General features: G+C 35.3%; 3 protein-coding genes and 1 non-coding gene across 4 annotated transcripts; 1 reads left to right on the plus strand and 3 right to left on the minus strand.

Annotated features, from left to right (window-relative positions):
- The first annotated feature begins 17,482 nt into the window (after positions 1-17,482).
- LOC139853391 (U-box domain-containing protein 17-like) lies at positions 17,483-18,768 on the plus strand. The gene has a single exon (XM_071842784.1). It carries the CDS (start codon positions 17,611-17,613, stop codon positions 18,541-18,543), a length of 933 nt encoding a protein of 310 aa, XP_071698885.1. The 5' UTR covers positions 17,483-17,610; the 3' UTR covers positions 18,544-18,768.
- Positions 18,769-33,843: 15,075 nt separating this feature from the next.
- On the minus strand, positions 33,844-34,413 carry LOC139854339 (uncharacterized). The gene has a single exon (XM_071843646.1). The coding sequence runs from the start codon at positions 34,411-34,413 to the stop codon at positions 33,844-33,846; it is 570 nt and encodes a 189-aa protein (XP_071699747.1).
- Positions 34,414-35,298: 885 nt separating this feature from the next.
- Positions 35,299-38,911, minus strand: LOC139852846 (aspartyl protease AED3-like). Its single transcript, XM_071842181.1, has 3 exons — positions 38,439-38,911; positions 36,212-36,686; positions 35,299-35,840 (listed from the first exon to the last, which is right to left on the minus strand). The coding sequence occupies exons 1-3, from the start codon at positions 38,898-38,900 to the stop codon at positions 35,494-35,496; spliced, it is 1,284 nt and encodes a 427-aa protein (XP_071698282.1). The 5' UTR covers positions 38,901-38,911; the 3' UTR covers positions 35,299-35,493.
- Positions 38,912-44,915: 6,004 nt separating this feature from the next.
- Positions 44,916-45,022, minus strand: LOC139856679 (small nucleolar RNA R71). Its single transcript, XR_011762145.1, has one exon. It is a non-coding gene; the product is annotated as a small nucleolar RNA R71 (small nucleolar RNA).
- Between the last annotated feature and the right edge of the window lie 27,067 nt (positions 45,023-72,089).

The following is a 72,089-nucleotide window of genomic DNA, read 5'->3' on the forward strand; positions in this document are numbered from 1 at the left end:
GGGGGTTTTTACCATTTAATGACCGGTTTGTCGATTTTTAAAACTTTAGTCGCAGTTAAAACCTAATGTAAAATATTAAATAAATAAAAGACTTAATCTAAAGCGTAAAGTAAATAACGATAATGAAATTGTGATAAATAAAAGTGCGATAAAATAAAATTGCGATAATTAAAAAGTACGATAATTAAAAGTGCACTTAAATACAATAACAATAAATAAAAGAGCGATAACTAAAAGTGCAATTAAATATGAAAATAAAGGAAATTAAATATGAAATAAAAGAATTATGCTTATTTAAACTTCCGTAATCATGATGTTTGACGTGTTGATTTTAGTTTTATGCCCATGAGTTAATTGTCCTTTGTCCTGGATTATTTAATATGTCCGTCTGGTTTTTGTCCATAACAGTCCATCAGTCATAAATATAAAGTGCGAGTATCCTCGTCAAATTATCCTTATACCAGAAGTCAAATATTCCAATTAATTGGGGACTTAAACTGTAACAAGGTCTTAATACTTTGTTTAATAATTACACCAGGATATCGACTGTGTAACCCAAGGTTTTAATACTTTGTTAACAATTATGCCAAGTGTCCTTGTACATAATTTTACCCCTGTTTTAATAATTTCATAGACTATTAATCCATTCCCGTGTCCGGTTAAATGAACGATTATTCGTACATATAAATACCCCTCCCATCGTGTCCGATCGAGTGTATATGGTTATTTATAGAGACGTCTAATTGTAAATTTTTATATTAAAATTAACAAACTATCATTTAGTTAAACAAATATAAAGCCCATTAATAGCCCGTAGTCTAATTTCCACAAGTGTCATTCTTTTGTCCAAACCCCAATTATGGTACAAAGCCCAATTACCCAATTTTAGTATTTTTAGCCCAACATCATGATTACTTCGGATTAAATAAGCATAATAATAATTTAGCTACGAGACATTAATGTAAAAAGGTTGAACATAACTTACAATGATTAAAAATAGCGTAGCTTTTTACGGACAGAATTTCGACTTACACCCTTACAACATTTGCTAACATACCCTTATTATTAGAATTAAAATTAAAATTAAAATTATAATTATAATATATATATATATATATATATATATATATATATATATATATATATATATATATATATATATATATAATACGTTTGATGAGAGAAGAAGAAAAAGGATATTTAAAACGATCAAAATGTGTTAGCTTTTATAGGCATTTTTGTCCAGGGTATCTCCGCGAGTCGCGGTCCCTTTGCACTACAAACTCAGCAAGTCGTGGAGTTCGTAAACCCAGCTCACACAAGTTTGGATCCTAGTCTGCCGACGGTTTTAATATATAAATATAATATATATATATATATATATATATATATATATATATATATATATATATATATATATATATATATATATATATATATATATATATATAATTTATATAATTAATTATATATTACATTATATTTATATACATAGTTAACTTGTAATTTTTAGTCCGTTACGTCGAGCGTTGAGAGTTGACTCTGGTCCCGGTTCCGGATTTTCGAACGTCCTTGCGTACAATTTAATATCTTGTAATTTGCGTTTTGAATCTTGTACTCTTGTAATTCTGAGACGTTTCTTATCAATAATTGGAACCTCTTTGATTGTATTTTGTACTTTTGAGCTTTTTGGTCGTTTGCGTCTTCAATTCATCGAATCTGTCTTTTGTCTTCACCTTTTATTATTTAAACGAATATCACTTGTAAATAGGACAATTGCAACTAAAAGCTTGTCTTTCTTGAGGGATAATGCTATGAAATATATGTTCGTTTTTAGCATTATCAATGAGTCAATACATCTTAACTCACAATTACTAATATTCCTTGGTATCTATGGGGTGTATGATGTTGATATCCGAAGTACCGAGTGTAATGTTGAGGTGTGGGATGTGGATGTTGTTGTTGGTGGAGCTGATGCTATTGGTGGTAATGTTGATGGTACTGGTGGTGCTGGCTATGCTGATGGTGCTGCTGATGCTCTTAGATTTCACACCATATTCTCCAGAGCCACTATTCGAGCGCGAAGCTCGTTGACTTCTTCTACTATTCCGGGATGATTGGCGGTTCTGACAAGTGGATGAATAAGATCTAGAATTCTGGATATTAGATATTCGTGGCGGGATATCCTGGAAATGAGGGTGAAAATGGTGTTCCGGATTGGTTCGCCGGTAAGTGCTTCAGGTTCTTCACCAAGAGGTGAATTCAGTTGGTGGAAGGGATCGCCTTCTTCTCGCCTCCATTGATTAAGTCGACTACGAACCCACCCCAAATTCATCTAGAAAAGATGATGGCTAATAGGTTCGTTCTGTAACATCCCGCCTTTTTCCATTTACTTTTCCGTTATACTAATATAAAGTCCGTTATATGTTTATAACATCTCCCGTTGATACGCGTTTTAAATTATCTCGTTTAGGTAATTCCCGCACCCGAACGAAAGTTGAGGGACTAAACTTGACAAGGGATCAAACCCTTGACTAGGTCAAAGGGTCAAACCCCTTTCACCCATTCATTTCCACCTCCATCTCTCTCTCTTTCTCTCTAGCAAGAACACACACCCAAAACCAAATTCATTCAATCATCATCTAAATTCGATCTAGGAGGCTTACAACAAAATAAACTACATATTTGTGATCCTCTCTTCATCCTCTTCATTTTGGTACCAACTTCATCTCATTTGGGTAACTTTCTAAAATCACTAGATTTTGTGTTCTTGATGTTTTTAACTTATAAAAGTGTTAATTAGTGTCTATGGCTCAAGTCTAACACGAATATGTGATTTATATGCTCGATCTCGTTGTTTTAGTGTAACTAGCATGAACTTGAATTTTGGTGTGTTGTTCTTGAATTTTGGATGATCATATGTTGTTAGATGTTAAAAGTTGATGTTTTAATTGTGTTACTAGCATCACTAGCTTCAATTTGATGTGTAGGTTGCCTTAGAAAACTTCATGAACTTGATTAGTGATTTTGGTGAATTCGGGTTAGGGTTTGATGAACTTGAAATGGACTTTTGATGCATTGAATGCCATGGATTATTATTGGTAAGTGTTTAGTTGGATTGTATGCTTGATTACCTTCGAAACGGCATATCATTCATGTAAATTGGTTGCCCGAATCATTGAATTGCATTTATGAACTTGTATGCGGTTAATGTTAAGCATTAGATGCGGTTTTGGTTGTTGTAATAGGTAGATTGATTGATGAAATGTGATTAGTTGTTTTCCTCGTCAAATTACCTTCCCAACGGTATAAGATACTTGCCTTGATTGTTTGCGGATCATAAATGGTGATTGTTTGAAGTTAGGTTCGTGCATAAAACTTAAAAACTGCCAGAATTCTCTGCACAGGTACCCGCGCGGCGCGCCATATACCCGCGCGGCGCGCCGTTTGGGTCTGTCCAACTTGGTCAATTTTCGAATAATGTTTGCTATGCTACGCACCTCCGATTCACATGTAACTTGTCCTAGCATGCTCATACATGATTAAAAACCTCAGAAAAATAGTTCGGGACACGACCCGAACGTGTTGACTTTTTCGTTGACTTTGACCGACCAAAGTTTGACTTTTTGTCAAACTTAACCAAATGATTTTGCAACCTTCCTAACTTGTTTATATACTTGTATCTTGCATGAAACTTGACAATTTGATTTCACATGCTAAATAATCGAGTCGTAACGAGCCATAGGACTAATTGAACATCTTTGACCTATCGTGTTTACCGTTATTGATACGACCTATTTGTCTAGGTCAAGACTAGCACTATCCTTCGCACACGTTATTTTGTGAAGTACTTTACTACTCGTGCACTCAAGGTGAGATCATAGTCCCACTTTTACTCTTTTTGAACTTACATTTGGGATGAGAAAACATAAACATTTCTTTTACTAAGTGAACACAAGTACAGGAAAACAAACATTCTACATACGAGTTTAGAACAAAATCCTCAATTCGATTATCATTAGTTACACTTGCCGGGTGTAAGCGAGAACTTATGTTGTATGGATCCATATGGGTTTGACAAACCCTCATTCAAACGGTTCGCTACCGTTTACGAATGAAATATATTTTCGAGAAACAGTGTATGTTCTAGCACTAAGTGATGGGGTTTAATGGAAGGAAACGTTAAGCATTGATAATTGGGTGCTCGTGAAACAAACTTTTGGAATGTATTACTATTATTTCATTGATGCAAATCTTGTGGTTCACTTGTACTTACTTACTTAAACCTATGATTTCACCAACGTTTTCGTTGACAGATTTCTATGTTTTTCTCAGGTCCTTGAACGATACATGATACATGCTTCCGCTCATTATTTGATACTTGCATTGGATGTCGAGTATATGTGCATTTCATGGAGCGTCTTTTGACCTTACTTTAAACCGTGTCGCCTAGATTTCATTCGTATTATAACGTTGTAACTTAACTATTGGTTGAACAATTCTTGTAAACTTTGGGAACAATCCTTATTTTGGAATGAAGGCGACATATTTTGGTCAAACTTTGTCTTAAAGACTTATGACCACGTAACGGGACCTAAGTAGACGGCGCCGTCAAACATGATTTGGTCGGGTCGCTACAGATGGTATCAGAGCGTTGGTTGTAGGGATTTAGAGTTCATTAGTGTCAACCCCGAGTCATAGGGTACATTGGTGAGTCTAGACTACAACCGGCATATAGACTTGAAGTAGGAATTACTTGACTACTTGTGCATTTATACTCGAACGCTTCTACTCATATCTACTCTTAGTTCATCTTAATCTCACGTTGTTTAATTTGATTGACACGCCACCTTGACTATATGAAATGATGTCGAATGCACATATGAATCAGGGTAATATAATTTCCGGGATTATATTACGGTGACTCATATGAACGTTCCGACATTATGACATAAAGAATTTAAGGCGAGTCGAGGAAAAACTTCTCTTTATCTTTATTCTATATCACGGTTAGTATTATTGAGAATACTAATCAATGATATTCTTGTGTCTTGAAGGAACAATGGCTCCTCGTCGTGTACGCCGCAATGAAACTCCCGAACAATCTCTCGAACGGATGATAGCTACCGCCGTAGATGCGGCCATGGCCGGTCACTCATCCAACAACAATAATAATAACAACCACAACAACAACAACAACAACAACAACAACAATGGAGCCGGAAACTCAAACGAGGGATGCTCTTATAAAACTTTCATGGGGTGCAAACCTCACACTTTTGATGGAACCGGGGGACCGGTCGTGCTCACCCGCTGGTTTGAGCAAACGGAAGCCGTCTTTAGCATAAGCGGTTGTCGGGACCAAGACAAGGTCAAATACTCCACTCACACCTTCGCCGGTGTCGCTCTTACATGGTGGAATACTTATGTACAATCGGTGGGTACCGATGAAGCTCATGCCCTCTCTTGGGCCGATCTAAAGGAAAAGATGATTGTTGAATATTTTCCGCGCGAAGAAACCCGAAAGCTTGAGGAAGAACTAAGAGCTTTGAAAGCGGTCGGAAACGATCTTAAAGCTTATAATCAACGCTTCGCCGAACTATCCTTGATGTGTCCTAATCTTGTTAACCCCGAATCTCAAAGGATTGAGCTCTACATGCTCGGTCTTCCAAAAAGCATCAAACAAGGGGTGATGTCATCCAAACCCACTACTCATCAAGCCGCTATGAACATGGCTCGCCAACTAATTGAAACGGTTGACGAAATCGTAGTTCCGGCACCTAAGGCCGAGGATAAATCGGGCGGCAACAAAAGAAAGTGGGAACCCTCCCAATCAAGCAACAACAACTTTGCCAAGAAATCTTTCACTTTCGACGGCAAGAAGGGTTATGCCGGGAATCTACCTTTTTGCAACAAATGCAACAAACATCACTTTGGCGAATGTAGTAAGCTAATTTGCCATCGGTGCCAAGGAATTGGTCATAAGGCCAACGATTGTAAAAGTGCCACTCCCGTCGCTCGAAAGTGGCCCAATGCACCAAAGACGGGCACTTGTTACGAATGTGGCCAAACGGGTCATTATAGAAATGCATGCCCAAAGAAGAAAGATAACCCCAACACGCGCGGCCGAGCTTTTAACATCAACACCGAGGAAGCCCGGGATGACACTGAACTAGTCACGGGTACGTTTCTTCTCAACAATTCTTATGTCTCTTGCTTATTCGATTCAGGTGCCGATAAATGCTTTGTATCCAAGACTTTGACTCATTCTTTTAGCACTCCACCTCTTCCATTAGATACCCCTTATACCATTGAAGTGGCTAACGGGAAACTATTAAGTGCCGACACATATTACCGGGGGTGTGCGTTAAACATTTTGGGTAAGGAATTTGAAATTGACTTGATACCCATGGAACTAGGAAGCTTTGATGTAATAATCGGTATGAATTGGTTAGTCAAAACGAAATCTCACATCCTTTGTGATCTTAACGCAATCCGAATTCCTATCGAGAATGATGAACCTTTGATTGTTTATGGCGATAAGAGTTGCACCAGACTCAATCTCGTTTCGTGCCTTAAAGTTAGAAAACTACTCCGTAAGGGTTGTTTTGCGATCCTTGCCCACGTTAAGAAAGTCGAGTCCGATGAGAAGCATATCGATGATGTGCCAATTGTTAGTGACTTTTCCGATGTATTTCCCGACGAATTGCCGGGTCTTCCACCTCATCGACCGGTTGAATTCCAAATCGATCTTATTCCGGGAGCCGCACCCGTAGCACGTGCACCATATAGACTCGCCCCATCCGAAATGCAAGAATTGCAAAGTCAAATCCAAGAACTACTTGATCGTGGTTTTATCCAACCTAGCCATTCACCTTGGGGCGCTCCGATTTTGTTTGTTAAAAAGAAAGACGGATCCCTACGAATGTGCATTGATTATCGTGAACTAAATAAATTGACGGTTAAGAACCGATATCCTCTTCCTCGCATCGATGACCTCTTTGATCAACTACAAGGGTCTTGTGTATATTCGAAAATCGATCTCCGCTCGGGTTATCATCAATTAAGGGTTAAGGGGGAAGATGTCTCCAAAACCGCTTTCCGGACTCGCTATGGTAGTTATGAATTCCTCGTCATGCCATTTGGTCTCACTAACGCACCGGCGGTGTTCATGGATCTTATGAACCGCGTGTGCAAACCGTATCTCGATAAATTCGTTATTGTGTTCATCGATGATATATTGATCTATTCTAAAAATGAAGAAGAGCACGAACAACATCTCCGACTTGTGCTTGAACTCTTGAGACAAGAACGACTTTATGCCAAATTCTCCAAGTGTGAATTTTGGTTGAAGGAAGTTCAATTTCTTGGTCATGTTGTAAGTGATCAAGGCATTAAAGTCGATCCCACAAAGATCGAAGCCATTAGTAAATTGGAGACTCCTACTACTCCTACTCACATTCGTCAATTTTTGGGTCTCGCCGGGTACTATCGTAGATTCATCGAAAATTTCTCTTTGGTTGCACGTCCTCTGACCGCATTGACTCACAAGGGAAAGAAATTCATTTGGGCGACCGAACATGAATCCGCATTCCAAATCTTGAAAACGAAGCTAACCACCGCTCCTATCTTGTCACTTCCCGAAGGCAATGATGACTTTGTTGTATATTGCGATGCCTCAAAACATGGTTTTGGGTGTGTATTGATGCAACGAACGAAAGTCATTGCTTATGCTTCTCGACAACTCAAAATTCATGAACGAAACTATACGACACATGATCTCGAACTCGGAGCCGTTGTCTTTGCGCTTAAAATGTGGAGACACTATCTTTATGGAACCAAGAGTACTATCTTCACCGATCACAAAAGCCTTCAACACATTTTCGATCAAAAGCAACTAAACATGAGACAACGAAGGTGGATTGAAACCTTAAACGATTACGATTGCGAGCTTCGTTACCATCCCGGGAAGGCAAATGTAGTAGCCGATGCCTTAAGTCGAAAAGAAAGAGCGGTGCCTCTCCGTGTCCGAGCTTTAAACATCACCATTCACACCAACCTTAATAGCCAAATTCGGGTAGCCCAAGATGAGGCTCTCAAGGATGAAAACATCTCTCTCGAACACTTGAACGTCCTCACCTCTCAATTCGAAGTTAAAGAAACCGGACTCCGATATTTCGCCGGAAGAATTTGGGTGCCTAGTTATGGGGATCTATGAAGCCTTATTTTAGATGAAGCCCATAAGTCACAATACTCGATTCACCCCGGTGCCAATAAGATGTACCACGACCTTAAACAACTATATTGGTGGCCGAACATCAAAAGGGACGTAGCTACTTATGTTTCCAAGTGTTTGACATGTTCCAAAGTCAAAGCCGAACACCAAAGACCGTCCGGACTACTTCAACAACCCGAGATCCCGCAATGGAAGTGGGAAAGGATAACGACGGATTTTATCACCAAGCTACCAAAAACGACGGGCGGTTATGATACCATTTGGGTTATTGTTGACCGTCTCACCAAATCCGCACACTTCCTTGCCATGAAAGAAACGGACAAAATGGAGAAACTTGCACAACTTTACATTAAGGAGATCGTAGCCCGACACGGTGTACCTTTATCGATTATCTCCGACCGAGATGGCCGTTTCGTTTCTAGATTTTGGCGTACATTGCAAGAAGCGTTGGGAACGCGTTTAGACATGAGCACCGCATATCATCCTCAAACCGATGGACAAAGCGAACGTACAATTCAAACCTTAGAGGACATGTTACGAGCTTGCGTGGTTGATTTCGGAAAAGCTTGGGACAAGCACTTACCTCTCGCCGAGTTCTCTTACAACAATAGTTATCACGCGAGTATTAAAGCCGCACCTTTTGAAGCGCTATATGGCCGCAAATGTCGTTCACCTCTTTGTTGGGCCGAGGTAGGCGACGTGCAAATCACCGGACCCGAACTCATTCACGAAACCACCGAGAAAATCGTTCAAATCCGAGATAGGCTTAGGACGGCCCGAAGTCGTCAAAAGAGCTATACCGACAAACGACGCAACGATCTTGAATTTCAAGTCGGTGACCGAGTAATGTTAAAAGTCGCACCTTGGAAGGGTGTAATCCGTTTTGGAAAAAGCGGGAAGCTAAATCCGCGGTATATTGGTCCTTTCGAAATCTTGGAGCGTATTGGAACCGTTGCTTATCGTTTAGATCTTCCGCCTCAATTGAATTCCGTTCATCCTACCTTCCATGTATCTAACTTGAAAAAGTGTCTTGCCGAACCCGATATCGTCATCCCTCTCGAAGAACTTGCTATTGATGACAAACTTCATTTTGTGGAGGAACCGGTTGAAATTGTGGACACCTCCGTCAAGACATTGAAACAAAGCCGAATCCCGATTGTCAAGGTTCGTTGGAATGCCAAAAGAGGACCCGAGTTTACTTGGGAAAGACAAGATCAAATGCAAAGGAAGTATCCTCATCTATTCGTGAATTCGGAAACGCAAGATCTCGAGGAAGAAACAACGACTACTACGCCTACTTAAATTTCGGGACGAAATTTCTTTTAAGGAGTAGGTAATGTAACATCCCGCCTTTTTCCATTTACTTTTCCGTTATACTAATATAAAGTCCGTTATATGTTTATAACATCTCCCGTTGATACGCGTTTTAAATTATCTCGTTTAGGTAATTCCCGCACCCGAACGAAAGTTGAGGGACTAAACTTGACAAGGGATCAAACCCTTGACTAGGTCAAAGGGTCAAACCCCTTTCACCCATTCATTTCCACCTCCATCTCTCTCTCTTTCTCTCTAGCAAGAACACACACCCAAAACCAAATTCATTCAATCATCATCTAAATTCGATCTAGGAGGCTTACAACAAAATAAACTACATATTTGTGATCCTCTCTTCATCCTCTTCATTTTGGTACCAACTTCATCTCATTTGGGTAACTTTCTAAAATCACTAGATTTTGTGTTCTTGATGTTTTTAACTTATAAAATTGTTAATTAGTGTCTATGGCTCAAGTCTAACACGAATATGTGATTTATATGCTCGATCTCGTTGTTTTAGTGTAACTAGCATGAACTTGAATTTTGGTGTGTTGTTCTTGAATTTTGGATGATCATATGTTGTTAGATGTTAAAAGTTGATGTTTTAATTGTGTTACTAGCATCACTAGCTTCAATTTGATGTGTAGGTTGCCTTAGAAAACTTCATGAACTTGATTAGTGATTTTGGTGAATTCGGGTTAGGGTTTGATGAACTTGAAATGGACTTTTGATGCATTGAATGCCATGGATTATTATTGGTAAGTGTTTAGTTGGATTGTATGCTTGATTACCTTCGAAACGGCATATCATTCATGTAAATTGGTTGCCCGAATCATTGAATTGCATTTATGAACTTGTATGCGGTTAATGTTAAGCATTAGATGCGGTTTTGGTTGTTGTAATAGGTAGATTGATTGATGAAATGTGATTAGTTGTTTTCCTCGTCAAATTACCTTCCCAACGGTATAAGATACTTGCCTTGATTGTTTGCGGATCATAAATGGTGATTGTTTGAAGTTAGGTTCGTGCATAAAACTTAAAAACTGCCAGAATTCTCTGCACAGGTACCCGCGCGGCGCGCCATATACCCGCGCGGCGCGCCGTTTGGGTCTGTCCAACTTGGTCAATTTTCGAATAATGTTTGCTATGCTACGCACCTCCGATTCACATGTAACTTGTCCTAGCATGCTCATACATGATTAAAAACCTCAGAAAAATAGTTCGGGACACGACCCGAACGTGTTGACTTTTTCGTTGACTTTGACCGACCAAAGTTTGACTTTTTGTCAAACTTAACCAAATGATTTTGCAACCTTCCTAACTTGTTTATATACTTGTATCTTGCATGAAACTTGACAATTTGATTTCACATGCTAAATAATCGAGTCGTAACGAGCCATAGGACTAATTGAACATCTTTGACCTATCGTGTTTACCGTTATTGATACGACCTATTTGTCTAGGTCAAGACTAGCACTATCCTTCGCACACGTTATTTTGTGAAGTACTTTACTACTCGTGCACTCAAGGTGAGATCATAGTCCCACTTTTACTCTTTTTGAACTTACATTTGGGATGAGAAAACATAAACATTTCTTTTACTAAGTGAACACAAGTACAGGAAAACAAACATTCTACATACGAGTTTAGAACAAAATCCTCAATTCGATTATCATTAGTTACACTTGCCGGGTGTAAGCGAGAACTTATGTTGTATGGATCCATATGGGTTTGACAAACCCTCATTCAAACGGTTCGCTACCGTTTACGAATGAAATATATTTTCGAGAAACAGTGTATGTTCTAGCACTAAGTGATGGGGTTCAATGGAAGGAAACGTTAAGCATTGATAATTGGGTGCTCGTGAAACAAACTTTTGGAATGTATTACTATTATTTCATTGATGCAAATCTTGTGGTTCACTTGTACTTACTTACTTAAACCTATGATTTCACCAACGTTTTCGTTGACAGATTTCTATGTTTTTCTCAGGTCCTTGAACGATACATGATACATGCTTCCGCTCATTATTTGATACTTGCATTGGATGTCGAGTATATGTGCATTTCATGGAGCGTCTTTTGACCTTACTTTAAACCGTGTCGCCTAGATTTCATTCGTATTATAACGTTGTAACTTAACTATTGGTTGAACAATTCTTGTAAACTTTGGGAACAATCCTTATTTTGGAATGAAGGCGACATATTTTGGTCAAACTTTGTCTTAAAGACTTATGACCACGTAACGGGACCTAAGTAGACGGCGCCGTCAAACATGATTTGGTCGGGTCGCTACACGTTCATTCCGGTTACACTGTCCATGGAGCTCGAGGAATCAGATGAGAAATCCATATTATGTGTTTAGAATAGGGTTTGATATGAATTGAGTGTTGGATGCTATGTTTGTCTCCTTGAATACGTGTATATAGCAAAAAGATTTCCGTAATTTACGGAGGAAATTTAGGAAATATATCAGATAAAATCTAATATAATAAGTATGATAGCGACAGGATTAGCCTATATGTAATTGGTACAATAATTGCAGTAAGATGTCGGTGGATCAAAAATGATAAGCAGTGATCGGTCGCGACTAGTGGTGAGAGGCAGCGTTGAGTAGTAGTAACCAACGATAAATAGCAAGGGGTAGTGGTATAAGATGATGAGTATGTCCAGGCAGTGTCTTCGTAATGCCAAGTAGAAATCAGGGGTGACGGACAGTGTCGGGTAGTGACGAATTTTGACGTGATTACACGCTCCTTATAGGTTATAATAACAATTAAATCGTACGGTGTAAATTTCTACTCATATTTGAAATTAAACGGTTTATGTTCTAAACGGTATTTATCCAAGTAACCTACTTGACTCGCTCCCAATTCCTTATTTTGCGATGTTGGAACTTCTATATGAGTTACCGTAATGTAATCTCGGTCATTACATTACGCTATCTCACATTTCCATTCGACATAACTCCATAAGTTCAAGATGGCGTAATCAACTTAATTTAGTTAAATCTCGCGTCGCGTGTACGTATGTGATTCGTAGTATAACGTTTAGTTCAAGTCCATATCATATGGGTATAGGGTGTATATGTACGTGATGTAATGTGTAGCCCTACATGTCGTATTGTGAAGCAAATAGTGCATGTATGGTGTATAAAAGTCATCCAAGACACACGACTATAGACTAGACTTCACTAATGCGCCCTACGGTTAGACACACTAATGTATCCTAGTTCTCTATAGCCAAAGCTCTGATACCATCTTTAATACCATTAAAGATGGGGTAAATACCCACCCAGTGCCTTTCCTGCGGACAGGGTGACCACTGAGCGTACCTCAGACACTGATTTTACAGCCCGCATCTCTGCCAAGCCGGCCAACCCTCCTCCAAAGGGATCGCAAGGGGTAAGAGCCAATGCTTCGTCACAGGTAACACTGTGAGAACCCCCTCTACGATTAACCCGCCAAAAAGCATAGTCCGTTCAGGTGCCCGGCGTGACAGCCGGATCGCGTAACGATAACTACCTTTACAGCTAAGGTTAAACCAGCTCTGATACCATCTTTAACACCCCGTCAAAAATCCCTTTAACGGAATGTTAACTCTGGTCCCAGTGCTTGGCTTGACTTCTACGTAACAACAATATTCTACAGCGGAAGCAATTAATACCTGAGAATAAAACACGCAAAACGGATCAACAACAATGTTGAGTGAATCTACAGGTTTTAGGTAAACAATACAGTATGTTTAAGAAATACATTTCGAAAACGGTTATTAGTGGAAGACCACCAAGGTTCAATGTTAAAAGTTAGACAACTCCGTGTCCCATTTCAAAAGTTTGTTGACACTACTATGTCAAGTTTCAATCATTTGTAGACAATACCATGTCAAGTTTCAAATATTCGTAGACAATACCATGTCAAGTTTTATCTCATTTGTTCGTAAACCATAGTTTTAAATAATGTTGTATAGTATCTGAAAAACAGTTATCAGAAATATAGTTTAGTTTCCTTGACCACGAGATTTTACAAGTACAACTCCAAGTTGCGAAACGTTTGCATAATCTATGAGCACCGGAATGCTAGCAATGACCCAAGTATAGAATCCACTATAACTGCCTTTACCTCATAAAAATGTTATACACTTGTACGAATGTATTATGTTCAAAGTAAATGCACCACAGTTTTTATAGCGGGTGAGGTTATCAACCTAACGGATCCGTCCATCTAAATTGTGCCTACACCGATGGTATTTAAAGTATTCACGCTAGAGGCTTTGTGTACAAACTCAATATGCAGATATAGTACTCGTGTCAATACAAAAAGCATTTGATAATATAAGTATAACAGCGTGTATTCTCATCCCTGAAAACATGTAAAAAGCGGGACTGTAGACTCACCTTTGAATAAAGTTCGGATTGAAAAGTGGACAATTTACTTGTACGGTTTATAGCCGAGTAATGCAACCTAAGTATATGTATTTAGGTTGGTCAATAAATATGTCTTAAACAAGTGTGGTTTCATAGTATAAGTTGTCTTATTGCTCGAATCGACGCGTTTCAAAGTAGAAGTCAACATACAGTCAACTAATTCATGCAAGTCAAACAAAGTCAACCGAAGTCAAACCGAAAGTCAAACTTGATCAAAGTAGTCAACTAAAGTCAAAATTAGTAGGTTCATGTCAAATGTTGGTCAACATATCAAACCTAAGTCAAACAACACGTTTTAGATCATAATTGGTCAATTTCACAATTTCAGTTTATCGTTGTGCACAAAGTTCATGTACATGTAGCAAACTTAGCATATTATCTCATAGTACAAAATTCAAGTAAACATGGCAAACTCCAGATCATAAGTATACTCAAAATCGATTCCAAAAAGTCTGGCTAGGGTCTCATACGATAATTAAAAGTCAGGAATCAGAAGGGGTACATTTGGGGTTCACCAAGTCAGTTTCTGACCGTGCACAGATTTGGTTTTAATACAAGACCAGTGGACATAGTTCAAAAACAAGTTAAACTAACACATATCAAAAATCAAGCAATTTTGGTTTAGCCAATTTGTACAGTTTATTCATGCAAATTGAACATTCAGTTTTTCAGCTCAAATCAGAATTTACATAAAGTATGGCCCTATTGTGCCCAATGCATAAGGTTTCAGAGATTGACATAAACTAACAATAAGTCACATATCATATTAAAATTCATATTCCAGAAGCTTACATGCTCATTCAATAAACACAATCCACAGAGTATAAAACAGAGAGCAATTTACAGATTCGATTCTAGTTTCGCTAGTCACATTCTCACGCGATTAGCCGAAAATCTAGATACAATTAGCCTATGATATCTACATGAAAGATGAAGTAATTTTTGTGTAGATTTCAAATATGCAAAGTTTTAATCACAGAAGCTAACACATTTTATCATACAAGGTCGTTTTCATGCAAGTGCTGTATAAAACTAATTTTACACTAATTCAAGCATATCTCGGGTTTTACATAAGCAAACGACATGATATCCTAGTGTAAACTGAGTGTTTTTAAATTACCTATCCAATGGTATAAATTTCACAATCCAATTCGTGGTATATCAAACCCTGATTTCTGATCAATCATAAAAACACAACGTTAATTTCAATTGGCCATAACTTGATCATCCGAAAATGAAATCAAGCGAATCCAAAGCCTAAAATCAATAGTTTTTCGCAAGGAATCTAATTATAATATAATATCATACAATTGAAAAATTAAAATTACTGTACACATCAAATACAAATTCGATTTTCGCATAAAACAATCAAGACGAGCAATTTATCGCATCTAGTATTCATCAAACATCAAGACTTGAGCAATAGACAACCTAATCCATGAAACCTTAATAAAAATCTGATTTTAGAGATTAGAGTTTATGTGCTTATACCTTTGATCACAAAATCATTTATACAAACGCGTAGAGAACGATGCAAGCAACAATATTGATCAAAGAAGCAAAAACAAGAGATCAAAACTTGATGGAGAGTTGTAAGGATAAAGGTATGGGATTATTTGGTGTGTATGGAGCTGCAATCATGGAGCAAGAATGATAGGAAAAAGAATGGGACATGTTCTCTTGTTACTTAGAAATTAAGAGAATATAGTTAGTGTCCTAAACAACCAAAAGTCAACAAACATGGGCCTAAACTAATAGTCAACATGCATTGGCTACTCATGGGACCAAGGATGATGAGGTATGAGGTCATGGCCATGTGGCCTCGGGCTCGGGTCTCGGGCTCGTTTTGTGTAAAATCTCGTTCGCGCGTGGTTCGTTTCGAGTGCCATTAACCGTACCGAATCTCCGGAACGTTAACTAGTCGTTGAAACAAAATCACCGTGTTTAATTCATTAAGTAAATAATAAATTAAATTTCTTTCATAAGTTCAATAATTATTAAGAATAATTATTCTATCGTTTTTCTGAGTTCCGTTAACTGAAAAGTTTTCTAGGCGATTAACTTTAATCGTATCGTTTCTAGTTTAATTCGTCAACCGAATTAAGTTCACTAATTAATATAACATATTAATTCAAGTAATCCACTAAGGATCAAGTACGCATTTAATTACTTTAAATACGAAAAAGTTTCACATAGCCACTGTTAACTATGCTGGAAAAAAAAATTGGCGTATGAAAATTGTATGATTTAACTAACGATCGTCAAGTATTTAACGGAAGTTTTAACGGAAAAACTCGGGTTGTTACATCTTGTTTGTTCACCATCGTCATCATCTTCATCGAATCATCGTCAAATCATCATCGACAGATCTGAAGTTCATTCGGATTTCGAAATCAGGAAGCAAATTTTTTTTCCTAGGTGGTTTATCCGTAAATTTTATTTATATTCGATTTATCTAATAATTAAACAATTTCGGTATATAACTAAATAAAGAATAAATATTCCAAATAATGTATAAATTATATTTTCGATTCTAATAATTATTATAAGTTAATTACATTCTGTAAAAATTATTTTTACTGTTTTCTGTTAATAAATAATAATAATAATAATTAATAAATTGTAATATAATTATATAAATTAAGTTTTGATTGGAAAAATACTTATAAACATGTTATTAAACTGATAAAACTTTGATAAATTAATTCTCAATATTTGTAATTATTAACTAATAATTAAACCGTATAGATATAATATTGTTAAATTTTAGTTTTTAATTGTTAATAAATACAAATTCGACTTTAAAAATTATAAAAATAATTTTCCATCAGATTTTGATACAAAATACTAATTGTAAACCATTAATATAAAAAGTATGAATTAAAGATAAAAAAAAAAAGATAAAAATTCGAATTAAAAAGTTGAGGGACTCGGATTGCAATTTTGTGTATAAACGAAGGACTAACGAAGCAAAAAAGTCAAAGAAAAGAGTAAAAAGACGATTTTACCCTCACATGCATGGCACATGTAAAAGGTTAACGGCCAATTTAGACGGAAGTTAGACGGAGGGACTCGGATTGCAAAATTTTGCAATTTTAAGGACTCGAAAATCCAAAAAAAAACTTGAGGGACTCGGATTGCAATTTCGTGTATAATTGAAGGACCAACGGAGCAAAAAAGTCTAACATGTAAAAGAAAAAAAAACAAATTCTAACCGTTGGAAAAAAATAAAGCAGTGGGGCCCATTTTCCGGCCGTTACTCTCGTTGCACGAAATCGTTAATGATTTGTTGGTGGCGGTTGGTGGTGGCGGTTGGTGGTGGCGGTTAACCGGTGGCGGTTGGTGGCGGTGGTCACTCACACACCATTGCATATGGCCTTAGGGTTCGCTGTTAAAATCGTTTTGTTCAATTGAGTCAATTTTCTTTTTCAATTAAAAAAAAAAAAAAAAAAGAGTCAAAAAGTGTAGGTGCTCTGATTTTGTCAACCAACTACTACATCATTCAATCACGTAACCCCCTTTCGCCGCAATTCTCCGTCGATTTATCTCAACATCACCATCCACTATTCCGTACACAACCTATATCTATATCTATATCTATACGTACGTACCTCAATATCATAACCTCCGTACAAATGGACGTTAAACGCCGGACAGCGAAAACACTCGTCGGAAAATTAAGCTCGGTATCGGAACAGATACGAACCGAATCACTTTGCGAGCTACGATTAATCTCAAAAAACGATCCAGATAGTCGAGCCCTAATTGCTGAAGCAGGTGCGATTCCGTACTTATCTGAAATCTTATACTCACCTTCAGCAATCGCACAAGAAAATGCAACCGCTACCTTATTAAATATTTCAATTTCATCGCGTGAACAGTTAATGTCCACGCGCGGTTTACTCGACGCGTTATCTCACGCGCTTCTGAATCCTGAATCAGCTTCAACAGCTCAATCAGCTGCTGCAACGGTATTTAGTTTATTAACTGTTGATAGTTATAGACCTATTATTGGTTCTAAGCGTGATATATTGTATGCGTTGATTGATATAATTCGAAACCCTAAATCTCATCCGAGATCAATTAAGGATGCGCTGAAAGCTTTGTTTGGGATATCGTTGTATCCGTTGAACCGTGCATCTGTGATCGAATTAGGTTCGGTGCCTGCGTTGTTTTCGTTGGTGGTGAAAGATGGGAGGCTAGGTGTTGTGGAGGATGCGACTGCAGTGATTGCGCAAATTGCGGGATGTGAGGAGGCTGGCGACGCGTTTAGGAAGGTTTCGGGGGTAGGTGTGTTGGTTGATTTGTTGGATATGTCGACTGGATCGAGTGGTAGGACGAAAGAGAATGCGGTTTCGGGGTTGTTGAATTTGGTGCAGTGTGGGAAGAAAGATTTTGGTGAGTATGTTAAAGAAATGGCTTCTGTTGTTTCTTATGGGATTAGTGATGTTGCGGAGAATGGTAGCTCGAAAGGGAAAGTTAAAGCTAATGAACTTTTGAAATTGATTGATGCTGGTTCTGGCTTGCAAGAGGTTAGACATGATAATTTTATTTCGCAATCTGCTTGAATTTTCGTGTTTGATTGCTATAACATGCTAGTTAACTTACATATAATTTCTATAGATGTAATCTGTAAGCTTAGAAGCAATCTGTAAGCTTGTTCTCGTGTGATTAGGTTGTCACACTTGTTTTGATTAGTATTAAAGTTCTTACTGCATACATAGTAGTCTTGATTTGTAACTGCTTCTCGATGATTATGTGAATATGTAATTATACAATATACTTGAATCTTTGTGTTTAATACTTCAATTGTTGATTGTTATTAATGTCTATTATGGCATATGGTTCTTAAAATTCAGTATTTAGTCCAATTAACAAAGCCAGCATCTTGCTTGAGTAACAATGATTCCTACATCCTCTTACTCCTTTGCATATGTTACATATTACTATATTAGCTACTTGTGAATTGAAGCGATAATTAATTAGCAAATACAAAAGAAAATTATGAAAGATGTACGCCCATTTTCACTTGACATCTGAAAGCAGGGGTAGCCCAAGTGGTTGGGACCCTGACATCCTTGCAAGAGGTCTCAGGTTATAACCTTGGGGTGGTCAGGGAAATGTTGGAAACAGCTAGGGAGTATTCTTGATGTGTTGCGTACACTAAAGTATGAGGTCGTATTACTCACCCTTTCCGGATAACCCGAAGAGGGAAAACCTTACAACTTATAGCAGGGGTACCAGGTTTGACTTTGTATCCGGTGAGCTCAAATTCTCAATTGCATGAGCTATGAGGGTTCTTGAAATCATTGAGGTGCTCACAGATACTGATCTTTAGAGGTAGTTAAGGTTTAGTTCTTAACTGAGACCTGAACCAACGACTATGAACTAGAAAATATCTCTTCGTTTAGATGGAGCCCAGTTAGGATCAAAACCTTGTTCTAAATGATAGTTATACTACCTAGTTATCAAGACTTCTTCATTATGTCATGACCTGATTCAACCACTCAATTTCCGTAAAAAAAAATTGTGTTGATGGCAAAGAGAACACGGGTTCTGTATAAATATGTTCGCTAAACTGACCATATAATATTTAGTTTTGTATAAATATGTTGGTTCTTATGTGTTTGTTATATGTTGGTTCTTAGGAGTGCTCCCAATGGAGAAGTTCCTCCACCTTTAGTCCTAGGTACCACATCAGCGTCACATCAGCACTTCCTTTCCAGGATTAAACCCAAGACTAATAATTCCCAACCATGACACTCCTTCCACATAGTAATTGAGACCCACATTTAATTACTTTAACTAAATTAAAAATACTTTTATTATTATTAATAATATTAAAAGAATTATTAAATATTAAATTACATTTAATTAAAAAAACTTAAAAAGTAAATTGATTATAAATATTAAATATTACTAAAAAAAGATAAAATAAAATAAAAAGTACTTGTAACTCATTTTAACCACATAATTTATGGGACCCACAATTAATAAAAATTAAAAATAGCACTTATATTTTTATCTTCACTTTACAACTCACAAGAGATTACTCTCCAAACAAATAAATTAAAAAAAAAGTTGGCGACCGTCCACAAATATTGATGCACGAAGAGGGACGATGGGCTGGGCGAGCATGTGGGTGAGACCCTGGATGGTCCGCTGCCATCGGCGCCTAGTTGGGCGGTGGCCAGGGCGGGCCCAGGGCGGGTACGTTGGGAGCACTCTTACGTGTCGCATATAAATATGTTGGTTCTGATTCTGAATGTGCTATTCTGATCCCTTGCATCTATATTGAACGAGAAGGGCTTATCCTGGTTTAGGGATGGCGCCCGAGGATAACGGGCACGGGTTCTATATACCCGCGACCCGCCCATCGGGTTGTTTTTTTTGCTCGTTGAGACCCGTTACCCGCCCGCGGATAAAAAAACTTCGCCCATGCCCGTGACCCACGGATACCCATGACCCGCGGGTAATAATAATCCAGCGAAATGTAGGTACACAAGAACAGGTCAAAAGTTGTCATTTTATCTGGGTTGAAGTAGGCCATAAACTGAACTTTTTCTGCAGAGAAATGATCAAACGAGTGCAACAATAGTGTCTCTTGTTGATGGTTCATGGTTTATCGTGTGTGCCGTGGGCCACATTTTAACTCTAGTGCTATTATGGTCTTATCGACAAGCGACTTTTCATGCTATAAAATCAAAGCACTGTGTCTACTTGTTTCCGTTTACTTCAACAATCAATAATGGTTTAAAATGACGATTAGTGAATAAGAGTGCTCCCAACCATGACACAATGTCTTCCAGGACTAACCAACCATTCAGCGCCACATCATCACCTCCATCTCACTTCCTTCCCAGGACTAAACCCAGGACTAAACACTCCCAACAAAGACACTCATTCTTCCATTTTTTTATTTTCTTTTTGAATTATTTTATATTATCAAAAAATTACAATTATTTAAATAAAACTAAACTTTTATTAAAAATTAAAAAACATTACAATAATTAAAATAAAAGAGTACATTAAAATAAAAAATACAATTAAAAAAAATTACATTAAAACATTACAATAAAAAGACCTATTCTTCATCGTCGTCTTCTTGATCTTCTTCGTGATCTTCTTCATCTTCGTCATCGGGAATGTGTGAAGGTCCGGCGTCATCTTGGTTGTTTGGATTTCTTGTGGGATCATGTCGTATGCGATAATTTGGTGGAAGATTATGTATGTGTTCTACAAGCATATGTTTTAGTAGTTGATGAATGCCCGCTGAAAGGACCCGTTCATATACATTATAAACGATTCACAATAGTTGATTACATTGCGAGGTATTTGACCTCTATATTATACATTTTACAAACATTGCATTCGTTTTTAAAAGACAATCTTTCTTTACATCGAAAATTGACAGGCATGCATACCATTTCATAATATCCACTATCCAACTATAAATTGATTTAATAATAATCTTTGATGAACTCAATGACTCGAATGCAACGTTCTTCGAAATATGCTATGAAAGACTCCAAGTAATATCTTTAAAATGAGCAAATGCACAGCGGAAGATTTCTTTAACACCTGAGAATAAACATGCTTTAAAGTGTCAACCAAAAGGTTGGTGAGTTCATTAGTTTATCATAATCATTTATTTCCATCATTTTAATAGACCACAAGAATTTCATTTCCAGTTCTCATAAATATACGTTCCATGCATAGAGACAAAAATAATCATTCATATGGTGAACACCTGGTAACCGACATTAACAATATGCATATAAGAATATCCCCTATCATTCCGGGATCCTCCTTCGGACATGATATCAATTTCGAAGTACTAAAGCATCCGGTACTTTGGATGGGGTTTGTTAGGCCCAATAGATCTATCTTTAGGATTCGCGTCAATTAGGGTGTCTGTTCCCTAATTCTTAGATTACCAGACTTTAATAAAAAGGGGCATATTCGATTTCGATAATTCAACCATAGAATGTAGTTTCAATTACTTGTGTCTATTTCGTCATACATTTATAAAAGTGCATGTATTCTCAGTCTCAAAAATATAAAGGGTAAAAAGGCAAATGAAACTCACCATACTGTATTTCGTAGTAAAAATACATATAACGTCATTGAACAAGTGCAAGGTTGGCCTCGGATTCACGAACCTATATTAATTATATATATTTATATGTTGGTCAATATTTGTATAGCAATTTAGGTCAGGTCATAGTGTAATCCTATCCTATAGCTCGAGTCTGACTCTACAGTATAGTAACATGTTATATTACTCATGCTCAATTAAGATTCTAGTAAAAGGTGACGTGTGAAACAACGTAACACAAATGGTTTCATAATCATAAAATAGTATTTTAGGTTTTTTTTTTTTTTTTTTTTTTTTTTTTTTTTTTTTTTTAGAGAAAATCAACACAAAAAGTTAACTGAAAAGTTAACAGGAAAAGTCAAAGTTCAAAGTCAAAAGTCAAAGGTTAAAGTCAAAAGTCAAAGGTCAAAGTAAAAATGAGGTCGCATGCAAATATATAATAACTTATACAAAAATGATTTTCGGTCAAACATGACTAAACGGGCCACTTCAGCTATTTTTAGAAAAATTATCGGAACTCCGATTGATAAACGGCCAAAGATAAAAGTTACACATTACCAAAAAGAGTAAGCATAAATATTACAGAAGTAAACTAAACCTAGACAACTCGTAGTTGCCAACGCGTTTTCGGCGTTTCAAAGTTAATTTTTCAGCTTTAATAAATTTACAAAAGTGACCGAGTAGCCTACTTTGGAGATTTTTAGAAAATTCCTCAAAACTCGTATTGACAAACGGTCAAAGCCTGCAAATTCTCGTTACCACAAAGATATAACATGATTTTTGGCAAGAGTAAACACATATCAGGCCGACCATGACAACTGATACAAAACTGACATTTTTAAATAAAAAAGTTTCAGCTCTTTTTAGAATTTTAAAATGTTATCAAACCGTCAACTTTGATGATTTTTAGAAAAATCGTCGAGACTCGAATTGACAAACGGCCAGAGTCGTTTGTTAGACCTTACAGCAAAGAATTCAGTGGTATTTTTTTTTTATATATGAAACAACGCAGATCAGCGAGAATTTCAGTTCCCGTTTCGACATTTCATCAAAATTTGCAAAACTTCTTTTGTCCATAACTTGACAACCGTTCAACGAAACGAGACGTGCTTTATATGAAAATTCATCTACTCGACGAGTAGAATCCAAATAACCACTTTTTATAATCCAGAAAATTAGTTCACTAATTATCGTCAGCAATTTTAATTACGAAATTAATTATGCAATTTGTTTATTTCATAACTTTCTAACCGTTACTTGGATTCAAGTGATTCTTAAACCAAAATTCAACTATTTTTCGCTAGCTTTCCAACGACATGCATATCTTATACCTTATCTCAATCGTATATGTAACTAATTCAGGAATCAACATAACCTATCTAATGGCAATATCAAAAGTACAAGCATGCATAATCCTATATACTCGAGCACTAGTCAGGGATACACTATTAGTATGTAAAAATTAAATTATGGGTACTCACATATCAATATTGAGATTCAATATTGCAGGAAAGGTACGTAAACGCAACGGAGATGATAAACACTATATTGACCTCACGAGCATACCCATGAACCATACTCAATCACCTCCATAGCTATAACCCATAATTTCCTTAATCCTATCCCACTCGAAAAAACAACTTCGAAATCACTCGGACAGCACTCCGTCGTAATATTTTATGTATACTAATAATATCTTGAGATAATACGGAGTAAATATATATATGTAAATCGATTGAGAGAGTTTAGAGAAAACTATTTTCAAGTTTCTATGAAATAATGAAACCTATTGAATTCTATTTATAATAGATTTTTGAATTATTAAAGTGAATTATTAAAGTATGAATTATTAAAGTATGAATTATTAAAGTTAAAGTAAAGTAAAAATAAAGTAAAGGTAAAGTTTAAGTATAGTAAAAGTATAAAACTATGTACGTATAATACGCGTATAAATATATATAATATTAATTTAAATCGTTATATATATTTAATAAAATAAAATATAAATATCGTTATCTTTATCATACTAGTTAAGTAATGAGTTGTCAAAAGTGGTTCTAGATATTTATAAAAGTTATATATGTTTTAATAATAAAGTTCTTTTTAAACTGAAAACGTTTTTGTACGTTTGAAACTAAATAGATCAATCGAGTCTTTATGAGATTCAATCTTCCACTATCCTTTGTCTAGTTCTCAATGATTGACAATTTGTTCATATTTATAAATCACTTTACCATTTTCCGAATATTGTTAAAATGAAAAGATTTCTCAAATCAACGTGGGCCTTTCAACAGAGACTTGTAATCATAATTCAATATATCTGATAATTCAATCATTTGATCTTATCTTCTAATTCCATTGATAAACATTTTGAAACAGATACAATCATATAAAGTATTTAATCTAATATTTTGTTTACGTTTCAAGTTATAATATATATACACATATACATATATAATCACATTCGTTTAATGGTTCGTGAATCGTTGGAACTTGGTCGAGGTTGAATGAATGTATGAACATAGTTTAAAATTTTTGAAATTTAACTTAACAAATATTGCTTATCGTGTCGGAAACATATAACGATTAAAGTTTAAATTTGGTTGAAAATTTTCGGGTTGTCACAGTACCTACCCGTTAAAGAAATTTCGTCCCGAAATTTGAGTGGAAAGGTCGTGAATGATAATAAGTATGTTTTCATGATGCATACGGGCTGAAAATTAGAGATTTATCATCAGCGAATACTTTGGATAAACAATCCATTTATATGAAGAGTACGAATGAAGGTAACATAGAAGAGTGAAATGAGTAAGTGTAGATTCATCTTATCATTTGACGTAGATATGATTGATTCCCAGATTTTAAGGGATTTGAAGAAAATCTTCTTAATAAGATTTGACTCTCCGGTAATCAAGGGAATTAGGATCCGCTTTAAATGCGATCGTCCATTTTAATTGTTCTGTCGGAGATTTTCTTATAAATTCACCTCCTTCGTTTCCTTACAACTCACACCATCTGTTGATGCATTTTATGCAAGTCCCTAGACATCTACCCACGTCCATTGCAGGTACAACAGTTTACAGGCCACCATGATTGCTCGTTATTATCCTATCCGTGTTTGTATGTGGTTACAGGAACTGCAGGAACGAGATTTAGATGTTTGACTATGTTAGAGTTAGTCAGATGTACGAGTGAAGCCTCACTAGTACGGCTGACAGGCTCATACGCATGGTTGATGCTGAGCTAAGTCACAATTACAACCTAAATGATAAGACACGAGTGAGTGATCACCCGTACGGTTGATGAAGCCAACTCGTACGTGTGATGAATGAATCGTATGGGTGTGTCAACAGCAGGGGTATATAAAGTCTTATGTTCTTCATTTTAGGTTAAGCCTCTCATTTGTTACACACACTCAGATCTAGTGAGCTCCTTCGATTCTCTCTCAGTCCAAATCACCCAGGTGGTGAATAATAGCTCTAGGTGTTGATCTAATCACACTTGATTTAGTTGTGGTTTGACTAAATTAATCAAAAAAAAAAAAAAAAAACTTAACCTATTCACTAGAGGGTTTGATTCACTTATTCTGCCATTGTGTGAGTTAAATCTGTTGATTTCTAAGTTCCTAGTCATGTTTCATCACCTTCTATTCTTTCCCCTCAACTCATATTTTAAAGTATTCATCAATATGCTCCATCCAGTTCTGATTCTCGATATACTTCTAACTTTCATATCGGTCATTCTTCTTTTTTTTCATCTACCGCCGGAAGAATCTATTAACTTCTACTATACTCTTGGGTTTATAGTGTTCCTAGTTCTCCCGTGTCTTTATATTGCTATATGCATCGATATATATGGTTTATAATTTTTGGTTTGTCGTTGGGCTTTATATGTTCCCTTATATTTCAAAGTCTCTGCTTTTGTCTTCTATAATCATTATCATTCACAGTTAATGCTCTCTTTTATTTGCTGCAATTTATACCCCAATTTCTATTTCGGAGTTTTGTCCTTTCGTTTCTTCTTCTTGCGATTAAGCACCGCTTGTAATGGTCCAGAATTCACAGATATGAATTTTGAAATGAACATTGTTATTGTTCTAGGAAGGAAATTGTGATGGCACGATCTTGACTTGTCAAATTACTAAAATACCTTGGAAAAGGCCGAATCATCAAGAAATATTTTCTTGATATTTTAGAGGTTAAATAGAATACAAGAGTCGTATAACATGGCACATGATGATGTTACGATCTGTGAATCATCACGTTCCATTTAGAAACTCAGCATGACTTACTGTAATATAATCACATTGATCAAGTGTCATTATATTATACTAATTCATGCTTCAGTTCCCAACACTACTTCAAAATATTCCTATTTTAAACTTGAATGTTTCAGAATTTAGAAACTAAAATAGTTTCTTTTATGATGTAATACAGATAGCGCGAAGAGGTAAATGATTTCAAATAAGAAAAATTAAGAAAATATCTTCAGAAATATGGAGGATATTTATAATGAAAGATATGATGATATTTTAGAATTTCTAATATCAGAGGATGATGAAGAATATTTTCCGCAGGAGTTTAGAGTCAGGAGCAAGGTATTCGTTAATGACTTCAGCATATACTGAATTATTTGGATCCTTTGAAGTCAGGTTCAGTCTTTGTAATTTGTCCACAGCCTCCTTCCTACTTTGCTCAATCCGTTTTCCAGTTCCAAGACTTCTCTTTTTCTGCGCTTTGCCAGCACACCTATTCATTATCATCAAACTTTTACTGTTAAGGTCGTTTATAGTTTTTTTGCTGTTCATCAGTATTTTTCCATTTTCGGAGAACCAATTCGTAGTTCGAAGTGTTTTTCAGAATCTTCACATTCAAATTAAGTCCAGAAGATAGACGTTATATATACACATATAACTGTTGGCGTAGACATGCTGCGAGATTTCAAAATACTGATTGCTAATTCCCAATGATTCGTATGGAAATTCTCATTACAAGATGCGAATGAGTAAATGATGGGGTTTCAATGAATAATTATAATGACTTTTTGGAGAGGCTAAAGTCAAAGGGTAATGAAGTTGTTGATACATCTGTTAATAATGTGGTGAAATGTAAAAGGTTCCCTGGTAACGATGGTGTATATCTCAAGGTTATAATAAGGTTAGTCTGACTGAAAAGTCGAAGTTGACTTGCTGGAGCTGTGACAAAACTGGCTACTTTGAATAGGAGTCGCAAAGTTATTTTTGCTAATAAATGCTAAAGAATCTGACGCGGATACGTTGTTTAAACTTTTACTTTGGTTTCAAGAGTTTTTCGGGTACATAACTGTGGGTAACATGTGGTTGGATCATCATCTCGATTGCTCATCATTCGAAGTGTCTTCAGAAATTTTCGAAGGGTTTGAACACAGATTGTAATCGTTAACATACATTTGATGTTCTAACACAGTTTTGAAGTCAAAATATAGCTTGTGAAAGATGTAAGGATCTTAAAGTGATGATTTTGGTCATATCTCAAGTTGAATTTTGAGATTTCAAAATCAGAATATGTAATTAAATTTTGAATGAGTATGGTTGTTTTGATTTCTATAAAAGAATGTATATTGTTGTGAAAGTAGGGAGTATAATGGATGATTTGCTGAATCAGATTCGAAGAATGTAATATATTAATTGTGAATTTATATATCTCTCGGGTATTACCTACCCGTTAAAAAAAATTTCACAATTAATATTTTGTACAAAAGAATTTTATTACAGTCTTTATGAAAATATATATATGTATATTTTCTTCAGATGTAACATAGATTTAATGAGTTAATGTTAAATTAAACTCATTTGATTTACGGTTGAAACTAAAATTGAATAATCCCTAAAGGCTTTAAAAAGTACATAACTTTTATGCAGTATTTCTTTAATGACATTGAAATTATGAATCAATACTTCGTTATTTGTTGATGTATGATATTCGGTTCGTGGAATTCTTGTGAATTTCGCAAAGTACGAATGATGTTATCTGAAAAGTTTCGGGTACATCGATGATGAAAGTGTAAAATCAAATATATACTTGATTTATTATGAATTGGAATTTGTTGAATTGCGACAGAGATTGTAGTTAACGCTGGTTAAGTTGCGGCCGAAGGACGTACATTATTGCATATTTGTAATATGAATTAACCGAGTAGTTAAGATTCACACACAATAGCTTAGCACGGGAAGATTTATTTTTATTTCAAAATAAATAAAATATACATATAATTTCTTCAAAGGGAATGAGTTAATTCTTCATAACTCGTTGATACAATATACGGGTTATTGATTCGTAATGATGTCCATAGTGATTCTTGAGCTGACGGAGTTTGTGATGTTATAGGTGTTGTTGATTCTGATGTTGACTGTACTGATGATGCTGGTAACGCTGACGGTACTGTTGATGCTGTTGGTAAAACAAGTTTAGCTTGTTAATCACACACCATTTTTGTCAGGGTTTCTACTCTTCCTTCTATCATTTTGGTTCGCTTAACTGATTTATGGTTAAGGTTAGATTAGATAATCTCTAAGACTTTAGAGATTACATAATCTGTGCGGAATGTTTCTCCAATGAAGTTATGAATTAATACTTCGTCGGTTATTGTTGTTGGTATTCCTTGATATCTACAGGGCGTATGACATTGGTGCTCGTGGGACAGAGTGTAAAGTTGAGGTTTACGACGTGGTTGTGGTTGGGGTGGTAATGGTACTATTGGCGTTGATGATGGTGTTACTGGTTATACTGCTGATGCTGCTGCTGGTGTTTGTAATCTCTGCACCATATTCTCCAAAGCCACTACCCGAGCGCGAAGCTCGTTGACTTCTTCTATTACACCGGGGTGATTGTCGGTTCGGACGAGCGGATAAATAAAATCTAAAATTTGATGTAATATATAATTGTGACGAGATACTCTGGAAATGAGCGAGAAAATGGTGTTTCGGACAGGTTCGCCGGTAAGTGCTTCAGGTTCTTCGTCAAGAGGGCAATGTGGTGGATGGAAGGGATCACCTTCTTCTTGTCTCCAATGATTGAGGAGGCTACGAACCCATCTCCAATTCATCCAGAATAGGTGATGACTGATTGGTTGATGTATTCCGGTCACACTGCTTTCGGAGCTGGAGTGGGATTCCATTTCGAAATCCGAGGAACTTGAATTAATGATGAATTCCATTTCGTACGATTGAATAAGGATTTTTTTTTCGATATGAAATGATTTTCGGTTATCGGATGGTATTCTAATTACATAGAATATCCATATATATAGAACAAAAGATTTCGTAAATTACGGAGGAATTTACGGGATATATCAGGCAACGTTTACAGTAATAGATACGATAAGATATGATTTAGCAGATACGCTAAGATATGAATTTTTGTCTATACACTATTCATGCAATCAATGCAGCAAGACGTGGCTTAGACTAAAAATGATAAGCAGGTAATTTCCTGAGGATGATAAGTAGTTAATTTTTGACACAAAATGATAAGCAAAACTATTGACATGCAGACACGGTCGAAGTCCAGACTCACTAATGCATCCTATCGACTTATCTGTTAGACACACTAATGCAGACCTGGTTCGCTAAGACCACCGCTCTGATACCAACTGAAAGGACCCGTTCATATACATTATAAACGATTCACAATAGTTGATTACATTGCGAGGTATTTGACCTCTATATTATACATTTTACAAACATTGCATTCGTTTTTAAAAGACAATCTTTCTTTACATCGAAAATTGACAGGCATGCATACCATTTCATAATATCCACTATCCAACTATAAATTGATTTAATAATAATCTTTGATGAACTCAATGACTCGAATGCAACGTTCTTCGAAATATGCTATGAAAGACTCCAAGTAATATATTTAAAATGAGCAAATGCACAGCGGAAGATTTCTTTAACACCTGAGAATAAACATGCTTTAAAGTGTCAACCAAAAGGTTGGTGAGTTCATTAGTTTATCATAATCATTTATTTCCATCATTTTAATAGACCACAAGAATTTCATTTCCAGTTCTCATAAATATAAGTTCCATGCATAGAGACAAAAATAATCATTCATATGGTGAACACCTGGTAACCGACATTAACAATATGCATATAAGAATATCCCCTATCATTCCGGGATCCTCCTTCGGACATGATATAAATTTCGAAGTACTAAAGCATCCGGTACTTTGGATGGGGTTTGTTAGGCCCAATAGATCTATCTTTAGGATTCGCGTCAATTAGGGTGTCTGTTCCCTAATTCTTAGATTACCAGACTTTAATAAAAATGGGCATATTCGATTTCGATAATTCAACCATAGAATGTAGTTTCAATTACTTGTGTCTATTTCGTCATACATTTATAAAAGTGCATGTATTCTCAGTCCCAAAAATATAAAGGGTAAAAAGGCAAATGAAACTCACCATACTGTATTTCGTAGTAAAAATACATATAACGTCATTGAACAAGTGCAAGGTTGGCCTCGGATTCACGAACCTATATTAATTATATATATTTATATGTTGGTCAATATTTGTATAGCAATTTAGGTCAGGTCATAGTGTAATCCTATCCTATAGCTCGAGTCTGACTCTACAGTATAGTAACATGTTATATTACTCATGCTCAATTAAGATTCTAGTAAAAGGTGACGTGTGAAACAACGTAACACAAATGGTTTCATAATCATAAAATAGTATTTTAGGTTTTTTTTTTTTTTTTTTTTTTTTAGAGAAAATTAACACAAAAAGTTAACTAAAAAGTTAACAGGAAAAGTCAAAGTTCAAAGTCAAAAGTCAAAGGTTAAAGTCAAAAGTCAAAGGTCAAAGTAAAAATGAGGTCGCATGCAAATATATAATAACTTATACAAAAATGATTTTCGGTCAAACATGACAAAACGGGCCACTTCAGCTATTTTTAGAAAAATTATCGGAACTCCGATTGATAAACGGCCAAAGATAAAAGTTACACATTACCAAAAAGATTAAGCATAAATATTACAGAAGTAAACTAAACCTAGACAACTCGTAGTTGCCAACGCGTTTTCGGCGTTTCAAAGTTAATTTTTCAGCTTTAATAAATTTACAAAAGTGACCGAGTAGCCTACTTTGGAGATTTTTAGAAAATTCCTCAAAACTCGTATTGACAAACGGTCAAAGCCTGCAAATTCTCGTTACCACAAAGATATAACATGATTTTTGGCAAGAGTAAACACATATCAGGCCGACCATGACAACTGATACAAAACTGACATTTTTAAATAAAAAAGTTTCAGCTCTTTTTAGAATTTTAAAATGTGATCAAACCGTCAACTTTGATGATTTTTAGAAAAATCGTCGAGACTCGAATTGACAAACGGCCAGAGTCGTTTGTTAGACCTTACAGCAAAGAATTCAGTGGTATTTTTTTTTATATATGAAACAACGCAGATCAGCGAGAATTTCAGTTCCCGTTTCGACATTTCATCAAAATTTGCAAAACTTCTTTTGTCCATAACTTGACAACCGTTCAACAAAACGAGACGTGCTTTATATGAAAATTCATCTACTCGACGAGTAGAATCCAAATAACCACTTTTTATAATCCAGAAAATTAGTTCACTAATTATCGTCAGCAATTTTAATTACGAAATTAATTATGCAATTTGTTTATTTCATAACTTTCTAACCGTTACTTGGATTCAAGTGATTCTTAAACCAAAATTCGACTATTTTTCGCTAGCTTTCCAACGACATGCATATCTTATACCTTATCTCAATCGTATATGTAACTAATTGAGGAATCAACATAACTTATCTAATGGCAATATCAAAAGTACAAGCATGCATAATCCTATATACTCGAGCACTAGTCAGGGATACACTATTAGTATGTAAAAATTAAATTATGAGTACTCACATATCAATATTGAGATTCAATATTGCAGGAAAGGTACGTAAACGCAACGGAGATGATAAACACTATATTGACCTCACGAGCATACCCATGAACCATACTCAATCACCTCCATAGCTATAACCCATAATTTCCTTAATCCTATCCCACTCGAAAAAACAACTTCGAAATCACTCGGACAGCACTCCGTCGTAATATTTTATGTATACTAATAATATCTTGAGATAATACGGAGTAAATATATATATGTAAATCGATTGAGAGAGTTTAGAGAAAACTATTTTCAAGTTTCTATGAAATAATGAAACCTATTGAATTCTATTTATAATAGATTTTTGAATTATTAAAGTGAATTATTAAAGTATGAATTATTAAAGTGAATTATTAAAGTATGAATTATTAAAGTGAATTATTAAAGTATGAATTATTAAAGTGAATTATTAAAGTATGAATTATTAAAGTTAAAGTAAAGTAAAAATAAAGTAAAGGTAAAGTTTAAGTATAGTAAAAGTATAAAACTATGTACGTATAATACGCGTATAAATATATATAATATTAATTTAAATCGTTATATATATTTAATAAAATAAAATATAAATATCGTTATCTTTATCATACTAGTTAAGTAATGAGTTGTCAAAAGTGGTTCTAGATATTTATAAAAGTTATATACGTTTTAATAATAAAGTTCTTTTTAAACTGAAAACGTTTTTGTACGTTTGAAACTAAATAGATCAATCGAGTCTTTATGAGATTCAATCTTCCACTATCCTTTATCTAGTTCTCAATGATTGACAATTTGTTCATATTTATAAATCACTTTACCATTTTCCGAATATTGTTAAAATGAAAAGATTTCTCAAATCAACGCGGGCCTTTCAACAGAGACTTGTAATCATAATTCAATATATCTGATAATTCAATCATTTGATCTTATCTTCTAATTCCATTGATAAACATTTTGAAACAGATACAATCATATAAAATATTTAATCTAATATTTTGTTTACGTTTCAAGTTATAATATATATACACATATACATATATAATCACATTCGTTTAATGGTTCGTGAATCGTTGGAACTTGGTCGAGGTTGAATGAATGTATGAACATAGTTTAAAATTCTTGAAATTTAACTTAACAAATATTGCTTATCGTGTCGGAAACATATAAAGATTAAAGTTTAAATTTGGTTGGAAATTTTCGGGTTGTCACACCCGCATCTCTTATTTCCGCGTCCATTCGCATATGCGCTTGAACCCTTTCTTGGAATGATCTCGTTGGTCGTCGAACCGGACGATAATTCTCCTCGAGTCCACAAAATGCACGGCCGTTGTCCTCGGTTATCATATTATTTAATATCACACATGACAACAAAATCCTTCTAATTTTGCGGATATAATACGGTCGTGCCGGACGTTGAACAATTTGCCATCGGCCTTGTAGTATTCCAAATGCTCGTTCAATATCTTTTATTGCCGATTCTTGATACCTTTTGAATTTTTTTTTGTTTCGGGTCTATCGGATTTTTGAACGACTTAACTATTGTAGACCATTCCGGGTAAATTTCATCAGCCAAATAATAACCCTTAGTAAAAGTACATCCGTTAACCGTATACGTACATGGTGGTGCTTCACCGGCTAATAACTCACTAAACAAGTCGGATTGATTTAGCACGTTGATATCATTGTTTGATCCGGCAGTTCCAAAAAACGCGTGCCAAAACCATCCATCGTACGATGCTACCGCTTCAAGCATAATTGACGGGTAACCATGGTCACCTCGTGTATAATGACCCTTCCAACGTGCCGGACAGTTTCTCCATCTCCAATGCATACAATCAATACTTCTTTACATCCCCGGAAAACCATGTATTTGTGCATGTTTAGTGGTCAAACGTTGCACATCTTGTGCAGTTGGTCGTCTCAAATATTCGGGACCGTACAAGTGGAAAATACATTTGCAAAAATTGTTTAAACAATCATATGGGGTTTGTTCACCCATATGCAAATACTCATCAAAAACATCGGCCGAAGCAGCATAAGCTAGTTGACGTATGGCGGAGGTTACTTTTTGAACAATATTAAAACCAAGTAATCCGGTAGCATCACGTTTTTGAATAAAATAACTAAAATATTTAGGAACCGGAGTTTGAGAAAAGTTCAATATACCTTGACAAATACGAAGAAATAGAGGTTTGCTCATTCGATAACGATTACGAAAATAATCGTCCGGAAATGTGGGATTGTCGGAGAAATAATCATTCCATAAAGCCAATGCACGACCCTGACGATCTCTATGTAAATATCTTCTAGGTGCTCGTGGTATTTGTTCTACTTCTTCGTTATCACTTAATTCATCTAGCGCGTCAATGGCTTCGAGTGCTCGATTCGTAGTCGTATTTCTGATCGATAATACCATATTTACGTCGGGCTCGAAGTCGGAACTCATTTTTTTGGGATTTTTTGAGAATAAAAATGATGAATTGGGTAGAAAATATGAGTAGAGAGTGTATGTTTGTGTATGTTAAAAATATGATATGGTGTGTATATATAGAGTAAAAAAAGAAAGAAAAAAAAATGGAAAAGAGCCGTTAGGAGCCGTTGGGAGAGGGAAATAGCCATTGGTGGTCATCAAACGGGTCAAAATACCCGTTTTCTTCGCCCTCAAAAATGCTGAAAAAAGACAACGAGCTGGACGATTGAACCTGGGCGGGACCTGGGCGGCTCTGGTGCCAACGGCGCCCAGGGTGGGCGGAGGTGGGCGGAGGATGAGGGCGGACGGTTGGGAGCACTCTAATAACTACAAAATTCTTAACCAGTGATAAAACATAATCAGTCAATATACTCAATAGCATGGACACACTTATACTGCAATGATTAGGATCGACTAATTCTGTGTTTGATATCTTCCTTTCGAGATCGTGTCTAACCGTTTAATTTCACCAATTATGTGCGTTGATCTTCTCTTTAAAGATAGAATCAAATATTTATATTTATTTTGAATATTTGTTACGCGTTCCAAAATAATCTCCATAATTAGTTAATTGTACTCTGGTTGAAGATTGAATCTGGAAGAATCATTGTACCATTCTTCAGTCTAAAACATAAATTGATCATTGCTTTTCTAACAATCAAAGACTCTTAATTGATTAATTCTCTAGCTATTTTTAAACATCAATTTCTTTTTTGACTTAATATGGATATCTTTTTAATTATATATATATACTCCCGTATCATAAAAACCCAAAAAAAAAAAAAAAAAAGTGACTAAATTCCAGAAAAGATAGATTAACACGAAGTCACTTTCACATTGAATAATATAGTACGATACTACAATCCAAAAAAAGTGACTTACAAAACCCCGTGATGGTTCAGGCAAATCTATCTTCTTTTAAAGATATCACATCATATCATAGTACTTACTAAACAATAGTAGTACAATACAAACATATATAAAATACAACAGTACAAAATCCACGAGACCTGTTAGTCACGTGACTCATGAGCATACCTCACGTGATATCCCAACCCTGGAATTGGGTATATCGTATAAGATCCGGTGGTTCTGTTGTTGCATATTGGCGATCACATTGAATGCGGCTGAGGCCGACATGGCTAGACAAGTGGTTGATCCGAATGTGCTATGAATAAGGAAGTTGTCTTGTGTTAACGACATATTAACTCCCGGAAACATGAATGTCATTGTCGGGACTTGTTTTAGTATTGGGACTGTGTAGCATGTATCGAACCCTCCTAGTGATGACACAACGGCTTTACCCATTCGCCTACGGAACTCGTCTCTCACTGCGGTGTAAGCTCCGTCCACCAGCCTGGTGAACACGGTGCCTGTTCGAAAAAAAAAAAAAAAGAGTATTTTAACGTTGAATTCAACATATAGTTTACTCAATATGGTATGATAAAGGGCAAATAATGAAATTGCGCATTATATAAGTGGAAACATGTTATCATGATGTTATGGTGAGTTGGTGACATTGTGACAATTAGTTCTATTTATTATTATATAGTTAGTGTCAATATTTTCTTTAAAAGTCAAATTCGCACATCACTGTCATGAATTAATCTACGGAATATATATATATTAGGACTCGAACCGTCAACCTTATAGTTAAAAGGGTTATCTCGATAGTGTTGGACTAATGGACCTTTGGTTTTTTTTTTTTTTTTTTTTTTTTTTTTTTTTTTTTTTTTTTTTTTACCTGAATCGATGATGGTGCCACCGCCATTGTTTGGGTTGAAAGCTAACGCACTTGGGGGAATGTTGACGATTTTTGAGCCAACTTTCATTCCAATCAAATTCACATAGTAAAGTGAAGTTTTTTTAGGGTTTACAAGTAATGGGGTGTATCGTATGTTTTTTGGTTGCCCGTTGGTTCCTAATCTTAAAGTTCCCGAAAAATTTGAAGACTTAAAACTTGGCAGACAATATGAAAATGTGGACTGATAAAGGGTTTTAGACTGAGATACAAACGACGATGGACCACGACCTAAACCTAAAACACCTTGGGGTGGGAAGGAACCACCGGTCGCTTTTTGTATGCAACCGAAAGGGTAGCCGAAGACAGAGTCAGTTGCTAGGGTTATGTTGTCTCGTGCCAAGCTAGCCACAATGGAGGTGGCACCATATGTCATATTCATGGAGCATGTTGTTCCTAGACAACTTGTACTTTGTACCTACAAAAAATGACGTTGAAGTCAATTAGAATCAAATCTTTAAGATATGTTCATCTAAATAAATGAAGGATCACTATTTAATTTAATAGTACTAATATACTAACTGATTACACATACTGGAATTTATATATTGTTGGATATCTTTAAGATATGTCCATAATTGAGCACGATTTGTAGGCCTCTAAAATTTATATATTGTTGTATGTATATTAAATCTGCCTTAAACCTCATTTAAAATTAAATATGTAACACTTAATTACAAAAACAAAATGATGTACAAACTCTAGATATATAATCCTCTATAAAATATACTCCGTATATGTCTATACACTATCAATCTTAGTCACAATGCTGATATAATAATTACAATGACAAAAAACTAGCGGATCAAATATTCGTGAAAAGGGTTTTGTTCCTTAAATCTTAGTCTACTTACGCCAGACAAACTCAAACTCAACATGTGATATGCATATGAAGCTGACCTGCCGGCAAGGCAATACTGTTCAGGAACAGATTTCAAACAAGGTTATTTTTTGTATCACATAATCACCAGTGCCCTTATCAATCTGATGATCTGGCTACACGCTTGGCGGATCAAATCATTGCATAAACATAAAATTTTTTAATGGAAACATAATGTATTTAGTAAAGTAGTAATTTGTTTTATTGACAAACGGTGTTATAATTAAATTAAGTAATCAAGAACCGGAAGTCACGGGTATAAAAAGCATGGGGTCCCCGGGTTGACCCACACCACAAATGGACACCCCTGTAATCCAACCAAAACCGGATCACGGGTTTGCTTTAATTTCTTCCCAATTTTGTTAATATCCTATAGGATAACAATGATTAATTCCTTTCACATTTTTTTCCCAGTATACCATTTATAATGGTTATAGTAACGTGACAAGATTGTAGGAAAAATGAACGAGAATATTGTAAAAGAGGGTTGATAAAAAGTTGTGAGTTTATGTACGTGACGTACTGACGTGGGGTGTTCGATTAAAAATAGGTTCTAAATATGGACTAAATATGAAGTTAATTAGTTAGGATCTAACATATACAATTGTGATCGTGGGAGACCAATAGTTGGTATAGTTTATTTTATTTTATATATATGATTTTGTAAGTGCGACATAAAGTTAAGGGTCTCTATTCCAACGGTTTAATATGCTAACTCCTTCCAAATCCCAATTTAAATTTAAATATTTATATTTTCATTTTCCTATGTCTCAAAATGTTCACTTTTTCTATTAGCCAATTAAAAATGATTTTAATGGAAAGTAAATTATTGGATAGTAATGTAATAATTGCTTTTTTTTATTATAATTAATTAGATTAGACTCTGTGCATTTTTATAATGAATATCAGATAATATGAATGAGAGAGAGTATGATTTAGGAGTTTATTTTTCTTGATAAGTATCCAATATCTAAACTAATCTCATAATCAATAATAGTATCACTTGGCGTTTTGTCATGATTAGTAAAACCAGAATATTAAAACCTCAACGATAGGTCAATGATACTATATTATTTTATTTTGACTTAACAACCATACTATTTTAATATGAAGGACAAATGATATCCACAAGGTTGAATGTTCTTTGACTAGACTCAAGATTCACATATACGCATAATGTGCATAAATTTGTGATGTAGTTGTTACTAGTGGCTACTAACAAGTAGTGAAATTAAATAAATAAACAAACATATATTCTTTGGAGTTTTATGGTAAAGAGTTTATACGTACTTGTTTGCATTGGTCAGTGCCACAAGCAAGTGACAAGAAGCTAACTGACTTAGCGGAATCAAAGGTGGTAGACGAGCAACCAACACATCCGGCACAAGGGACTAAAGCCGTATCGGTGCTAGTATCTAAAGCCATAAGCAAGCTTTGAGGCGGTGTCCCAATGTTAACTTTCACAATGTAGGTTGGGCTTTGTATAATTTGTCTGCCCGACCCAATTGGGACAAAAGACCGACCAGCGACTAGACTCGTTAGATAATTGAGTCTAGTCGTGTCGTCGGCCTGCATTTGGAGAACACTCTCTTCCCATGAGAGTGAGGTTTTTACCCTAAATGGTGAACATGGACTGGACACATGATAGACCCTAAGAGTTGACCCTTGACTAGTTGCTTCACAATTTGGGCTAAGTGAGTAAACCAAGCTCAATGAGCAAAGGATTAGAAGGGTGAGGTGTAGAGCATCCATTGATGTGTTGTTTTTTGAGTGAAATTTTAGTGTGATATTTGCTTACTAGAGGATGGGTATATATATTTGACAAAATTGCATTTTCACACCCTACTCTTTGATGTATTTGGGTTTACACCTCTGACTTTTCATCTGTTTTTATGACAAATTGAAACATATTTGTTCGATCTTTTCTATTATCAAAAGCATAAATAAAATTATCAAAATGTAAAGAGTCAAAAACTTAAATAAAATTATAATATTCAATTCAATTAGTTTGTTTATTCATTGTATATATAAAGTTGAATGGCTTTTGACCTCTTGTTTCAAAAGCTTGCTACAACATTTAGTGGATTAAAAGAATTTTCAATTTTTGACTAAAGAGTTTATTTATATATGATGTTGGTCCAAATGTAAAGAGAGTAAATAGAATCTCTTACGATTGATTAATTGTTTAAGTAACAGTTAATGTATTTTTGCAAAAAATAATTATTATCAATTGGGAAAGTAGCATGGTGAACATTAATCTGCGCAAAACATATAGACGTTTTCTCGTATATATGTACTTAATGTGTGAAGAGATTATACGAATTCAAATCAGTCTGAGTGGTTTGAACCATGTATTCTCTACACAGTGGTCTCGGGTTAAAGACACCTTAGATTTCCCCCCCTTTACTACGTATTTTGAGTATATATATATATATATATATATATTCAATATATTCAATTAGCTCTATGTAGGTAACAAAAGTGCATGAATGGTTGTTTGTTTTCGGGCCTTCCATTGCTATACGCGGTCGCATCGCGCGATTAACTTAAAACTTATTTAAATTCAATGTAAAATAATAGAAGTTTTCGATGACGTTTTTAATTTCAGCACATGATTTAGAAGATTTGCGATTTTTCCCTTTTAATATGTATTTTGATATATATATATATATATATATATATATATATATATATATATATATATATATATATATATATATATATATATATATATATATATATATATATATATAGTGGTAGGATCAAGAGGGAAGTAACCATTCGGGGGGAAGCGGGGGGAAGCAAAAACTTTTTTTTCTTTCGTTTTTTGAAAAAACTTTGTTCACGAACATTATAGATGAGATGAAAATATGAACATTTAGTAGAGACACTTTGTGATAAATGTTTTTATTTTGGCGGGAAAACGCTCGAAGAAGTAATATATAACAATTATCGTGTTTTTCGAGCGTATTTTGAGGTTTTAGCTATTGGGATTTAGATATTAGGGTTTATAGGGTTTAGATATTAGGGTTTAGAAATTTAGGGTTTAGGGTTTAGATTTAGGGTTTAGATTTAAGATTTAGATTGAGTTTTTAACACGAACGGTTTAGAGTTTAGGGTTTAGGGTTTGGTGTTTTGGGTTTATGGAATAAACCCAAAACACCAAACCCTAAACCCTAAACCCTAAACTCTAAATCGGGCTAAATTTTACTTCACAAAACATGGAAAAAAAAACGTTCATATTCTTCACGAACAATATTATCTTGAATGTTATTTTTGTCGATCATTTTCCCGCCTAAATAATAACATTCATCACGAAGTGTCTCTTCTAAATATTCATATTTTCGTGTGATCTTGATGCCGAATTTTTTTTTTTCAAAAAAAACGAAAAAAAAGAAAATTTTGCTTCCCCCCGCTTCCCCCCGATTGGTTACTTCCCCATTGATCCTGCCCCTATATATATATATATATATATATATATATATATATATATATATATATATATATATATATATATATATATATATATATATATATATATATATATATATATATATATATATATATATATATATATATATTCAATTAGCTCTATGTATGTAACACAAGTGCATGGATGGATGGTTGGTTGTTTTCGGGCCTTCCATTGCTATCAAGTGGCTATGGGTTCGGCACTTAAGTCTTTTTTACGTGGTCGCATCGCGCTACTAACTCAAAACTTATTTAAATTCAATGTGAAATAATAGAAGTTTTCAATGACGTTTTTAATTTCAGCACGTGATTTTGCAATTTCCCCCCCTTTAATACATATTTTGAGTATATATATTCATTTAGCTGTATGTATGTAACACAAGTGCATGGATGAATGGTTGGTTGTTTTCGAGCCTTCCATTGCTATCAAGTGGCTATGGGTACGGTACTGATAGTGCTCCAAATGAACATATATTTAGGCACAATATCCTTCCAATATGTAAAGTTTTCAGTTGCAATTGTTCTATTTTCAAGTAATGTTCGTTTAAATAAATAAGTGCAAAGACAAAAGAAGAAAACGACGATTTGAAGACGCAAATGACCAAAAAGCTCAAATATACAAGATACAATTCAAGTGGTTCAATTTATTGATGAGAAACATCTAAAAATTACAAGAGTACAAGTCGCGGAACGCAAAGTACAAGATATCTCCGCGTACGAAAGGACGTTCGAAAATCCGGAACCGAGACATAAATCGAGCATCAACGCGCGAGTCAACGGTCCTAAAATTACGAGTCAACTATGCACAAGAATATAATATAATATATATATAATTAATATAAATTATATAAATTATATATATATTTAATAAATATGCCGAAAAGCTAGAAAACAAGGGAAAGTGAGCTGGTACCAGTCACCATGCGATCGCATGGGATTAACACACCCAGGCCATGCGATCGTATGGCCCCAAAAGTTGGGTCAGGTGCTATAAAAGGCAACGTTTTCAGCGAATGTAAAACACATCTTTTTCTTTTCCTTCTCTGTAACGAAAACATATATATATATATATATATATATATATATATATATATATATATATATATATATATATATATATATATATATATATATATATAATATTAAGTTTAAATTAAGTTTAATAATAATTGGGTTATTATAAGAAATGTTTTAAGATTTTATATGACGGAACTCTGTCCGTGTAACGCTACGCGATTAATCACCACTGTAAGCTATGTTCTTCCTTTTTAAATTAATGTCTCGTAACTAAGTTATTATTATGCTTATTTGAGCCGAAGAAATTGTGATGTTGGGCTAAAATATTAAGATGGGGTTATTGGGCTTTGGACCATAATTAAGGTTTGGGCAAAAGACCGACACTTGTAGAAATTGGACTATTGACTATTAATAGATGGGGGTATTGTCTAATTGAGTGACAACTCATTGGAGTCTATCGAACCTATCTTCAAATTAACCTAATAATTAATAATGATTATGGTTGTCCTATTTAGTGACGTTCATATGGAATCTATTATAATCATTTAATTAATTATTCGGGTTGGGTAATTGATTATTCAAACTGATCAAGTGGGTAAATTAATATTCATATCTAATCAAAACAGGGGTGGATTACATACAGTGATAACTGGTGTAATTGTTGACAGAAGTGATAATTGCGTCACAGTTTAATTCCTTAATTAGTTGGAATATTTGACTTCGGGTATAAGGGTAATTTGACGAGGACACTCGCACTTTATATTTATGATTGATGGACTATTATGGACAAAAACCAGATAGACATATCAAATAAACCAGGACAAAGGACAATTAACTCAGAGTAATAAATTAAAATCAAAACGTCAAACATCATGATTATGGAAGTTTAAATAAGCATAATACTTTTATTTCAAATTTCATCGTACCTTTATTTACTGTCATTTTAATTACTGCAATTTACTTTATCGCAATTTAAATTCTGTCATTTATATTGTCGTCATTTATCTTTAAGCTTAAAATATAAAATCGACAAACCGGTCATTAAACGGTAACAACCCCCTTTTATAATAATATTACTATATATAATTATATGTATTTTATATAAATATAGTTGTTAAAAATATAGCGTTAAACTCAGCTAGCTCCCTGTGGAACGAACCGGACTTATTAAAAACTACACTACTCTACGATTAGGTACACTGCCTATAAGTGTTGTAACAAGGTTTAAGTATATCTCATATATATAAATTAATAAAACTTGTGTAATATTTCGTAGTAAAAATAATAGTATTTCGTACTACACGCTGCATACATCAAGTATTTTTGGTGCTGCTGCCGGGGACTCGGTGAAAAACGCTATATTTATTATTATATAATTTCTTATTTTGTTAAAAATATATTGTTTTTGTAATAAGTATTAAAAATATATATATATAAAAAAATATATATATATTTTTAAGATTTTGTCTATAATAAGTATTTTTATTTTTAGATTTTAAAATATAAGTTTATTTTAATAAATATTTTCTTTATATATTTTGTATAAATTAAAATCAGAAAAAGAAAAAAAATATAATAATTAAAATTAAAGTTGGGCCGAGTCAGTTTTCGAAGCCCAATCTGTTCTGGTAAATTGGGTCATGCGACCGCATAAGCCCGTATGCAAAGATCCATGCGACCGCATGGTTTAATCTGACAGGTCCGATCCCAGCATTAATTACGCGTAGGGTTTTAATTAAATTATTATTATTAATTAGGATTTAATTATAATATTAATTAGTTTAGTTTTAGTTTTACTTTGTAATTTAAGATTTATTAGTTTTATTAATTATATAAATTTAATCCTTTTATAAAATAATAATATAAAAATAATATTTTTTTTTATAAAATTGTATTTTATCAACTTAGTTTATTTTTATATTTTGTATTTTTTTTATCATTTAATTCGTAGTCTTTATAATTTTCATTCATAATTAGTTTTAAACTTAATTTTTGCCATAGAATTTTTTATACTTCTAGATTTTTAGGCTTTGCCGTAAAATCCCTTAAATGCTTTTTCTTTAGAATTAAGATTTAGGCGCTTTAGAATTTTGCGACACCATAATAGATTTTAGTGCCTATTTAAGTAATTGCCGTTTTTCGTTTAGAATTCCTTTTAAGCTTTAATACCTTTAGACGCAAGTTTTAATATTTAGTTTTTAGACTTTTAAGTTTCGACGCTCTACTTTCTTATTATTTTTTTTCGACTTTTTATTTTTCGACGTTTGTTTTTCGATTCTTATTTTTCGACGCGTTTTTTTTCTTTCTCATTTCTACGCTCTAGTTTTTAGGACATAGAATTTTCTTTATTTTCTTTAAACTTCGACGAAAAAATTATTTTAAGTGTTTAAATTCATAGACATCCAAAATTTTCTGCTTCATAGTAATAGTTGGATTTGTTAGTGGCTGAGTTGTGGATTTTCCGACTTAAAGGATCCTGGCTCCCTGTTGCATCTTTTGGCTATTCGAAACGTGGGCAAAAGCAGAAAAGTCTATTAATTTGATAACTTATATAATTTTTATTTTTTTGACTAATAGGATATTCAGTGAATGCACCGAGCAAAACGTTCACAACCTTTCATACGTTCACCACCTGTAACTCGATCAAGACATCTAGCTAATATTGTCGCCGTTGATTTTTCTTTAGAATCATCATCTAGTCGAACAAGTACTCCAACTCAAAATCCTGATAATCCATTTTTTGAACCCGACTTTACAATTGAGAACCCGGAGGATATTCAAGGACAATTCAGAGATCCTGAACCAATAATCATTCCTCCTGAACCACAAATTGCTCATCCAGAGATTGTCGAGGAAGAAACCATTAAATCAGAATCCTCTGGTGATTCAGATTCAACAAATTTAATCATGGAAAATCCGGAACCTCTAAGTATGGAAGACCGAATGAGAGCTAAACGCACTGGCCAAGGACACGCCATTATTAAGCCAGACATTAATGCGCCTGATTATGAAATCAAATAACAAATAACTAATCAATGCCAATATAGTGGTAAGCCAAAAGAAGATCCAAACGAACATCTTCGAACCTTTAATAGGATCTGTACTCTATTCAAAATCAGAGAAGTTGAGGATGAACAGATCTATCTCATGTTGTTTCCCTGAACTTTAAAGGGAGAAGCCAAAGATTGGTTAGAATCATTACCTGGAGGAGCGATTGATACATGGGATGTTTTAGTTGAGAAATTTCTTAAAAGATTCTTTCCGGCATCTAAAGCCGTGAGACTTCAAGGAGAAATTGTTACGTTCACGCAAAAGCCAAATGAAATATTATATGAGGCATGGACAAGATTCGGAAAGTTGTTAAGAGGATGTCCTCAACACAGTTTAGACACTTATCAAATAGTACAAATATTCTACCAAGGTGTCGACGTCGCCACACGAAAAGACATCGACACAGCAGCTGGTGGTTCCATTATGAAGAAAACCGCAACTGAAGCTCACAAAATCATTGATAACACAACCTCCCACTCACATGAGTGGCATCAAGAAAAAGATATTTTTCGATCATCTAAAGCGGCTAGAGCCGATTCTAGCCATGACTTTGATTCCGTTTCTGCAAAAATAGATGCTTTCGAAAGACGAATGGAAAAGATGAATAAAGATATTCACGCAATACGAATCAGTTGTGAGTAATGTGGTGAACCACACTTAACGAAAGATTGTCACATTGAGCAAACGATGGAACACCGTGAGAATGTTTCCTACATGAACCAAAGGCCGAGAAATAATTATCAAAATAATTATCAACAGCCAAGGCCGAACTTTAATCGAAATCAAAACATTCTTTACAATCCAAATGGACCCAACAATAACTCGTATAACCAACAAGGTCTGAATAACCAACCAAATCAAAACAACACTTTCAATCAACAAAGACCTAGCTTGTATAAACCACCACAACAAACCGAATAGAAAAAGCCAAATCTAGAAGAAATGATGGCAAAGCTAATGGAATCTCAAACACAATTTATTGCAACTCAAACCCAAACAAATGAGAGGTTTGATCAGTCATTAAGAACTCAACAAGCTTCCATTTTGAATTTAGAAAAACACGTAGGTACTCTTGCTAGCATGATGAGGGAGAGGGAACAAGGAAAGCTACCGAGTAATACTGAAGTAAATCCTCGGAATGAGAATGTTAATATGGTATCAACAAATTCTAAAAAATTAGCACCAGAAGATGGGAAGGTTTTCGATGTGAGTAACAATGAAGAAGTTACAACACCACCACCACCCGAGTTATAAAGCCAGTGGTGGCACCATACAAACCACCCATCCCGTTTCCAAGAAAAGGAGTTGAGTATGAGCAAGTAATAGGTAATAAAGTTTGTGATACCTCTGGAAAGAAGAAGAAGAATAAGAAAGTGCAAGAAACAAAAACCATAGAAGTAAACCCGGTGAAGACAGTTCCACCAAAACCTCCACCCAGGTTGGGTGATCCGGGTGAATTTATTGTTCCTTGTCTACTTAGTGATTGTGTCATGTATGATGCACTAGCAGATTTAGGTGCGAGTATAAGTGTTATGCCTCTTTCATTATATAAGAGATTAGGAGTAGGTGAGTTAAGTCCAACGGAAATGAGTGTTCGACTCTTTGATCAAACCATTAAGCACCCAGTTAGAATTGCTGATAACCTACCCGTTCAAGTGGGTAATTTAACCTTTTTATTCGAATTTATTGCCATTGACATAGAAGAGGACCCAAACATTCCTCTAATTTTAGGTCGACCATTCTTAACGTCCACCGGGGCGTTATTTGATGTAAGAGAAGGTAGAATGACACTTAGTGATGGTGACAAATCGGTCACCTTTGTGAGTCGAAAGGCTAAATCTCCACCAACTAAAACTGTTGAACCAATAAAAACGATCGATGAGAAGCATATTGTTTTACCAACTCCAACGGTAGTGCTTAACAATAATAAAATGCCTAAGTGGGGAAGATGAAGTAACACCTAATGATGACTTGATAACAAAGAACCCCGTTGTTGATACGAAATTAAATGATCTCGTTATTAACAGTTCAATGAAGAAACTTATTAAACGGATTCGCGATGCTAAAACCAAGGGGAACTTTAAGTTATGTAACCGGTTAGTATCCAATCTATCTCCTAAAGAAAAGGAGATACTAGTTGAATTTGTGGATATTACACAGGAATCCGACCAATGGCTTAAAGCAAAAGTCACAGATATGCAAGTTGATTATGGTCCAAAAGAAATTGACGATGAAGTTAATCACAATTTCGACACCACAACTACCTAAGTGTGGGGAGATTCAAATGTTCTAAAAGAAAATGCTATCTAGAGTTAGTTGTTCTGTTCTCGTGTAGTTCCGAGAATGGAATCCGATTGGTCTTTTCCGCTAGCAGACACTAAAGAACTAGTTTTCTCCTCCCATTCTGAATTTTTTCTGTTTTGTAGGTTTTGTATAAAATTAATATGCATTTTAAATTTATGCTTTGTGTAAATTTAAAAACAAAATTTACTTTATTTCATTAAGTTTTAAAAAAATGATTTCTAAAATTTGTCGTGAGTTAAACACTAGGTCATAGAACCGAAATTGCTTTACCAGAGGGCGGGGCGAAAAATTTTGTTATCATTATTTTTAATTTTATTGATCTAAAGTATAATAAAAAAATTAAAAAATCCAAAAATCTTTGCTTTTAAAACAATCGCTTTAACGACAAAATTTTAAATTTTGTCGAGGGACGGACTAGGTAAACATACCGAAACTACCTAAAGTAAAAGGAAACAAAATTTTAAAAAAATTATTCATTTGAATTGATAAAGGTTTTATAAAAAAAAATATATGTAAAAGTATGTATATATATGTTTGTAGTTTATCCCATGTACAAAACAGGGTAAAACATCGTATTTTCAAAGACTGGCATTAAGTTCGGCAAAAGCTACTAATTTTGACGACAAGATGTAAAATATCAAATGTGATATAAAACAATATGTTAGTAAACTCGGTATTTTTAATCATTTTTCTACGCTAATCACCCTCATGAATTTAAATTTTTACTGATTTCTTGCAAATGAGGGCATTGCATGATCTCAAGTGTGGGGAAGGGTTATAAATTCTCTCGGGTTTACCCTTAGTTTAATTGCCAAATTTTGTGAAAATTTGAAAAATTTTCAACTAAATGAATTCAAAATCATGTTTATACATATTTATGAACAATAAAACTAGGTGTTAATGCCGAAATTATTGTTACCTCAGAGAGAACATAATGGAGAAACAACTCAAAACGCTTGAATTCATTTAAAATGGAATAGAAGAGAATAAAAAGGCAAAGAAAAGAATAGATAAAAGCTAAGTGTGGGAAGAATTTACCAATTTCTTTATTACACATATCACATATTTGGTACAGATTATTGCAGGTACTTTTGCTTTGGACTAAACAAATCAGTTTTACCCGATTTACTGTAATATATTTGAAAGAAAGATGGATCTACACGATGAATCAATTCCATCATTAAAAGGAAGTAAAGTCTTCCGAAAAAGACACGCACTTCTTGATTTAGGTCAGGAAGTTTTCGTCCAGACCAGCTGTAGGTTGACGAAAAATCTAGAAAATTCATCTCAAAAATCAGCAGGAAAACCACGGACCTCAGCATCAAACAGGGTCACCAAGTGGTCAGACTTATCCTAACCATGAGAGGATCTGTCTCGTAAAATGGGGAGGGCGCCGTGCAAATTAGCTTGATAAGATGTAACAACCCAAACCGTAACCGACCAAACACGACGAAATTGCAAACAAAAAAAAAATTTCTGGTGCAGGCCATCTGCGCGGCGCGCCAGGTGGCCGCGCGGCGCGCCAAACCACCTGGACAGCCCGCTGTCCCCGGAAGTCAATTTAATGAAAATGTTTGACTAGTTCTCGACATTTTTAGCCAAAACGCTTTTAACCATACATTCATATATGTAAAACTAGCACATAACTAAGGTATGAACAAGTTTTACAAGGTGGGGCCCACACGTGCCCAAAACGCCACTAAGTTTAAAATACAATGTTTAATACAAATTAGAGTTTCGACCACGAAAAGTTTAATTGCCAAACGATACAACGAGCATGGTGTTTGGGGTTAAACTACCCAAATCTCGGTCAAAATCCAAAATCATCACATCCCAAAAGCGTCACTAAACTAGACGGGATCTCTAATCCAACCGGATGCCCTTACCCTTGTCCACACCGGAACCTATAAAAATAGTAAACAACGAGAGGGTAAGCAAAGCTTAGTGAGTAAAACATATATATACATGCATATACAACTTACCCACACGCATCCACGATATCAAATAACACATAACAAATCTCGATAAGCAAGCTAGTATCACCAAACGTATCACTAGCAATAATCATAGCATAAATACTCATAACAATAATCAAATGCTAGTATGAACAACAATAAATCATGGTTAACCAATCTCTTCGCTAGGGAACGACTTCGCGAAACAAGTCATCGATGTTCATAACATTCGTTAGCTTCCAAAAAGGCTATGGCATGCTAACCCCCCGAGGTGTTCCAAAAACGGCTATGGCATCACCCCTCAAGTGTTCCAAAAACGGCTATGGCATCACTTGCTCAATGTGAGTAGAACACGGCTATTACTCACGCTTTCGTACACCAACACGGCTATGTGTACGGGTAACTCAAATAACAACGTGGGAGTAAAACACGGCTATTACTCGCCACTAAATGCACAAACACGGCTATGTGCCTTAGTACAAAACATGGACTAATACGGCTAAGTCCCACAACCTTGGTCACAAAACGGCTATGTGACACCATCAACACGGTACATAAATTATATACATACATATATAGATATTCCACTCACCTCAAAATCTCTTGTCGAAAGATAACCGAGCTTGAACACTTCAATGTAACGCACCTATTACATTTATCACAATATCAAAATCATAACTCAAGTTGGTCAACACTCTAAAGCTCACTCCTAGAGCCAATTTGACCTATGGTGCAAATCCGACCCATTTGCACCCTTAACCCTAAAATCGGGTTAACTCATCACAAAACCCTATCATTAACCAAAGTAGGTTCTTTACACATTTTAACATTAGTTTTAGGCTTCAACTACACACATTAATTAGCTTAAGTTCAATTTGACCCATTTGGCACTTTCAAAGTCAACCTACCCATTTTTGGGTCAACCACTACCCATTTTACACCCATTTACATAAATCATGGTGTTCTAACCCTCTTACTAGCTAATTAGGGTTCTCTAACATCAATTAACACTTCCAAAACCCTAGTTAACTCAATATTGAGTCTATATGACCTAAATTACCCAAGAATACCCAAAATTAACCAAAAGTGGGTTTTATGTTCACCTTTGACTCAAACCCTAGCCCTAAATCAAATTAAACAAAGGAATTAAGATTAGAGCATACCACAACTACCAAAACGAAGATAATGACGAGATGAACAACTTTAGAACTTGGGCTTTAGCAAGAAACCCTCTTCTTCCTCTTCAAAGTGAGCTTTCCCTCTCTAAAACTCACTCTCTCACTAAAATAAATTGGGAGGTGATAAGGTTGGTGAACAAGGGAGTAAATGAGCTCCCAAACTACTGAACCAAGCATTAAACTCGGCCTTGATGTGAATTTACCAAAATACCCCCAAAATATCTAATTTAAAAAGAGAAAGGGATCTGTCACAGACAGTTGGCGCGGCGCGCCACAAGGCCGCGCGGCGCGCAACCCTGCCAGTTCAGCTCCTTTTGTATTTTAAATACACGCAACAGAACCCCGTTTCAAGTACCGTACATTACACTTATATACACTTATGTACACTATAAATAATCGGGTCTTACAACTCTTCCCCACTTATTCGGATTGCGACCTCGCAATCCATGCCGCATGACAAGCGGGAAGATAAACCAACACAAACTCTTCAGGTTCCCAAGTGAACTCGGAACCCTTATTCCGCCGCCATTGAACTTTAAAAGTCCTAACCTCCTTATGCCTCAACCTCTTGACCTTTTCATCAAGTATTGCAATTGGCTCTTCAACATACTCCAACTTATTGTTTAGCTCAATTTCATCTAAAGGCATCCATGAAGTATCATCCGCAAGGCACTTACGGAGGTGAGAAACATGAAACGTGTTATGGATCCCCGCAAGCTCTTCGGGCAATTCCAATCGATAAGCAACTTCGCCAACACGAGCTAAAACCTTGAATGGCCCAATAAATCGAGGAGCTAACTTTCCCCGTTTTCGAAATCGAATAATACCCTTCCAAGGCGAAACCTTAAGCATCACCATATCGCCTTCCTGAAACTCGATCGTTCGTCTTCGCTTATCGGCATACGACTTTTGCCTATCTTGAGCCTTCTTCAAATGTTCTCGTATAGTATCAATCTTGTTATTCGTTTCAAGAACCAAATCGGTGCTCCCGATTTCCCTTTGACCCACTTCTCCCCAACAGACGGGAGTTCGACATCTTCGCCCATATAGCATCTCATAAGGTGGCATCCCGATACTAGTATGAAAGCTATTATTGTACGAGAATTCCACCAAGGGTAAATGCTCGTCCCAACTACCACCGAAATCGATAATGCACGCCCGTAACATATCTTCCAAAGTTTGGTTCGTACGTTCGGTTTGACCGTCCGTTTGAGGATGATACGCCGTGCTCAACTTTAATTGTGTACCCATATCTTCGTGAAACTTTTCCCAAAATCGAGATGTAAAACGGGTATCTCGATCCGAAATAATAGATATAGGAACGCCATGTCGCGAGACCACTTCCTTGATAAACAACTTAGCCAAGGCCTCCGACGATATTGCTTCTTTAATGGGAAGAAACAAAGCACTTTTCGTTAACCGATCCACTATAACCCAAATCGAATCATATTGAGTTCTCGCCGTCTTAGGTAATTTAGTGATGAAGTCCATGGTAATGTGCTCCCATTTCCATTTCGGGATCTCTAACGGTTGCAACTTACCATACGGCTTTTGATGTTCGGCTTTAACTTGCAAACAAGTAACACATCGTTCAACGTATTTTACAACATCACGTTTCATGCCCGGCCACCAATAATCTTTCTTCAAGTCATGATACATTTTCGTCGCGCCCGGATGAATGGAATATTTCGACTTATGTGCTTCATCGAGTAGCACCCGTCGGTAATCACCCGTCTTAGGCACCCACACCCTTCCTTGAAAGGACAACAAACCCCGCGGACCCATAGTAATAAACTCCGATTGGCCCACAATTCGTTCCGTGTGCTTATCGTGAACATAAGCCTCTATTTGGTCTTCACCCATCTTTTCAAGAAAGTCGTTAGTGATAATCAAACGTAACGATATTATACGTATCGCCGGATGTTGAGTCTTTCGACTTAACGCATCCGCGACCACATTCGCCTTACCCGGATGGTAAAGTATCTCACAATCATAATCTTTCACCACATCCATCCATCTACGTTGACGATAATTCAAATCCCTTTGAGTAAAAAGGTGTTTCAAATTCTTATGATCCGAATATATCGTACACTTGACACCATACAAGTAGTGGCGCCAAATTTTCAACGCATGCACAACCGCCGTCATTTCAAGATCATGAGTCGGGTACCTCGTTTCGTGTTCCTTTAATTGTCGAGAGGCATAAGCAATGACTTTACCCCTTTGCATAAGAACGCACCCGAGCCCATTTAAGGAAGCATCACAATAAACCACCATGTCTTCGACGCCTTCCGGTAACACTAACACCGGAGCTTGACACAACTTCTCTTTCAATAATTGAAAAGCAATTTCTTGCTCGTTTTCCCAATTGAACTTAGCACTCTTCCTCGTCAACTTTGTTAATGGAGAAGCAATCTTAGAAAAGTCTTGGATAAACCGACGATAATAACCGGCCAATCCGAGAAAACTTCGGATCTCCGTGGGCGTAGTCGGTCGTCCCCAACTCTTCACCGTCTCAATCTTCCCCGGATCCACTTGGATACCGCTTTCGTTCACAATGTGACCAAGGAATTGAACCTCCCTTAGCCAAAATTCACATTTAGAGAACTTTGCATACAACTTCTCTTTTCTTAGCGTCTTCAAAACTTCACGTAAGTGACGTTCATGTTCGTGCATACTTTTCGAGTAGACTAGTATGTCGTCAATGAATACAATAACCGACTTGTCCAACATAGGTTGGCACACCCGGTTCATAAGATCCATGAATGCCGCCGGTGCATTCGTAAGACCGAAGGGCATAACTACAAATTCATAATGCCCGTAACGCGTTCGGAAAGCCGTTTTCTCAATATCTTCCTCACGGACCCGCATTTGGTGATAGCCGGACCGTAGGTCGATCTTAGAGAAATACGTTGCGCCTTGAAGTTGATCAAACAAATCGTCGATCCTAGGTAGTGGATAACGATTCTTGATCGTCACTTTATTCAACTCACGGTAATCAATGCACATACGCATACTACCGTCTTTCTTTTTCACGAATAAGACCGGAGCGCCCCACGGCGAAGCACTCGGTCGGATAAAACCCTTCTCTAGCAACTCTTGAATTTGATTCAATAGCTCTTGCATTTCCGTTGGTGCTAAACGATAAGGAGTTTTAGCAATGGGAGTAGCCCCCGGAACCAACTCAATGCGAAACTCGACTTGTCTTTCCGCCGGAACACCCGGTAACTCATCCGGAAAAACGTCTTCAAACTCATTAACTACCGGAATTTCACGAATAGGTGGTGGCTCATTACGAGTATCAACAACATAAGCAAGGAAAGTCATGCCACCGGTAACAACGGAACGACGTGCCCGTGCAAAAGTGCATATCGGCACCGGTCTTCTTCTCTTATCGCCATGAATAATCATTTCTCCCCCACTTGGGGTCTTCACTCGAATACACTTATCATGGCATGCAATATTGGCTCTATAACGATCGAGCCAATCCATACCAACAACGATATCAAAGTCGCCCAAGGTCATTGGAATAAGATCAATTTTAAAAGTTTCGGCACCAAAAACAACATCACAATTTTTACACACATCAACCACTAGCACCGTCTTGCCGTCCGCTATTTCGACTTCTACCGGACGACTTAACTTAGCTAGCGGACTATCAAGTTTAGGCACAAATTTAGGAGACACAAACGACAAATTTGCACCGCTATCAAAAAGAATCCTTGCCGGATTAGAATTAACCATGAAAGTACCTGAAACAACTTCGTTGGATTGTTTGGCTTCATCGTTCGTCATCAAGTAGTTTCGCCCTCTAGCCGACCCCGCCGCCTTCTCAATCTTCTTAACATGATCATTATTCAACTCGGGGCATTCCGGCCTCTTGTGCCCCACTTTACCGCAATTAAAACACGTAACCGTCTTGGCCGTGCATTCACGGGCGTAATGACCCGACTTCCCACAATTAAAACAAGTGGGCGCAAAAGTACCCGTGCCACCTTTCTTCACACTATTAACGCTCTCGGTGCCTTTCCTAGACTTCTTGTTTGAAAAATTCGAATAGCTCGAACCTTCAAACTTCCTTTTCGAGAAAACAAAATCACTCTTCCTAGGCACCTCCGGCTCAAAACCCCGAGCCAACTCAAACAATTCATCGAAAGTCTTAGCCATACCCCGGCTAATCTTGCTCTTGTAGTCGGCATTCAAAGTACGATAAAAATCTTTCATAAGCTTATGATCATCACCCACATACTCCGGGCAAAAACGAGTCTTTGCCAAGAATGTAGACTTGAGGGTAACTAAATCCATGGAACCTTGTTGCAAATGATGCAACTCGTCCCGAATTCGATCAAGATCGGATGAAGTTCGGTATTCCTTGAAAAACTCTTTCTTGAACTCCTCCCACGTCAAGCCCATGCATTGCTCCTCGCCATACAAATTGATTTTATCATCCCACCACAACTTGCCTTCTTCACGTAACATGCTAGACCCAAACCTCGTCTTCTTCTTGGGAGGACACTCCGCGGTACGGAAGGCCCCCTCGATGTCCGAAATCCAACAAGTACTTTTCAACGGATCCCTCACCCCATTAAACGTCGGAGGTTGAGTATCCTTAAAATTTTTGTAGTGGAAGTCTCTATTTCCATCACCCCCTTCACCTCGAGGATAAACGTTTCTAGCATCAAGGGCCTCTTCAATAGTGGCCTTCAATCGTTCATTTATCATTTCGGTCACTTGCCCATCGACCGACTCTTGGAAGACCCTTCGGACATCCGCAAGAAAATCCGATTTCAACTTCTTAAAGACGGCCTCGACCTTGGTCGAGAACTCGGCGTCTTCACTTGTACTCCCGTTTTCATGATCAGGACCGTTTCTCGTCTTCATTCTATAAAACGAATTAGGTTAAACCATGAAACGAAAGGACAATTATACCCAATTACATACGTATACACCACACTACCCCATCTTGCTCAACAATCGTCGTACATTGCTTGTTTGACCCGATTTGCACCCGTAGTAATGGTAGCTAGTCATTACCACGCAAGCACGTCGCGCTAACTCGCTAGTACAACGTCCATCTCGCTTGATGATTGCTAAACACAACACAAACAAATAGCGCATGATTAGTTCACATAAACCTATGCACTAATCATACCGATCCGACCCAAAGTCCTACAAGTCCCGCATAAACACGCACACAAAGTCTAAGTCTAGGCGCCTATCTCAAGTCACCTAAATCCCTTAGACCATGCTCTGATACCACTTGTAACAACCCAAACCGTAACCGACCAAACACGACGAAATTGCAAACAAAAAAAAAATTTCTGGTGCAGGCCATCTGCGCGGCGCGCCAGGTGGCCGCGCGGCGCGCCAAACCACCTGGACAGCCCGCTGTCCCCGGAAGTCAATTTAATGAAAATGTTTGACTAGTTCTCGACATTTTTAGCCAAAACGCTTTTAACCATACATTCATATATGTAAAACTAGCACATAACTAAGGTATGAACAAGTTTTACAAGGTGGGGCCCACACGTGCCCAAAACGCCACTAAGTTTAAAATACAATGTTTAATACAAATTAGAGTTTCGACCACGAAAAGTTTAATTGCCAAACGATACAACGAGCATGGTGTTTGGGGTTAAACTACCCAAATCTCGGTCAAACTCCAAAATCATCACATCCCAAAAGCGTCACTAAACTAGACGGGATCTCTAATCCAACCGAATGCCCTTACCCTTGTCCACACCGGAACCTATAAAAATAGTAAACAACGAGAGGGTAAGCAAATCTTAGTGAGTAAAACATATATATACATGCATATACAACTTACCCACACGCATCCACGATATCAAATAACACATAACAAATCTCGATAAGCAAGCTAGTATCACCAAACGTATCACTAGCAATAATCATAGCATAAATACTCATAACAATAATCAAATGCTAGTATGAACAACAATAAATCATGGTTAACCAATCTCTTCGCTAGGGAACGACTTCGCGAAACAAGTCATCGATGTTCATAACATTCGTTAGCTTCCAAAAACGGCTATGGCATGCTAACCCCCCCGAGGTGTTCCAAAAACGGCTATGGCATCACCCCTCAAGTGTTCCAAAAACGGCTATGGCATCACTTGCTCAATGTGAGTAGAACACGGCTATTACTCACGCTTTCGTACACCAACACGGCTATGTGTACGGGTAACTCAAATAACAACGTGGGAGTAAAACACGGCTATTACTCGCCACTAAATGCACAAACACGGCTATGTGCCTTAGTACAAAACATGGACTAATACGGCTAAGTCCCACAACCTTGGTCACAAAACGGCTATGTGACACCATCAACACGGTACATAAATTATATACATACATATATAGATATTCCACTCACCTCAAAATCTCTTGTCGAAAGATAACCGAGCTTGAACACTTCAATGTAACGCACCTATTACATTTATCACAATATCAAAATCATAACTCAAGTTGGTCAACACTCTAAAGCTCACTCCTAGAGCCAATTTGACCTATGGTGCAAATCCGACCCATTTGCACCCTTAACCCTAAAATCGGGTTAACTCATCACAAAACCCTATCATTAACCAAAGTAGGTTCTTTACACATTTTAACATTAGTTTTAGGCTTCAACTACACACATTAATTAGCTTAAGTTCAATTTGACCCATTTGGCACTTTCAAAGTCAACCTACCCATTTTTGGGTCAACCACTACCCATTTTACACCCATTTACATAAATCATGGTGTTCTAACCCTCTTACTAGCTAATTAGGGTTCTCTAACATCAATTAACACTTCCAAAACCCTAGTTAACTCAATATTGAGTCTATATGACCCAAATTACCCAAGAATACCCAAAATTAACCAAAAGTGGGTTTTATGTTCACCTTTGACTCAAACCCTAGCCCTAAATCAAATTAAACAAAGGAATTAAGATTAGAGCATACCACAACTACCAAAACGAAGATAATGACGAGATGAACAACTTTAGAACTTGGGCTTTAGCAAGAAACCCTCTTCTTCCTCTTCAAAGTGAGCTTTCCCTCTCTAAAACTCACTCTCTCACTAAAATAAATTGGGAGGTGATAAGGTTGGTGAACAAGGGAGTAAATGAGCTCCCAAACTACTGAACCAAGCATTAAACTCGGCCTTGATGTGAATTTACCAAAATACCCCCAAAATATCTAATTTAAAAAGAGAAAGGGATCTGTCACAGACAGTTGGCGCGGCGCGCCACAAGGCCGCGCGGCGCGCAACCCTGCCAGTTCAGCTCCTTTTGTATTTTAAATACACGCAACAGAACCCCGTTTCAAGTACCGTACATTACACTTATATACACTTATGTACACTATAAATAATCGGGTCTTACATAAGACTAATGAATCAGACCCCCGGAAAGGATAATCTCCTTAAAGATTAAAAATCAGCTTTTAAGCCTGATATTACTCAATCCATGAGTGTAAGATCCTGTTTCCCAGGTGGTTGGGACGCCGTCTAGATGGGTGGGATGCCGTCCCAGTGTGAAGGACTGGACGCCGTCCAGATAGTTTGGACGCCGTCCAAATGTTCTGGCGTGCCAGCTGTCTATTTAGATATTTAAAGAGGGCAAAGTGGTAATTTCACATTGGGAACAAATTTAAGGCCCTAGATCAGTTGGGGAGCCTCATTTACTCCATTCCATCTACCTTATCCTCTTCCACTTAAAATCTAGAGAGAGAGAAAGATTCTAGAGTGAGAGAGCTTAAATCAAAGAAGAAGAAGGTCGAATCGGGTCTTAGTGTAAGTTCTAAAGTTGTTCATCTAGCCCCTAGCCATGTTATGATTGTGGAGGTAAGTTCTAAACCTAACTTCTTTACTTAATTAGTAATAAAGGTTAGGGTTTGGGTTAGTGATGAACATAAAACTCATTATTAGTGATTTGGGGATTTTGGGTAAGTTTGGGTCAAGAGGACTCAAAAGTTACTAACCTAGGGTTTTGGAATGTTAATTGTGGTTATGAGTCTTGAATTGATTGGTTAACTACTAGCACACCTAGATGTTATGTAAGTGGGTATTATTTGGGTTGTGGGTGACCCGAATGGGTGTATTAACTTTAAAATGGGTCAAACGAGTCTTTGATGACCTAGGTTGGTTAATGTGTGTGAAAGTGCTATAACTTGTGTTAAAAAGTGTTTTAAGACCATATTTAGCTAGTGTTAGGGTTTTGGTGATGATAACCCAAATATTAGAGTTAAAAGTGCAAATGGGTCGGAATTGCACCATGGGTCAAAGTGACACTAGGATGGTGAGTGAGTTGGTTGACCAACTTGATCTTTTGATTGATTATGTGCATAATGTAATAGGTACGTTACATTGAAGGTTTCAAGCTCGGTTATCTTTCACAAAAGACTTTGAGGTGAGTGGAATAATTATATATGTATGTATATGATTTATTTACTTGTGGGGTATGGGTTAAAGTTCGATGTTGACGATACCATATCCTAGAGTATATTGTTGGCTGATGAGGGTTAAAGTTCGATGTTGACGATACCTCAGGTATGGATTTAAAGCTCGGTGTCGACGAAGCCATACACTATTGTAGTGATATTTGATGAGGGTTTAATTTCGATGTTGACGATACCTAATATGTGGGTTTAAGTTCGATGTTGATGATACCACATTTATTAGGACGAATGGGAATTAAGTTCGATGTTGACGATATCATTCGTTGGGCTAGCCTTGGGATTTGAGTACTAATGGATGTTGTGAACATCAATGTTTATGTATTCGTGTTGTAGCATGTTGTATTGTTGTGTTATATGCTATTGTTGTATTAGCTTTGTTATCGTGGTTTTAGCGTTATACATTATAAAGGTATGCTAATTATGTTGCTAGTATGTATGCAGATTTGGTGTAAATGATTGCATGTAAGTAAGTTATATATGTATATGTATAATTATTGCATTCACTAAGCTTTAGCTTACCCTCTCGTTGTTTACCTTTTTAGGCTTCGGCGTGGACAAAGGAAAAGGTATTCGGTTGGATTAGTGGTCTCCCGCTTATTTTGATAGGGGATGCTTTTGGGGTAGCTTTTGGAAGTTCGGCTAAGATTTAGGTAGTTTAACCCCAAACACCATGCTCTAGGTGTCGTTTGGAATTTAAACTATGATGGTCGAAACTTGTATTTTGAACGAATTTCGTAAAATGGGACATTGTGGGCCCGGTGTTGTAAAACTCGTTTTGATGATGAAAATCTCTTAGTTTTACTTATTATAACATGTTGTGAAAAGGTTTTCGTTTAAAAGTATCGGGAAGCGGGATTTCCGCTCGTGTAATTTGGAACCCGAGATCAGAACCTGACAGTTCATTGGGACGTCGTCCCAATTGTTTGGATGACGTCCAAGTCTTCAGTACTGGACGCCGCCCAGGAATCTGTACGCCGTCCAGATGTACTAGTCCAGAATTTTTTTTTTAGGTGTGTTTTTGGTATAACGAGTTCGGGTTGTTACAAGTGGTATCAGATCATGGTCTAAGGGATTTAGGCGACTTGAGATAGGTGCCTAGACTTAGACTTTATTGTATGTGCGCTTTATGCGGGACTTGTAGGACTTTGGGTCGGAACGGGAATTGTTAGTGCTAATGTTTATGTGATTTAACCTTGCACTAATTGTTTTGTGTTGTATTAGTAATCATCGAGCAAGATAGATGTTGTACTAGCAAGTTAACGAGACGTGCTCGCATAACAATGATTAGCTACCATTGTTACGGGTTCAATTTGTGTCAAGCAAGCAATGTACGACGATTGTCGAGCAAGATGTGGTGGTGTGATGTACATATATACATATGTGTTATTATAACAACCCTCATATTTCCATACCTGAATTGATTAATTTGACTATAGGGTTGTTATCCATACGTAATATATAATTAAATTTGACATTGATCAAATATTTATTTTTAGTCGACACTTTTTGTTAACTAAAGTTTACACTAATTATATAAAATAACTTTAGTTAATATTAATATTAATCCGTATTATATTTAAAACTATATGAAACATAATTATTAATTAAATGATAAGTTATTTTAATCATTATATATATATTTTTAGCTTATAAAAAAAGATATTTTTTTATAAATTAAATAATGAGCCCATGAATTTTGACTAAATATTTTCAAAAACAAAAACTTATTAAAAATATTTTTAACATGTTTTTATTTTTTGTCAAAATTGGCACCTTTATTTTATTTATATTTTTTCTTTTCACCAACCATTTTTTTTCCTATAAATATCCACTTCTATTTCATAAAAACTTGTATCAAATCTTTCGAAAAACTCTATCACAAACTTGGGAAAGTACTTGAGGTATTTTCTATATTTTTTATCGAATTGCTTTTATTTTTTTGTATATTCTTTAAAAATTCGAATTTAATATATATAAATTATTTTTACATGTTATACTTAGTATTATAAGTATTATGATGTATAAAAATAATTTTGATAATTTATGGAATATTATTTATAATTAAATACGAATTATGAAGTATTTAAATATAAAAATAATATAAAATTTGTAATAAAATATTAGACAGTAATAAAAATAATTATAATTTTTTTTTGAGATTATTATAATTTTATAAATAATAAAAAATTATAAAAATTAAATAAATTGGACGATTAGTATTTAAAAATAATTTACTTTTGCATTATTATAAACCGAGAGAAATAATAAAGAAAATACAAAATAAATACAAATGTGTATTAAATATTTTTATAAAATTTTTATATGATTAGTAGCATTACTAGATACTTTAGAAAAATATAAAAATTAATTTTAAATTATTTTTCCTATTTATTTAATTATAGGTCGATTACAATGGTTAAATAATTAGAAAACATAAAATAAATAATATTTTGATATAAAATTTGATTTAATAATTTTTATAACATTTTTAAATAATATAGAACCTGTAAAAAATATAAAATTATTTATTTAGATCGATTTAATATTTATTACCTAATTAAATTTGATTAATATAAATCGAGTATATATATAAAGAAAAGTGGGAAATAAATACAAAAACTTGATAAAATTATTTTTATAAAATATCCTACTGAATTGTATAATTAACTAAGTTTATAAAAATTATAAATATAATATTTAATGAATTAATATTCGAATTAACATATATTAGTATGATTTTCGATTAACATAAGTATATTACATATACTAAATTAATATTATTATTATAACTTACGGTTAATAACTAAGTATACTATATAATAAAGTATAATGCTTATAATGTAAGTTAATAACAATACATTATTAATAAACACTTATTTTATAACTATACTAATTTAATAATAATAACTTATAGTATATAATATAAGATAATCAAATTGTTAATACATTAATAAATATAATATAACATATATAATAACATATAAACCTAAAGTGAAGGTTAATCAAAGATAATGTACAATTCATGTGAACTTCATCGCTACTTACAGTCGTAAGTGAATGATGTCTAGGTTGCCATTTATGGGTAAGCTTGTAGATCTCGAATGCCATGACTTAGATTCTGGTCAAGAGTCCTGGGCCCCCGGTTACATCTGGTCATTCCTGACTTATTTGATAGCAATAAAGTTTGAGTAAAGTTATACAACGTCTTGCTAAAGATTAACCCGAACTTTCTAAAATTGGAAAATTACTATAAGTGAAAACTTTCCATAAATAGTAACCTTTCGAAAATGGAAATTCTTTAGTGAACCATTACTATCAATATAGTACTATATACTATTGTCTGTTAGGCAATGTCTGATTATACGTTCTATCTCTAGGTTGAGATCTCGGTCACGTCCTTCCGTTCAATTCTTTCGTGGAATACTCTTTTGTGCTACTAAGGTGAACTTCATAGCCCCACTTTTTACTGTTTCATAACTGTTTTATAACTTTTGGGGTGAGACACATGTTTGCTTTATAACTGTTTTACGCTTAGACACAAGTACTAAATTGTTAACTATGCTGTCTTGCTTTGATTCATGCTAAATCCCTACCGTAATATCATCAATTACTACATTTAAATGCAAACTTAATTATTGTGAGTAGGCCTATTGAGAGTAACGTCTCTAACCATTCGACCGTTGGTCTTTGGTTACATAATAATGATTCCACGACACTGACAGTACAAGGTGTCATAGGGTAAACTTGTTTAGTAGCGATATTACAAAATGCAGCAACACTTTTAGATTGATATTTCTATATCAATCAACTTTAAACTAAATCTTGTGGTCTAAAACTTTGGATATTATTTATAAACCTGTGAATTTCACTCAACCTTTTTGGTTGACACTTTAAGCATGTTTTGTCTCAGGTGATGATTGAGCTAGCTGTTTGCAACTTTGTAATTATAGATTTGATGCTTGCATGGAGTCCACATCGCATATTATATTTTAGTTCATAAACATTTATTTTACGTTTTAATAATAATGTAAACATGTATTACTGCTTTCGCTGTTTTATTAACAAAGGTTTTATTTAAAAAGTCTCATATAGAGTCGTTCTCGTTTATACAACTGTGTTATGATATGATTGGTCACAATTACCCCTGGTCCATTTTGGGGGGTGTGACAGATTGGTATCAGAGCAGGCTATTGTAGAGAACCAGGATTGCATTTTAAGTGTGCCTTATACAATTAGGTACCTTAGCAATGTAGGACTACAACTTCCTTTGACTATAGTGCCTTTAATTGTTGCCTTTAACTGTTAAATGCTACACTATACTTTAGAAACTTTACTTATCTTAGAATGCCGAGCCAATCTAAGAACTCTGCTCATTCTCCTAAGTACTATTTAATTCCGCCACCACATTTAAATGCGACACCGTTCTCGACATTCCTATGTCATCTATCATGGTTTTGTGTATTACATATGTATTACATGAAATATTATCTATGATTTTTGAAACTCCAATATTTGTTACTATTCATACTCAAACGTATATAACCTCCTTGTTATAACACGTACCTATATGCTTTATGCCTTTATGCATCGGTTTGCGAACCAAAAAATGTCATTGAGTTATCGAGAATCTCAAAGATATTATAATGTCATCACTACTCATATTCGTTACTTTTAAATCTTTGTTTTCTCGTTATTTTTTATCATTGAATTTTCTTGACGGATGGCGTCTACGAAACTCTAGAATGGAAGGGTTTGGATTACCAATTTAAAGGATCCTATAGCTAAAGCCCTAGACCTGAATAGGCGATTACGAATTGAAAGTCTTTAATCATTATCTAATTACATACTTATCATTTTTAATCTAGACACGTCATACTGCAATTATTGCATAAATGGAGTATAGACAAATCATATCTTATCATATCTATCCCAATAGACTTTGTCTAACACTTTTCCTAAATTTCCTCCGTAAATTACGAAAATCTTTTTCTATATATACGTATTCAAGGAGATGAATGTATCATTCAATATTCAACACCCATTTCATATCAAACCTTATTCCAAACACATAATATGGATTTCTCACCTGATTCCTCAAGTTCCTCTAGCTCCGAAGATAGCGTGACGAGAGCACACCCACCGATCAATTACCGAGATTTATTCAGAAAATGGGGATGGGTTCGCGAAATACTCACCCTATGGAGAAATGAAGAAGGTACTCCTTATCACGAGCCAAACTTACCACCAAACGTCGGAGTACTCGATCCGCTTACCGGCAAACCTGTTCGCAATACCACTTTCACTCTTTTCGCAAGAATTTTCAGCCTCGAAGGTCGAATCGATGTAGCCCAAGATAGTATTCGTCCTCTACTCCCGAATTCTAACCAGATAGGGTTATTAGAAGAAGTTAGAAGACTTTGAACTAAATATCAAGAATTGACAAATCTTACGGAGGAATGGGTAGAACAAATCCATAAACTCGAGCAAAAAGTAGAAACCCTGGAGGAAACAGTGCACGATTTGGAAGCTAGGCTAACACCTACTACCCAAGTACCACAAGCAACACCAGCAACATAACCAGCATCACTAGTACCAACAATACCACCAACATCACCAACACCACAAGCATTGTAAGGACCATCAGCATCACCACCAACAGCATCAGCATCACCAACAACAACATCTGCATATCACGCCTCAACATCACACTCAGTACCTCGGATATCAACATCATACGCCCCATAGATACCAAGGAATATTAGTAATAATGAGTTAAGATGTATTGACTCATTCTTCCTGAAGAATTATATATGTATACTTTTGAAACGACCCGACCCAATCCATAGGGACGAATACAATAACATATGATTACATCGCGAGGCATTTGACCTCTATATGATACGTTTTATAAACATTGCATTCTTTTAAAAATATATACCATAAATGAATATTTAAAATTCAATGTTTTCGACATCTGATGATTTTTACATATAGACAATCACCGTAAATAACAGTTTACAAGAATACTTCCGGTGACAATGCAGTCAAAATAAATACACGGTGATGATTTTGTGAATGCAATGCTTCCTCGAATAAAACATGTATGACTCCATGCACATGGTTTCTCTAACATATATTCAAACAGCGGAAGACTTCTAGGAACCTGAGAATAAACATGCTTTAAACGTCAACATAAAGTTGGTGAGATATAGGTTTAATGCTAGCAGCGTTATAAATATAGACCACAAGATTTCATAAACATAAATGTTTTAATAAAAATATTCTAAGTGGTTGAGCACTTGATAACCATACTTAACATTTAATCAACGTCGCATATTCCCTTTATTATGAAATCTCACTACACTGTACCAAGTGTAGTCACCGAAACGAAGTACTGTGCAACCGTTGAATACTGGTCATCCAGTCCGGTTGGGGTTGTCAAGCCCGATAGATCTATCAACAGGATTCGCGTTTACAATACCACATGTAAATAGTAGTTACCAAGCTACAGGGAAGTATGCCAGTGGTACAACTCAACGTAGAATATATTTTTTTATCACTTGTGTCCATAACGTAAATCATAAAATGCATGTATTCTCATCCCGAAATATTTAGAGTTTAAAAGTGGGACTATATACTCACTTTTGCCTTGAAGGTATTTAACTCGACTTGGTCTTCGATAGATATCACGAACCTAACCATATATATATAATATATCAACCTATTTTCTTTTCAAGTAATCGTTACATATATATATATATATATATATATATATATATATATATATATATATATATATATATATATATATACTTATAATACTTTTAATATTTTCTTAGTCCGTAGTTAGCAGTCCGATGTTAGTGGTCCACAATTAGTTGCTCAATAAAATAAATAAAGACCCCATCGTATTCGTATTGATCAGAATTAATCTCGACCCATGGTACCATGTTGTCAAATGACGTGTTGCGTACATAAAGTACCGTGTTGTCAAATGACGTGTTGCGTACAATCATGAGGTCTTATGATTAATCTTCTCGTGTTGTTTACGGGTGGTCCTGAAATATATAAAATCAAATCATAAGTAATTATATATAAAATATCATATTAATTAGAAAAGATATGATTAATTTACTTTATCTCCAAATATTTTCGTAGCTAAACTAGCTTCGGATACCCAATCTTGTTTTAGTCGTAGTTTCTTCATTACAACTCCGTTTTTGTTGGTTCAACTTGCCACTTCCTTGGATCGAGTCAAATTTTAAGAATATGAACTGAAAATACCTTAGTTTGTATTCGAAATCACAGGTTATAGGTCAAACTTTGGTAAAACTTATGAAAGTGATCATTTTCCATCATAAAAACAACATTTAATGATCATTTTTCTAAAAATACTTACACTTTGAGTTAAACCATGAAATTTTTATGTTTTAACATATTCATAAGAAATATCATTTTTCCAGAACATGAACTTCCAATTCAAAGTTCAAGATGGTTTTTAATTATCCAACCCAAAACAACCCCCGGTTGCACTCCGATGACGTAGATTCAGTTTTTAAGGTGTTCTTTGTAAAACCAAGTTATATCTTGTTAAGTTAGCATATCATTATGATATATTACAGGTCTTGAAGTGTTTTAAAAGTTAGGTTAGAAGGATCTATTTAGTTTGCAAACAAGTTTGAAATCATTCAAACTATGTTCTTGTTGTTAAAATTTTACAACATAAAATAAGATAGCTATATAATTATGAATCGAACAAGATTATGAACAAGGTTACTACCTCAAGTTACTTGGACAAAGTTACTGTAAGAAATAAGAAAAAATCTTGGAATCAAAGAGTGGTGGAGTTAGATCAAAAGGTTGGAAGTATACTTCTTCAAATGGGTGGTTATTTTGATATGTTCTTGAAAGAGTTTTCTTATGGTGTTTAAGGCTTGTAATTGAAGCTAAATGATGGGGAAAATGCTTGGAGATGTTCAAGTATGAAGTTAGGAGTATTTTGAGAGAGAAATGAGGGTGTAGGTATGAGAAAATGGAGTGAAGAAATGGTGTTCATTCATAAAAACGTTTTTAGTTTATAAAGAAAGAAAAGAATTCCTAATTTTGTTTTCTTACTAATAATTCATGCTACTTGACAAATCCTAGTTACCTCATATCTAGGGCAGTAATAATGTTGATTAGGATGTTGATTTGATGTGTATATACCAATAGTAAATACATATAGAAGCTGGGTATGATACGGGTACATATACCCTAGATATACGTATAGAAATCTTGAGGAAACGGAATGAGAATTCAAATATAGCTATCTTTTGTGAATATACTTATATTGTTTTATGTATTTAAGTCCTTAAAAAGTGATTAAATACATTATATATACGATACGTGTATAAGCATTATAGGTTATAAGTATATATATCAAAGAATGTTACGTATAGTTATCATTTTGAAAACTTAAGTTAGTAGTTTCAAAATATACTTATAACTCATTGTCATTAGTACACAATGAGATGTTAAACCATTCTTAGATCATGTTAAATATATATAAATACATATATATACACAAACGTATAATTATCGTATGTTATATAGTTCGTGATATCATCGGTCAAATTGGACGGTCAAACGTTGTGTAAAACTCTTTTCAAAAACACAAGTCTCAACAATTTGGATTGCTTATCATGTTGGTAAGGTTTAATTTATGTAAATATTAATCTCATAAGTATAAAATGATTGGAAAAATCCGGGTCGTTACAGTACCTACCCGTTAAATAAATTTCGTCCCGAAATTTGAATGGGATGGTCATGGCTGACAATAAGTATGTTTTCATGACGTATACGAGTTGGAAATTAGAGTTTTATTATCATCAAGTAATATTGATAAAGCAATTTGATTTTTGTGAAGAGTACGAGTGAGGCTATCACCAAAGGGTGAAATGAGTAGGTATAGATTCGTCATATCTTTTGACGTAGATAGGATTGATTTCCTAGTTCAAGAGATTTGGAGTAAAATCTTCATAATGATATTTGATTCTTCGATAATCAAGGAAATTAGAATCCGCTTTAAATGCGATCATCTATTTTGATTGCTCTGTCGGATCTTTTACTATAAATCCACCTCCCTTCATTTCCTTACAACTCATACCTTCTATTCTTCCTCCCTCAATTCATACTTTAAAACATTTATCAGTATGCTCCATCCAGTACTGATCTTGGATATACTCTTAACTTTCATCTCTGTCATTCTTCTTTTTCATCTACCTCCGGAGGATTTTATTTATTTCTACTATTACCTTGGGGTTATAGTATTGTTAATTCTCTCGTGCCTTTACGTTGCAATACGTATTGATATACACGGTTTGTAATTTATTTGTTGTTGTCGAGCTTTATATTTTCTTTTATATTCAACAGTTCCATACTTCTGTTTCCTCTTCCCGACTTCGAGTCAAGCGAATAATGGTCCGGAATTCGTAGGTATGGATTTTGAAATAAACATATTTAATGTTCTAAGAAGGAAATAGTAATTGCACGATCTTGATTTGGTAAGTTACCAGAATGTCCGAAAAGATAGAATTATCAAGGAGATATGTTCTTAATATGTTTGGAGATTGGGTAGAATGTAAGAGTTATGTAACATGGCACATGATGACGTTATGATATGTGAATCATTATGTTCCATTTAGAAACTCAGCATGAATTACTGTAATATAATCACGTTGATTAAGTGTCATTATATTATACTAATTCATGCTTCAGTTTCCAACACTACTTCAAAACATTCTTATTTTAAACTTGAATTTTTCAGAATTTAGAAACTAACACAGTTTCTTTTATGTTGTAACGCAAATATTGTGAAGAGATAAATGATTTTTGATGAGGATAGTTTGGAATATATCTTCAGGAATATCGGAGATATTTATAATGAAAAATACGATGATATCATATCTAAGATCAGGGAATGACGCAGAAAATCTGTCTGTGAAGGTTTAGAATAAGGAGTAAGGTTCTTACTAACGGTTTCAGCAGACACTGAATCATTTGAATCCTTTGAAGGTAGATTTCGTCATTATGATTTGTCCACAACCTCCTTTATACTTTGCTCAATCCGTTTTCCAGTACCAAATTTTTCGTTCGAGCTTTTCCAATCTATTATTCTTTATTGTCAAACTTCTGACTGTAATTGTTGTCTACTGTTTTTACCACTTTATCAGTCTTTTCCAAAACTTAATAGCACTAATTCGTAGACTGGAGCATTTTTCAGAAACTTCACATTTGAAATATGTAATTCTTGGGGATAGACGTTGTATATATATATATATATATATATATATATATATATATATAACTGCTGAAATAGAAACGCTGCGAGATTTCAAAATACCCATTGTTGATTCCGCCAAAGGGGTAACGACTTGCTGGTACATCTGCTGATAATGTCGTGGAATATAAAAGGTTCCCTGGTAACAAAAAGGTAATCGTATGTATTACAGGTTATAATAAGGCTACTTCGAATGGAAAGTCGAGGTTGACTTGCTGAAACTGTGACAAAATTTGCTATTTTGAAAAGGAATCGCAAAGTTATTTTTGCTAATAAATGCTAAAAGATTTAACGCGGATACGTGTTAAATTATGTCCTTGATTTCGAGAGCTTTTCAGGTGCAAGACTGCGGGTAATGTGTGGTTGGATCATCATCTCGATTGTCCATTATTTGAAGTGTCTTCAGGAATTTTGAAGGGTTTGATCATAGATTGTAATTGTTAATATACATATGATGTTTTAGGACTTTGAATGATACAAATATTTTTCTGGGTTCCAAGAATCGAATGATGTTCTAGCATAGTTTTGAAGTCAAAGTATAGTTTTGAAAGATGTAAGAGTCCTAAGAGTGATGTCTTCTGTTAAGTCTTGACTTGGATTTCGTTTTGTCGTAATCAAATTTGGATGAAAATGGTTGTTTTGATTTCTATGAAAGAATGTATATTATTGTGAAGGTAGTGAGTATAGTTGATGATTGTTGAATCAGAGTCGAAGAATATAATCATATTAATTGTGAATTTATATATCTCTCGGGTATTACCTACCCGTTAAAAAATTTCACAAGTAATGTTTTGTACCAGAGAATTTTATTACAATCTTTATGAAAATATATGTACATATATATCTTCTTTAGATGTAATCATGAATTTAATAAGTCAATATAATATTAGACTCATTTGATTTTCGGTTTGAGCTAGAATAAGTAATCTCTAAAACGATTAGGAACCACATATTCTTCACAGAATATTAATGAAGTTATGGATCAATACTTCATTATTTATTCTTATATATATTTCCTTAGTGAATCATGCTGATACTCATTGAACTCTTGCTAACTTCGCAAGATATGAATGTTGTTTCCCAGTAAGCTTCGAGTACATTGAAGATGAAAGTGTAAAATCAAACATATTATTGAATAATACACTTGGTTTATTATAAAACGAAATTCATTGAATTGAAACAGGGATTGTAGTTAACGATGATTAAGTTGCTGACGAAGGACGTACATCATTGCATATTTGTAGTATGAATTTAAACGAGTAGTATCTACCCTTTTTCAATTCATACTTAATAGCTTAGTACGAAAAGATTTATTTTGGTTTCCGAATTCATATATATAAAATATTTATATAAATTCTTCAGAAGAATGAGTTAATACTTCATAACTCATTGATGAAATATACGCATTATTGATGATGTCCACGATGATTCTTGAACTGGTGGAGCTTGTGATGTTAAAGTTGCTGACGATTCTAACGATGTTGACAGCACTGACAGTGTTGGTGAGGCTAAGGGTACTGCTGATGATGTTGGTAAAACAAGTCTAGCTTGTACCTTACGCATTATTCTTGTCGGGGTTTCTACTCTTCCTTTTATCATTTCTGTCCACTCATCTGATTTATGGTTAAGGCAGAAATAGGTAATCTCTATGTCTTTAGAGATTACATAATCACCATAGAATGTTTCTCAGATGAAGTTATGAATCAATACTTCATCGTTTGTTGTTGTTGGTACTTCTTGGTATCTATGGTGCGTGTGACGTTGATATCCGAGGTACGGATGGTGATATTGAGGCGTGTGATGCGGATGTGATTGTTGGTGGTGGTAATGATCCTGTTGATGTTGATGATGGTGATAACGTTGATGCTGGTGATGCTGTTGGTGCTTAGGGTATTTAGGCTTGCGATGTTGATGTTATTGACGGTACTGGTTATGCTGTTGATGCTGCTGATGGTGTTTGTAACCTTCGTACCGTATTCTCCAAAGCCACTATCCGAGTGCGAAGCTCGTTGACTTCTTCTATTACACCGGGGTGATTGTCGGTTCGGACGAGTGGATAAATAAAATCTAGAATTTGATGTAGTATATAATCGTGACGAGATACTCTGGAAATGAGAGAGAAAATGGTTTCTCGAACAGGTTCGCCGGTAAGTGCTTCAGGTTCATCGTCAAGAGGGCAATTTGGTGGATGGAAGGGATCACCTTCTTCTTGTCTCCAATGATTGAGGAGGCTACGAACCCATCCCCAATCCATCCAAAATAGATGATGACTGATTGGTTGATCCATTCCGGTCACACTGCTTTCGGAGCTTGAGTGGTATTCCATATCGGAACCCGAGGGACTTCAACTAGTGACGAGTTCCATTTCGTATGATTGAATAAAGGATTTTTCGATATGAAATGATTTTCCAGCTATCGGGTGGTATTCTAATTATATAGAATATCCACATATATAGAACAAAAGATCTCATAGATTACGGAGGGATTTACGGAATATGTCAGACAAAGTTTACAGTAACAGATACGCGTAGATATGAATTAGCAAATACGCTAAGATATGTATTTTGTCTATACACCATTCATGCAATGAATGCAGTAAGACGCGTTTAGACTTAAGATGATAAGCAGGTAATTTCCTATAGATGATAAGTAGATGATTTTCGACACAAAATGATAAGCAAAATTTTGACATGCAGACACGGTCGAAGTCCAGACTCACTAATGCAACCTAACGACTTATCAGTTAGACACACTAATGTAGACCTGGTTCGCTAAGACCACTGCTCTGATACCACATGAAACGACCCGACACAATCCATAGGGACGAATACAATAACATATGATTACATCGCGAGGCATTTGACCTCTATATGATACGTTTTATAAACATTGCATTCTTTTGAAAAGATATACCATAAATGAATATTTAAAATTCAATGTTTTCGACATCTGATGATTTTTACATATAGACAATCACCGTAAATAACAGTTTACAAGAATACTTTCGTTGACAATACAGTCAAAATAAATACACGGTGATGATTTTGTGAATGCAATGCTTCCTCGAATAAAACATGTATGACTCCATGCACATGGTTTCTCTAACATATATTCAAACAGCGGAAGACTTCTAGGAACCTGAGAATAAACATGCTTTAAACGTCAACATAAAGTTGGTGAGATAT

This window comes from Rutidosis leptorrhynchoides, chromosome 6 (assembly GCF_046630445.1).
Source record: "Rutidosis leptorrhynchoides isolate AG116_Rl617_1_P2 chromosome 6, CSIRO_AGI_Rlap_v1, whole genome shotgun sequence".
Classification (NCBI taxonomy): domain Eukaryota; kingdom Viridiplantae; phylum Streptophyta; class Magnoliopsida; order Asterales; family Asteraceae; genus Rutidosis; species Rutidosis leptorrhynchoides.

Bases quoted from the DNA above. Each gene is read 5' to 3' on its own strand.
- LOC139853391 (XM_071842784.1), top strand. From the start codon at position 17,611: ATGGACGTTAAACGCCGGACAGCGAAAACACTCGTCGGAAAATTAAGC.
- LOC139854339 (XM_071843646.1), bottom strand. From the start codon at position 34,413: ATGGTATTATCGATCAGAAATACGACTACGAATCGAGCACTCGAAGCC.
- LOC139852846 (XM_071842181.1), bottom strand. From the start codon at position 38,900: ATGGATGCTCTACACCTCACCCTTCTAATCCTTTGCTCATTGAGCTTG. The intron at 36,687-38,438 runs GTACGTATAAAC...CATTTTTTGTAG, and splicing joins GCACTGACCAATGCAAACAA to GTACAAAGTACAAGTTGTCT. The intron at 35,841-36,211 runs GTAAAAAAAAAA...TTTTTCGAACAG, and splicing joins TGGCACCATCATCGATTCAG to GCACCGTGTTCACCAGGCTG.